General features: G+C 49.5%; 3 protein-coding genes across 3 annotated transcripts; 2 read left to right on the forward strand and 1 right to left on the reverse strand.

Moving 5' to 3' along the window:
• The first annotated feature begins 5,359 nt into the window (after nucleotides 1-5,359).
• LOC121770448 lies at nucleotides 5,360-7,525 on the forward strand. The gene is made up of 3 exons (XM_042167179.1): nucleotides 5,360-5,915; nucleotides 6,180-6,853; nucleotides 7,199-7,525. Exons 1-3 carry the CDS (start codon nucleotides 5,360-5,362, stop codon nucleotides 7,523-7,525), a joined length of 1,557 nt encoding a protein of 518 aa, XP_042023113.1.
• A 14,336-nt stretch (nucleotides 7,526-21,861) lies between these two features.
• Nucleotides 21,862-22,917, forward strand: LOC121770450. Its single transcript, XM_042167180.1, has one exon. The coding sequence runs from the start codon at nucleotides 21,862-21,864 to the stop codon at nucleotides 22,915-22,917; it is 1,056 nt and encodes a 351-aa protein (XP_042023114.1).
• Nucleotides 22,918-36,900: 13,983 nt separating this feature from the next.
• LOC121770451 lies at nucleotides 36,901-37,650 on the reverse strand. Its single transcript, XM_042167181.1, has one exon. The coding sequence runs from the start codon at nucleotides 37,648-37,650 to the stop codon at nucleotides 36,901-36,903; it is 750 nt and encodes a 249-aa protein (XP_042023115.1).
• Nucleotides 37,651-71,438: the final 33,788 nt, after the last annotated feature.

Below are 71,438 nucleotides of genomic sequence, written 5' to 3' on the forward strand. Positions count from 1 at the left end.
CCATTGCATCCATCCTAATCATCGCTGTGAGGTGCCTTGGTGCCGTGAGGGCATTCATACGCCAGTAGTCATTTCTTTCTAATCCCATTTTGGCGAGGAGATCTCCTGCTCTATTCCCTTCCCGGTGGATGAAGGTGATACGGGTGTCTTGTTGGCGCTTGAGTATTGCTAGTCGTGCCATCACCCGACTAATATGGGCCGGTCCCCAGTGCGTGCCATTTAGGAGCTTAACCGCTTGTTGTGCATCCGACTCAACCCATATAGGCCTTCTGAATTCTGCGGCGAGCGTCAACCCGAGTTGGATGGCCAGAAGCTCCGCTTCGAGGGCTGAGTGAGCCTCGAGTGGGGAGGTAAAGGCTGCAAGCATGTTGCCCTCGTGGTCACAAACAAGACCTCCCCCCCCCGGCTTTATCCGTTGCCTCCATGTATGCTCCGTCAGTGTTGAGTTTGATCCACGGTTCATCCGGCGGGTTCCATTTGACCACCATCGCGAGGGGCCTGGTCCTTCGTGGCTCGGCCTGACTCGGGACGTTGATCTTGAGGCGGACTCCTTTCCAATGCTTCGGTTTGTAGGATCCATTGGCCATGCTATTTCTAAGGAACATTTGCACTTGCCATACCACATTGAAAGGCTTAAATTGCACCGATTGATGACGACTCCTGTTTCGCTCAGCCCAAATGAACCAAAGAATAAGGTACGGCATCGCCCGGCTGAGGTGTTTCTTACCGGGTTGTTGGACTCTCCGTGCCCAAACTTCGAGCCTCTCTGGGATGGTGTCATTGATCCGGAGAGGTGGTGAAGATCCCTCGAACCAGGAGTCAAACTCCCTCCACACACCTCGGGCGCCAGCCCCTTGGATGAAGAGATGCTGCAGTGATTCGATGCCCGGTCTATGAGGGCAGCATTGGCACTTAGATGCCATTTCCATTCTTCTCCACTGTAGCTTCGTATCCACCGGTATTCGGTTGGATAGGAGTCTCCAAATGAAGATAGCAATAGAAGACGTGAGGCCTGCTTTCCATAAGTCATCAAGGCCTTGGATGATAGGTCTTTGAGTTCGGATGGTCTCCCAAGTTGATGCTAGTGAGAACTCCCCATTGTGTGAAAGCCCATCTCGGCACATCCGGCCCCTCCGGGATGATTGGCGTGTCAAGGATCTTCCGGACGATGTGTTGTGTAAGGCCGGCTTGCGCTTGTAGAATCCGCAACTTGGCTTCATTCCAAGATCCATTGATAATGTAATCAGCAACATGGACAAGAGGGCCTCCCCTATCATCAAGACAAAGTTCCCTCAAAGGAACCTCTCCTAGCCATAGGTCATCCCAAAATGATATCTTACCTTCTCGCAACACCCAACGAATGTACGGTTGCGCCTGTGCCCGAGCCTTCAAAAGCCTCTTCCAAGTAGGGCTACACCTCCCCGAGGCTCTAGCTGTGAGTGGGGACGCCTTAAGGCAATAATTAGTCATCATGTACGTAGCCCAAAGGGAGTTTTGTTCCCGGAATCTCCACCATAATTTAATATTAAAGGCACGTAAGACCTCCTTGATCTTCCGAATGCCCAGGCCCCCTTCGGCCGTGGGTAGGCAAACCTGATCCCATCCTATCCAGTGCGTCCTTTTCTTCTCATTACTCGACCCCCAAAAGAAGCGAGCCACTTGTTGATCTAATTGCTTGAGGGCTCCGCCGGTTGGCTCGATCGCTTGAAAAATATGTAAGGGAATCGCCTCAAGTGTGCTTTTTATCAAGGTTAGTCTCCCCCCAAAGGAAAGGTGTCGGTGAGCCCATCCAGATATCCTAGCCGAGATTTTCTCTCGAAGAAACATGAACATATCCGTGCGCTTCACCCCCCGGTATATAGGGACACCAAGGTAAAGGAAGGGGAACGTACCTCGTGAGAAACCTCCTTCACTTTGAATTATGTTTGACCAGCCTTCATGCGCCTCGGAGATGTAGAAATTGCTCTTGCCGAGGTTGATTTGTTGTCCGGACACCTCGGCATAATGCTCAAGACATGCACGTAGCCTCCGGAGGGGGTTTACGGCCGCTTGCGTGAAGATGATGATGTCGTCCGCATAGGCGAGGTGGCTGATCTCCATGCTGCCTCGGGTTGCTTTGTATGTCATCTCTTTGTCTCCGAGGATAAGTTTATCGAGTGATCTCGAGAGATAGTCCGCAGCAAGGACGAAGAGGGCGGGGGAAATGGGGTCCCCTTGTCTAAGGCCACGAGTGGATTTGAAAAAGCCCGTCGGAGCCCCGTTGATAAGGATCGAGAACCAGCATGTCCCGATGCACCTTTCTATGAGCGCCACCCAAGGTTCGGGGAAGCCCATTTGCTTGAGGACTTTTAGGAGGAACGGCCATTGAACCCTATCATAGGCCTTAGCCATGTCAATCTTGATAGCAACATTAGGGGCTGGTGTACTTCTATGGAGCTCATGGAACATCTCCTGTGCAAGGAGTACATTGTCATTGAGGAGCCTCCCTTTGACAAACCCGCTTTGATTCGGTGCAACAACACTTGGAAGGAATGGGGCAAGGCGCCTCGTGAGAACTTTAGTAATCACCTTGTTGATCACGTTACACAAGCTAATGGGCCTATAGTCTCCCCAAGTCTCGGGTAAAGGCTTCTTGGGGATGAGTACGATACTCGTGGCCGTGAAGCTGCGGGGGAGGAAAGCCCCACCAAAAAATTGCCTAACCGCTTCCACCACGTCTGGCCCCACAATGCCCCAACAAGCTTGGAAGAACAATGCCGAGAAGCCATCCGGGCCGGGCGCGCTATTGGCCGAGATATCGAAGACAGCTCGTTTCACCTCATCCGCATCCGGGGGTTTGGGGAGGCCCGCCAACTGCTCCGAGGGAGGGAGTGGATGTAAGAGGCTGAGGTCCGGATCCACAAGCTCCGGGTAGCTTGGGGCTAGGAGGTTTTGAAAGAACTCAACCGCCGATTCTTTGATGACCGTGTCATCCGTAAGTTCACGCCCATTAGCGTTAATCTTGTGGATACGTAGCCGAATCCTCTTCTGCTTCACCCAACTTTGGTAAAATCTAGTGTTTTTATCCCCTTCTTCCAACCAACGGAGGGCCGCCTTCTGACGCCAAAAATCTTCCTCCATCTTAAGGAGAAGGATGTACTCAACAATTTGTTTGTTGACCCCTGTTCTATTCCGGGCCGAGGGGTCACCTTCAAACTCCGATTGAGCCAGCGCAATGTTCTCTTCACAAGTTTTGAGGCTGGTGTGTATATTCCCAAAAACCTCCTTGTTCCATCTTTTAAGCGTTTGTTTGATCCTAGCCAGCTTGATCTTCAAATTGAGGAGGCCCACAGCCTCCGTGGGAGCCATCCAATCTTCTTGCACCAACTCACTAAAACCCTCATGCCGGACCCACATGTTTTGGAATCGGAAGGCTCTACCACCCCCGTGGGCATTAGGTAGCCTGCATCTGACGAGGAGAGGCCCGTGGTCCGAAGCAATACGGGGTAGGTTAGTGACTCTTATTGCATCAAACAATTGGGGCGTCATCTCACTAATCAACACCCTATCCAGCCTTTCCATGAGGCCGTTCTTTGCCCAGGTGAATTCAGCCCCATCATAGCCTGGGTCCATTAGTCTGCAATCCTCAATGGCCTCGGTGAAATCCACCATTTCGGCCTGACGATTTGTGTCGCTCCCCGTCCTATCTCGAGTGGAGAGGATTGTGTTGAAGTCCCCTCCAATGAACCACGATATTCCCTCCGAAACTTGGGCAATATCTCTCATCTTTTCCCAAAGGGCATGCCGCTCTCCTCTCGTGCATTTAGCATACACGGCCGAGATCATAATAGGGGTTGAGATCCGAGGACAAGTGAGCCTCCCATGTAGCAGCTGGTCCGTGTCATCCATCACAACAAAATCCATCCCTTCCTCCACAAAAATCCAAATTTTCCCATTGGTGTTCGTCCCCTTGTAGGACAGCCCCAACACTTTCGAGAATTTGTCCGGATTAGGGGAGGTAAGCGGCTCCATTATTGCAAGAAAACAAATATTATGAGATTTAATTAGTCTTTTTAGGACGTTTTGGGTTGACGTATTCGCGATTCCCCTAACGTTCCAAAATAGAAAATTTAACGACATGATTAACAAGAGGAGTTCGTACCCGGCGGGATTGACCCCCCTCCTTGGAATTCAATGATTTGAAGGTCCTTCTCCCCATGAGATGCCGCGGCCTCCAAAAAGGCGGGATTGGCGCCCTCATCGATTTCATTATGGGAGATGGTATCATCCCAATTTTCCTCGTCTTCCATATCATTCTCCACGAAGTTCTCTTGAGCCATGAGGGTGAAATATCGGTTAGTACTCAAGTGACTTGATGGCCCTTGTGCCTCGGTTTTCTCTAGGTCGAAGGGTTTAAAGAAGCCTTTCGGTTGCACAAGGGCCCCCGAAGTCGGGTTCACTTCTCGCCGCGCCATATCCGCTCCTCTTGGCGTACCCCCGCGCCCATTTCCAAAAGAGGGGAGTTTAGCGAGCACCCCTTTAGGTGAAGTGGTGGTATGCTCATCGTGGATGATGATCATGTCCTTACTCCCGGCACCTTGCATATCACCCAAAAAGTCCGGCCCCGACCACTCCGCCCCCGAGTACATATTGGCTCTCGGGTTCATCCGGATGTTGCCTTCCTTTCCCTTGTGTTTCCCTTGTTGTTTCCATTCCATGTTATTATCGGTGTGCCTCGGATCAGTATTGTTCTTCTTAGCTCCTATTCCTCCGTGTTGTGGTTGTTTTGGTGTTGCTAAGTTGTAATTTCGTTTTGGAGGTCGATCCGCCTTCCCGGAAGCGTAACAAACTTCACTCTTGTGACCGACATGTTTGCATTCTCCACAGTAGGACGGGATCTTATCCCACTTTACTTGCTGCACCAAAGGACGCCCACAAATGTCAAGGATGATCTCGTCGGGTGGCGGCTTTGTAATGTCGATCTCAATGCATAGCCGCGCAAAGGAGAGTCTTGATTTGTTGGCCGTCGCTCTATCTACTTGGATCGGGTTACCAAGGAGTTTCCCAATGGCATAGAGGGCCGATTGATCAAATAGGTGGATCGGGAGTCCAATTAGGTTGCACCATATAGCCGCAATTGGAGATTCACAATAGGCGTCAAATTCCGGAGACCATTTGAAAACTCTCATCGGATGCCGATCAATGAACCACACCGGTGTCCCTTTGGGTCCACTTAGGAGCCGAGCATAGTCCGTCATGTCCTCAAATTGAACAAGAATATGTTTGGCGTTAATATATTTCCAAGTGGATTATCTCGCCAAACCAGAGTGGATTTGTGAAGGGACGGCTCCTTAACGATAATGTCCTTTTGGCACAGGAGATGTTCCACGAGCTCTCGAGATGTGGGCCGGCTCCTAATGTCGCGGTTAAAATCGATATGGCCAAGGCCTATGACCGGGTCCAATGGACATTCCTCCTGAAAGTGTTACACCGGATGGGTTTCCCGGCCCCGTGGGTCTCCCTGATTGAGAGATGTGTGGGATCCTGCTGGTTCTCGGTGCTGGTCAATGGTGCCCCCTCCGGTTTCTTTAAGTCCACCCGAGGCCTCAGACAGGGAGATCCAATTTCTCCGACCCTTTTTGTGATTGCAGCTGACTACCTCTCAAGGGAACTAGACATGCTCATTTTGAGAAAGAAAGAGATGATTTTCAGAGCCTCTCGCCACTGCATGGAAATAAGCCACCTTGCCTACGCCGACGACATTGTGATTTTCACACAAGCAGCGGAGGGCCCTCTTAGGCGTTTGCGGACTTGCCTGGAGAATTATGCCAGGGTCTCCGGGCAGCAGATCAACTTGGCAAAAAGCAACTTTTACATTGCCGAACAACATGAAGGATGCGCCATCACTATTCAAAATGAAGGAGGCTTCACACGAGGTACTTTCACGTTCCTTTACCTTGGGGTTCCTATTTACCGTGGTGTCAAACGTACAGATATGTTTATGTTTCTTCGGGAAAAGATTGCTGCCCGAATCTCGGGGTGGGCCCACCGACATCTCTCCTTCGGAGGTAGGCTTACCCTACTCCAAAGCACCCTTGAAGCGGTGCCACTGCACATCTTCCAGGCCATTGAACCAACCTCCGGGGCCCTTAAGCAATTGGATCAGCAGATGGCCCGTTTCTTCTGGGGATCGTCAACAGAGAGAAAAAAGACGCATTGGATTGGGTGGGATCAGATCTGCCTCCCCACCTCTGAAGGGGGTCTCGGCATCCGTAAGACCAAAGAAGTCCTCCGGGCCTTCAGTATCAAACTTTGGTGGAGGTTCCGGGAGCAAAATTCCCTTTGGGCTAGGTACATGAAGGCCAAGTATTGCCACAAAAACTCTCCCCTTGCGGCCTCTCCTTCGGGGAGAAACAGCCCGACATGGAAGCGGCTAATGAAAGTGAGAAATCAAGCGAACCCGAATATTAGATGGGTGATCGGCCAGGGTGATGCCTACTTTTGGGATGACATTTGGCTTGGGGAATACCCCCTTCGCGAGCTCTGCCTTGACGATAGAGGCACCCCTTCGACCAAGGTTTCGGAATACATTGGGGGTGAAACATGGGATGAGATTAAGCTACGGCAACTTCACAACCAGGCTGGAATGCCTCAAGAGATTATCACACAAATCCTTGATACCCCAATAGTTGTGGGAGAACCGGATGTCCCCCGATGGAAACTTTCTCGGCTCGGGGAGTTCTCGCTCGCGACGACTTGGGAGACAATACGCTCGCAAAGACCAAGCATTCAAGGCCTCGATGACATATGGAAGGCTGGACTTACAAAATCTATTGCGATCTTCAATTGGCGACTTTTGTCAAACAGGATACCGGTTGATTCCAAGCTCCAGTGGAGGAAAATTGAGCTTGCGTCGAAATGCCAATGCTGCCCACGGAGGCCTAATACCGAGTCCCTCCAACATCTCTTCATTCGGGGGTGGGGAGCAACATGTGTTTGGAAGGAGTTCAACGGCTGGTTCGAAGGCTCGGCCCCACCCCTTAGGGTGAACGACACCATCCCGGACAGGTTGCAAGTCTGGTCCGCTAGGACCCAACAACAGGATAGAAGACATCTTAGCCGAGTCATTCCTTACCTCATTTTGTGGTTCCTTTGGGCGGAGAGAAATAGGAGTCGACATGAGCAAATTCAGTTCAAACCGTACAATGTTGTTTGGCAGGTTCACATGTTCATCTACAACAACATGGCCAACGGACACATCAAGCCGAAACATTGGAAGGGAGTAAAAGTCGGAATGAGCCTTCCGAACCACCCCGAGACAAGGGGGCCGAGACCGTTAGTTATGACGGTTAAGTGGCATCCCCCGGAACGCACATGGATCAAACTTAACACGGATGGGGCGTTCTCTGAGGCAACAAACATGGGCGGCGGAGGGGGTCTGGTTCGGGACCACAATGGGAAGCTGCTTGTAGCTTTTGCAACCCCACTCGCCGCTCACTCCGCTCTTGGAGGTAGCAGAGGGGTTCAACCTACCCATTTGGGTTGAAGCAGATGCGGAACAAGCCATTAAGTTGCTCAATGGCTCGGCTTGGGGCCCGGCACAAGTTCGCCGCGTAATGGCCCGGCTACATGGCTTTAAGCGTAGACATACCGTCAGGGCCACTTTCATCCCTAGGGAGGGCAACAAGGCGGCCGATTTGCTCGCCAAAATGGGAGCGGAACAAGATTATTTCCAACAAATGTCCTCACAAAATGTTCCAGCAACAATTAGAGCCATCATCCGGATGGACGAAATGGGAGTCCCCAATCTTCGGGTGAGGGATGATGAGCGAGAGTAGCACGAGGCCCGGAAAGTGGCCATCGATCCTGATTCGTACCGGATGTCGTAGAGGTAGAAGTAATGGGCTTTTGTATGTGTTCAATTGTATTTTGGTTTTGAAAGGGAGTAGGATGAGGTCCAGGTCCGGGTATGTGGAACCGGACCGCACACTACTCCTGAGTTTGATCTGGCACATCACTTTTGGGTGTGGCCATGTTCTGTTACCTTACTTTGTTGATATATAGGGATGAGGGACCCACGAACCCTCCACCATAAAGGTGTCTGATTAAAAAAAAAAAAAAAAAAAAACATGTTATGCCTCGGGTAAGAAGGAGAAGCCTCCAAAGCGGAACTACAACATCCCGATGGCGAGGAGGAACTCGGAGACAAATCACAATACGGCTGGAAAATCGCCTCACCATAATGGAAACAAGGTAATCACGGAATGGCATCGTCCGTAAAAGGAGGAGGCAAGTATACAGCCTATTCCCACTGCCCTGGTTTCGGTAGCTCAAGAGGTCCCATCTTACTCGGACACATGCATTCCGGATGTTCTTGAGCCGAGACAATGGGGGGAGAGAGGTCCTCATAATGGGGCCGGTGGATCGAGCAATAAGGGGAACGGGAGTTGGCAACCTCGTCGTGAACGCTCCGCACGCAAGGCCTCAAGCGGACCTTCCTCTCCAATCAAACGAGGCACCCCGGCTAGGGGTCAAGAGGAGGATGGATCGATGGCACCCGAGGGGGACCTAGGAAACTTCTTGAGCATTAATAAATACCATGCACTCATGGAGAAAGAAGCCTATGAAACGGATCATCCCGAGGAAGATGAGGTGATTGGAATGGAAATTGTGGTGCAACCAATCCCGAACACGGGGGAGGATGTAACCTCTTGCCTCGGCGAGAGTTCAAGGCACAAAAATGATCGGAAGATGGATGTAACAGGGCGGTCTTCATCCCGCTCGGGTAAGTCCTCATCCAATTAATTTTGTCTTGTAACCTTTTATTTTGGAACGTGCGGGGAATTGTGAAAACCTCATCCCGCAACGCTATCAAAAGACTAATTGCTGTTCATAATATTTCTTTCATGGCAATAATGGAACCTTTCACCGCGCCAAACCCGGAGTTGTATTCGAAGCTTTTCGGACTCAACTTCAAAGGCGCTAACACGTCGGGGAAAATTTAGATCTTTACTAGAGAGGGAGTTAACTTTGATGTTATGGACGACTCCGAGCAAGCTCTCCACGGTATACTTCGCTTGGAGGCATGCAGCTAACCTGTGGCGGTCACGGCTATCTATGCTAAGTGTACTCGCGCGGAAAGATATCCACTTTGGGACAAATTGCGGGATCTTGCGGACAACTTGGAGAGTCGGCTGTGGATTATTGGATGGGACTTCAACACCATTCTTAACCCACGAGATAGGTCCGGGAGCGAGTCTAATAGGCAAGCGGAGATGTTGGACTTCGTGGAAGCAATCGAAGATTGTATACTGGTCGATGTGGGCTTTGACGGTGCACCTTTCACTTGGGCAAAGAACAACCTATTTGAGAGGCTTGACAGAGTTTTTATAAATGAGCAGTGGACGAGCGTTTTCGAGGCAACAAGAATCACGAACCTGCCTCGCGTCGCCTCGGATCATGGTCCCATCCTGGTTCGATGCAAAACAGAGGTGACAGGGGAGCAAGGTAGGAACTTCCGATTCCAGAACATGTGGTTGAGACACGAGGGGTTTCGAGGAGTCGTGGAATCCAACTGGAGCCAACCCACCGAGGCCGGAGGACTACTTAACTTGCAAATCAAGCTCGCAAGGCTTAAGAAAGTCCTTAAAGAGTGGAATAGAGCAACTTTTGGAAACCTCCAATCCAACCTTAAAGAGGCCGAGGCAACTATAGTAGAGGCCCTGCAAGCCTTCGAAGCTGATGCGTCCCCGACCAATAGATGCCGAGTAAATAAGGCAATTGCGGACTACATCCTTTTACTAAAAATGGAGGAGGACTTATGGAGACAAAGGGCAGCGGTACGGTGGATCAAGGAGGGGGACAGAAATACGAAGTTCTATCAAAGTTGGGTCAAACAAAAGAGAGCCCGTCGTCGAATCCATGGCATACTTGCGGGAGACCGAACCATTACAGACAAGAGAGAGATCAAGGACTCGGCGTCTAACTTCTTTCAAGAGTTACTTGCACCATCGGCTCTCCCTCAGGCCGATCCAGATTTGAACTTGATTCGGCGACACCCACATGCCTCGGACATGGAGAGCCTCGCTACTTCCCCCAATGAAGAGGAGATCAAACGGGCAGTATGGAGCATTTCGGCTGATAGCACACCGGGCCCCGACGGATTCACCGCGTCCTTCTATCATAGTTGTTGGGATATCATTGGTCGGGATGTGGGGGATGCGGTAATACAAATTTTTAACGGGGCTTTTCTCCCACGGAGCATCACCGCGACAATGATTGTTCTATTACCAAAGAAGGATAACCCGGCATCTTGGTCGGACTATCGACCAATTAGTCTTTGCAATGTTTCAAACAAGATCGTGGGAACATGGACGTGGAGTGGGGCTCCCCCAATGCGAGGAGCTTGGTCTCACCAGTTCGGCGAGGGAATCCGAGAGGAGGCGCGCGCCATGCTTTGACAAGGGGGCGTGGGTTCTTCTCGGCAAAGAACCACATGAGCACTAACCAATATTATACTCTCATGGAGAACGGAGAATTTGATGTTGAGAATTGTGGGGATGCGGACGAAGACCTTATGGAATTGCACGTGGGGGCCGAGAAGTTAGGAGGCAACAGTTCGGCCGAGGACGCCGAGGAGGTCGCTCCGAACAAAGAGCAACACCGTACTGACTATCAAGGAGGGCCTTCAACCTCTTTGGGTACGCACCCTTCTTGTTAATAATGTCGTACAATCTCATGTTTTGGAACGTGAGGGGGATCGCGAATGCGCCCACTCAAAACGTTCTGAAAAGACTAATTGGTTGTCATAATGTTTTATTTCTTGCAATAATGGAACCGCTCACACAACCGGACCCGGACCGTTTCTCTAAGGCCTTGGGGCTGTCCTTCATTGGTTCGAACACGAACGAGAAGATTTGGATGTTTGCGGAAGAGGGGTCCACTTTTGATATTGAGGTTGACTCGGAACAAATTCTTCACGGGTACCTCAAATCCCACCGCCTTGCTAGGCCGGTGGCCATCTCAGCCGTGTACGCCAAATGTACAAGGGCTGAAAGACATCACTTATGGGACAAGATGAGAGAGATTGCCGGGCCTCTTGAGGGAACACCTTGGATCATCGGTGGCGATTTCAACACCATGCTATCTCACCAAGACAGAGTCGGAAGTGATACCAACCGGCAAGCCGAGATGGTAGATTTTGCGGAGGCAACGGAAGATTGTAGGCTGCTTGACCCTGGTTTTGATGGAGCGGCATTCACTTGGGCCAAGAATGGCCTTTTTGAAAGGTTGGATAGAGTGCTTGTCAGCGAGGATTGGACTAAGACCTTCGAGGCTACTCGGGTTACGAACCTCCCCCGGATTGCCTCGGACCATGGACCAATTCTTGTCAGGTGCACGAAGATGAACACATCCGCTGGAGCCAAGGCTTTCAGGTTCCAGAACATGTGGATCCGACATGAAGGATTCATGGCCGTAGTGCAAAAAGCATGGGAGGAGCCCACGGGGGCGGGTGGAATCCTAAACATTCAAATCAAGCAGGCCAGAGTTAAAAAGGCCCTTAAGGAGTGGAACAAAGAGGTTTTTGGAAACATCCATGCTAATCTAAAAGAAAAGGAGGAAGAAATTGCTCTGGCCCAATCTTGTTTCGAAGCAAGGCCGACTCCGGATCACAGGACAGCGATCAACAAACACATTGCCGAGTACATCCTTTTGCTGAGAATGGAAGAAGATTTTTGGCGACAGAAGGCAGCTTTGAGGTGGCTTGCCGAGGGAGACAAAAATACCCGGTTCTACCAAAGCTGGGTGAAACAAAAGAGGGTTCGTCTCCGCATCCATTCAATACGTGTCAATGGGCAGGAGCTCACCGAGGAAGCCGAGATTAAAAAGTCCGCAGTGGAGTTCTTCCAACAACTCCTTGCCCCCAACAATCCGACACTTGAAGATCCAGACCTCGACCTAATCCAGCAGGTCCACTCAGCCGAGCAGTTCGCTGACATCGCAGATGCTCCAAGTGCGGACGAGGTCAGGAGTGCCACCTTTTGCATTTCCGGAGATAGTGCACCCGGACCCGACGGCTTCTCGGCCACCTTCTATCAAGCCTGCTGGCCCATTGTGGGGCCGGAGGTAGTGGAAGCAATCAGACAGTTCTTCAGAGGGGCCTTCCTGCCGAGGAGCATCACGGCCACAAGCATAGTCCTTATCCCAAAGAAGGCATCGCCGGAGTCATGGACCGACTACCGACCCATCAGTCTCTGCAATGTTTTAAACAAGATCATTACCAAGGTACTCACCTCTCGACTCTCTCCTTTCCTCCCACAGGTCATCTCCCCAAACCAAAGTGGATTTGTCAAAGGTCGGCTCCTTAACGACAACGCACTTCTGGCTCAAGAGATGTTCCATGAGCTTGCTAGATGCTCCCCAGCGCCTAATGTGGCAGTAAAGATTGACATGGCTAAAGCCTATGATAGGGTCCAATGGCCATTCCTCTTCAAAGTTTTACGCCGTATGGGTTTCCCGGATTCATGGATTTCACTTATGGAGAGGTGTATTGGGTATTGCTGGTTCTCGGTCCTTGTTAACGGGGCACCCTCGGGCTTCTTTAGATCAACTCGAGGACTTCGGCAAGGAGACCCGATCTCCCCCGCTCTGTTCGTAATCGCTGCGGACTACCTGTCCCGAGCATTAGATAAGCTCATCCTCGGCCAAAAGGACATGACGTTCAAAGCCTCCCGGAGATGCATGGAGATCAGCCATCTAGCCTATGCGGACGACATTATCATCTTCACTCAAGCGGCGGCAAATCCTATGCGCCGGCTAAGAGCCTGTCTCGAAAAATATGAAAGAGTCTCCGGCCAACAAGTCAGCCTCGCCAAGAGTAATTTCTATATTGCCGAGGCCCATGAACATTGGGCAAACTCGATCCAGGCGGAAGGAGGCTTCTCTAGAGGGGCCTTTCCTTTTCTCTATCTCGGAGTCCCTATCTATCGTGGTGCCAAACGCACGGACATGTTCCTCTTTCTACGGGAAAAGATTGCAAGAAGGATCTCAGGATGGGCACACCGTCACCTATCCTTTGGAGGAAGGCTTACGTTGATTAAGAGCACTCTTGAAGCGATCCCCTTGCACATCTTTCAAGCCGTCGAGCCCACGGCCGGTACCCTCAAGCAACTTGATCAACAAATGGCCCGATTCTTTTGGGGGTCTACGAATGAAAAGAAGCGGACCCATTGGATTGGATGGGAACAAATGTGCCGGCCCACTGATGAAGGAGGCCTTGGGATCCGAAAAACTATGGAGGTCCTCCGCGCCTTCAATATCAAACTTTGGTGGCGCTTTCGGGAGCAAAACTCCCTTTGGGCAAGATACATGATGGCAAAATATTGCTCCAACTCCACACCGCTCACCTTGAGATTGCCGAGCAGGAGTAGCCCTACGTGGAGAAGGCTCTCAAGAGCATGGCCCCTCGCGCAACCGCACATGAGATGGCTAGTGGGACAAGGGGACATCTACTTCTGGGATGACATTTGGCTTGGCAATAGCCCTTTGAGGGAACTTAGTCTTGATGATAGGGGAAGACCAACCACCCGGGTCTCGGAGTTCATTACAAATGGTGGTTGGGATGTGCCCAAGCTTCAACTCCTTCACAATCAGGCCGGCCTCCCTCAGCATGTTATCGATGGCATCATTAATACACCGATCCTCCATGACGAACAGGATATCCCGAGGTGGAACCTCTCTAAGCATGGGGAATTCACGGTGGCTTCGACATGGGACACACTTCGAGGACGAAACCCGATCATCCATGGTTTGGGGGACGTTTGGAAGGTAGGCCTCACCAACTCAATAGCCATCTTTATCTGGAGGCTTCTTTCCAATCGGGTGCCGGTTGACACGAAACTTCAGTGGCGGGAGATTGAGCTAGCCTCTAAGTGCCAATGCTGCCCCCACAGACCGAACACTGAGTCACTCCAACACCTCTTCATCCAGGGATATGGAGCTCGCAGAGTATGGAGTGAGTTCGACGGCTGGTTCACAGGCCCGTTCCCACGCATCCATATCAATGACACAATCCCTACGAGAATCGAAGTGTGGGCGCGAAGGTGCCAACAGCCGAACAAGAAACATCTTAGCCGAGCCACTCCATACCTCATCCTTTGGTTTATATGGTCGGAGAGAAACAGGAGCCGCCACCAAGGCACACAGTTTAAACCACAAAACGTGGTATGGCAGGTCCACATGTTCATTCGAAATGCTATGTCTAATGGAAGCTTGAAGCCGAAACATTGGAAGGGAGTTAAACTTGGAGTCAATATTCCTCAACAAGCGGCGGCAATCAGGGCGCTACCCCTAGCCATGGCAATCAAATGGAACCCCCCGGATCAGCCGTGGATAAAGCTCAACACGGATGGCTCCTATAATGAAGCGAACGGCAGTACAGGGGCTGGCGGGATTATTCGAGACCACTCGGGTAAGATGCTCGTCGCCGTCAGCACACCCCTTGAAGCCCACTCGGCGTTAGAAGCGGAGCTGTTGGCCATGATTCACGGGCTAAATATAGCCAAGGAATTCGGCCTACCAATCTGGATTGAGTCAGATGCAGAGCAAGCAATCAAATTGGTCAATGGGACGGGATGGGGGCCGGCACTCGCTCGGCAAGCGGTGGCGCAACTAACCATTCTCAAACGCCAACTCAAATTCCGAGCCACCTTCATACACAGGGAGGGGAACAAAGCGGCGGACTTCCTTGCGAAAATGGGGCTAGTCCAAGACAGTGGCCTTCGAATGCACTACAACTCAGCACCGAGAGAACTATTGGACTTGGTTAGATTGGACGAGATGGGAGTGTCGCACATCCGAAACCTAGACGGGGACGGGCATCAAAGTTGATCATGAGACGATGGGAGACAATAGTGACTAGCTTTGTGGTTAATTGTATTTTGGAAAGGAGTATGATGAGGTCCGAACCTTGTGGGATCGGACCGCATACTACTCTTGATTTTGTTACGGCACACCACTTTTGGGTGTGGCCACGCCTTGTAATTATCTCTTTTGGAAATATAGGGATGAGGGACCCACGAACCCTCCACCGTAGAGGTGTTTGATTAAAAAAAAAAAAAAAAAAAAAAAATGTTTCAAACAAGATCATCACAAAAGTCCTTGCCTCAAGGCTGGCCCCCGTCCTCCCTAAGGTAATATCCCCGAACCAAAGTGGTTTTATTAAAGGGAGGCTTCTAAACGACAAAATCCTCTTAGCCCAAGAAATGTTTCACGAGTTATATAGAAGGAGGCCCGCGCCAAACGTTGCAATCAAGATTGATATGGCAAAGGCTTATGATCTGGTACAATGGCCTTTCTTGATCCAAGTCATGCGTCGTATGGGATTCCCGGAGACATTTCTTAGTCTCATTGGAAGATGCATTGGATATTGTTGGTTCTCGGTGTTAATCAATGGAGCACCGGCTGGTTTCTTCAAATCCACTCGTGGCTTGCGGCAAGGGGATCCTATCTCTCCTTTATTATTCATTATTGCAGCGGAATATCTATCAAGGGCGTTGGATGAGCTTATTTTGGGGAAGATGGAAATGACCTCCAAGTCTAAACGCGCATGCTCCGAGGTTAGTCATTTGCCCTACGCAGATGATATTGTTATTTTTACGCAAGCGGGCAAGGAATCCATCCAACGGGTTAGAGCTTGTTTAGACGAATTGATATGGATTGGGATAGGACGAAGGACCCGTTGGATATATTGATTGGAGAACCCCACGTATAAGGTTTGGCAGCGGACTCCCTTGATTGATAATCTGGTTTGATCCACTTCCAGAGCTTGGAAAACCTCGACCCATTGGCTATATGATCAGCCAAGAACCTCGGTATGGTTGAACGCCACAAGAACTTGCTCAAAGTATCTTGATAAGTTCCAAACAAGTGAAAAACTCTACAAAGAGAATTCAACTCACAAGACAAAGTCTATTTTCGTATTTGATCAATGGTGTCCTCAAATGACATGCTTACAAGCCTATTTATAGGCTAGAATGGACTCTTGAAAGTCTCATATCATTAGTACAACTTAAGACCTTTAGAATGACTCATAATAAGTGAAAAGTAACTCCTAAACTATTGGTGTGACTTTAGGACATCTAAAGTCACTTATTTAACTCAAAAAGTAACTTAAAAATGACTCTTCATTTTGGTTGCTCCAACTTGGACGAAAATGCATCATGTATCTTCAATTTGGGCCTCCAAAATGTGATATATAGCGACTCAAAACTTCATGCATTGGGCTGCCCACTAACTTGAATAATATTCACCATTTGGCCCAATGTAGATTGGTCTTGGAATTGGGCTTTTATTTCATCAACTAAAAGCATCATGGACTCCTTTATCTTCTTAGCTCTAGCTCTTGTAATTGGTCCACTTTGAATGAACAATGGATCCATCTTCTTGTCCTTGTAGATCAGCTTGGGTGTAGCTCCATCATTCCCTTCTTCTTCAAGAGGATTCGTCCTCGAATCTAATTCACCAACATAAGGAGATAAATCAGAAACATTGAAAGTAGCACTTACATTAATCTCACCAGGTAAGTCAAGTTTGTAAGCATTATCATTGACTTTTCCAATCACTTGGAATGGTCCATCTCCTCTTAACTAAAGTTCGTAGTAATTGAGATAAAGTCCTATTAACTACTTCAGTTTGTCCATCAGTTTGTGGATGACAAGTAGTAGAAAACAAGAGTTTAGTTCCTAACTTATTCCACAACACTCGCCAAAAATGACTCACAAATTTAGCATCTCGATTACTCACAATTGATCTAGGAACACCATGCAAACGGACAATTTCTTTAAAGAACAAATCAGCGATATGAGATGCATCATCAGTTTTGTGACATGGAATAAAATGTGCCATTTTTGAAAACCTATCAACAACCACAAAAACTGAATCTCTACCTCTTTTTGTTCTTGGCAAACCAACAACAAAGTCCATTGAAATATCCTCCCAAGGTGCACTAGGAATTGGTAACGGTTTGTACAAACCATGTGGGTGTGATTTAGACTTGGCTTGCATGCAAGTTATGCATCTTTTACAAATTCTTTCAACATCCACACGCATTTTAGGCCAAAAGAAATGTTCATGCAAAACATCCATTGTCTTATGGACTCCAAAATGCCCCATTAAACCACCACCATGTGCTTCACGCACAAGCAATTCACGCATAGAACCTTTAGGAATGCACAGTTTGTTTTCTCTAAACAAATAGCCATCATGCCTATAGAACTTGTCAAATGCAGCATGGTCACAAGCTAAATAGATAGAAGAAAAGTCCGGGTCATTATCATACATTTCCTTAATCAACTCAAAACCAAGCAACTTAGAACTCAAATTAGTGATCAAAATGTACCTCCGAGACAATGCATCAGCCACAATGTTTTCTTTTCCCTTTTTGTATTTGATTACATATGGAAATGATTCAATGAATTCCACCCACTTAACATGTCTCTTGCTAAGCTTACCTTGACCTTTCAAGTACTTGAGAGATTCATGATCCGTATGAATTACAAACTCTCTAGGCCACAAGTAATGCTGCCATGTTTCCAAAGCTCTAACCAACGCATATAACTCCTTGTCATAAGTTGGATAGTTCAATTGAGCTCCTTTCAACTTTTCGCTAAAGTAAGCGATTGGCTTTCCATCCTGCAACAAAACAGCTCCGATGCCTACTCCAGATGCATCACATTCAAGCTCAAACATGTTATCAAAGTTAGGCAAAGAAAGAATTGGTGCAGTTGTAAGTTTTTCTTTAAGGAGATTAAAAGCATGCTCTTGTTTTTCTCCCCAATAAAAACAAACATCCTTTTTCACAATTTCATTCAAAGGTGCAGCAATTGTACTAAAATCCTTGACAAACCTCCTATAAAAACTTGCAAGACCATGAAAACTTCTAACTTGTGCTACATTTTGAGGAATTGGCCATTCTAAAATAGCTTTCACCTTCTCCTTTTCCATTTCAATCCCATTAGCACTTATAGCAAAACCAAGAAAAACAACTTTATCCATGCAAAATGAACACTTCTTGAGATTAGCATACAATGATTCTTTTCTTAAGGTGTCCAAAATAGCATGCACATGGTTAAGATGTTCATCCACATTTTTGCTATAGACAAGAATATCATCAAAATAAACAACCACAAATTTTCCAATGAATTTTCTCAAAACATGGTGCATCAATCTCATGAAAGTGCTTGGTGCATTAGTTAAACCAAAAGGCATGACTAACCACTCATATAGACCAAATTTTGTTTTAAAGGCTGTTTTCCATTCATCTCCTTCTCTAATGCGAATTTGATGATAACCACTTTTCAAATCGATCTTACTAAACACAACAGATCCATGCAATTCATCAAGCATATCATCTAGCCTAGGAATAGGATAGCGATACTTTACAGTGATTTTGTTGATTGCTCGACATTCGGTGCACATCCTCCATGATCCATCTTTCTTAGAAACAACAATTACCGGCATAGCACATGGACTCATGCTCTCACGGATTTTTCCTTTCTCCAACAACTCTTGCACTTGCCTTTGAATTTCCTTAGTCTCTTCGGGATAGGCCCTATAGGCTGGTCGGTTTGGTAGAACTGCACCGGGAACAAAGTCAATTTGATGTTCAATACCTCTTAATGGAGGTAATCCACTTGGTTCATCCTCGGGAAAGACATCCTCGAATTCTTGTAAAAGAGACGCAAAAGTACTTGACAAAGAAGTGGTTAATTCGTTAGTGGTAAACAAAGACTCTTTGTACACTAAGATGAGAACACTCTTTTCTTTAACTATTGCACTCTTTATTTCTTTTGCTCTCACATAGAAATTCTTTTTTTTCTTTTCCCTCATTCTTACTTTTCTGTCGACTCTTTTCACTCGACTCGTTTTCAATGCCCTCGCTTTTTTTCTCTCAACCTCACGAGCTCTCCTTGCTTGAGATAATTTCTGTTGATCTTCTTGAACTTGTTGAGGTGTCAAAGAGACAAGCATGATAGACTTGTTGTTGTGCTTGAAGGTGTAGTGGTTGTGAAATCCATCGTAAGTCACTCTACGATCAAACTGCCATGGCCTCCCCAAAAGAATGTGACTAGCATGCATTGGCACAACATCACAAAGAACATCATCTTTATAATTGCCAATTGAAAACGAAATTAGAACTCGCTTAGTCACTCGAATTTCTCCACATTATTAAGCCATTGTAGCTTGTACGGATTAGGATGTTTTTCCGTTGTTAAGCTCAACTTTTCCACCATTTCAGAACTTGCAACATTTGCACAACTACCACCTTCATGGCCATATGAACCATGTCCTCCAACTCCACATAGTGTTGAAGCTCTACAATGTTTGCAATCTCCCTATTCAGCCCACATAAGAATCGAGCCATAGTTGCTTCTCTATCTTCTTCAACATTTGCCCTAATCATGGCAATCTCCATGTCTTTGTAGTACTCATCAACAGATTTAGTACCTTGTTTCATAGATTGTAATTTTTGATACAATTCACGAAAATAATGAGAAGGTACAAATCTCTTACGCATTATGCTTTTCATTTCTTCCCAAGTCGAAACCGGTCTTCCTCCATATCGCCTTGTACTAGTTGTCAATTGATCCCACCAAACTATAGCATAGTCAGCGAATTCAATAGCAGCAAGTCTAACCTTTTTCTCCTCGGAATAGTTGTGACATTCAAAGATGAGATCCACCTTTCTCTCCCACTCCAAATAAGCTTCGGGGTCACTCCTTCCTTGGAATGTTGGGATCTTCAGTTTGATGCTTCTCAAATCACCATCCACTTCATTTGTACACCCTCTTCTACCGTTTCCTCGTCTCTCATTTCGATGCCTATATGAAGCATCATCTTCTCCTCCACTCTCTTCCTCCTCGTTATTATTTTCATTTGTTGCCTGAACTTCTAGCCTCTCCAACCGCCCTGAAACACTTTCCAGAATCCGTGCAAACCTTGCAAATTGTTGTTGCATGGCTTTCAACGTAGGATTAACTGGAATATGATCGTCAGTAGAATCCATCCTCACAGTTCACTCGTGTATCACACAAAAAATAAACCTCACAAAACACTCGTGTATATCACTCGTTGGCTTTTACCTCCCCTCAAATAACCTCACCTCTCAAGCCTTTTACCGCTCTTTCTCTTTTGCAAAGAAAACACAAGTATAAAACAAATCAAGAACAAACAAGAACAAATAGCAATCAACCAACTTTAGCCCTTGAATGAAGGATGAAAGGAAATGGTCGAGAAAATGATGTGAAAAATGTATTTGGGTTTTTTTTTCTGGTTTTTTTGTTTGCTTCTTTTTGTAAAGCAAAAAAAAAAAGATAATGGATAAAAGAAGGTAAAGATGTTTACTATATGTATTTTTTTTTTGGCCCCTTTTTTTTTCTTTTTGCAACAACTAGATAAAATGAAGATAAAGTTGTGCTAGCCTTTCTCACTTTTTTTTCGATTTTTTTTTTGAAACTAAGATATGAATGTAAGGTAGAGCTAAGAATAGATCAATACCAGATGGCTCGTGATACCAAATGATATGGATTGGGATAGGACGAAGGACCCGTTGGATATATTGATCCAAGAACCCCACGTATAAGGTTTGGCAGCGGACTCCCTTGATTGATAATCTGGTTTGATCCACTTCCAGAGCTTGAAAAACCTCGACCCGTTGGCTATATGATCAGCCAAGAACCTCGGTATGGTTGAACGCCATAAGAACTTGCTCAAAGTATCTTGATAAATTCCAAACAAGTGAAAAACTCTACAAAGAGAATTCAACTCACAAGACAAAGTCTATTTTCGTATTTGATCAATGGTGTCCTCAAATGACATGCTTACAAGCCTATTTATAGGCTAGAATGGACTCTTGAAAGTCTCATATCATTAGTACAACTTAAGACCTTTAGAATGACTCATAATAAGTGAAAAGTAACTCCTAAACTATTGGTGTGACTTTAGGACATCTAAAGTCACTATTTAACTCAAAAAGTAACTTAAAAATGACTCTTCATTTTGGTTGCTCCAACTTGGACGAAAATGCATCATGTATCTTCAATTTGGGCCTCCAAAATGTGATATATAGTGACTCAAAACTTCATGCATTCGGCTGCCCACTATCTTGAATAATATTCACCATTTGGCCCAATGTAGATTGGTCTTGGAATTGGGCTTTTATTTCATCAACTAAAAGCATCATGGACTCCTTTATCTTCTTAGCTCTAGCTCTTGTAATTGGTCCACTTTGAATGAACAATGGATCCATCTTCTTGTCCTTGTAGATCAGCTTGGGTGTAGCTCCATCACGAATATTCGGCCGTCTCCGGGCAGAAGATCAATCTATCGAAGAGCAATTTTTACATTACCGAGACTAACGGTGACTGTGCGGGCACGGTGGAAACGGAGGGTGGTTTTACTAGAGGTACATTCCCCTTCCTCTATCTTGGCGTACCTATTTACAAAGGTGTCAAAAGGACCGACATGTTTCTCTTCCTCCGAGAGAAAATTTCAAGATGAATTTCGGGGTGGGCACACAGACACCTATCATTTGGGGGCAGGTTGACCTTGATCAAGAGTACCCTCAAGAACATCCCAATACATGTGTTCCAAGCGATCGAACCAACAAAAGGAGCCCTTAAGCTCTTGGAGCAACAACTGGCAAGATTCTTCTGGGGCACTGTGGAGGGCAAACGACGTACACACTGGATTGCTTGGGAACAGATTTGCCTCCCCACTACGGAAGGAGGCCTATGGATTAGGAAATTTGAGGATGTCCTGAAGGCATTCAACGTCAAATTGTTGTGGCGCTTTAGAGCGCAAAACTCCTAATGGGCCTCACACATGTATAGCAAATACTGTGCCTCAAAATCACCTTTGGCTCGACTGAACTCGGGTAGGAGCAGCCCGACGTGGCGACGACTCGCGGCCGCTTGGCCCCTGGTCCAGCCAAACATCCGTTGGATCATTGGTGATGGACGAGCCCTGTTTTGGGACGACATCTGGCTCGGGGATAGGCCAATCAGAGATCTTTGCTTAGACACAGGGGGTGATCCCACGACAAGGGTTGCAGAGTTTTGGATGAATGGAAAGTGGGATGGGGCTAAGGTTGGCACCACATGCAACCAAACGGGTATGCCGCCTAACGTGGCTGAGGCCATCATGAGCACCCCTATCCTCACTGACAGCCCCGATGTCCCGAGGTGGACTTTGTCTCGAGGAGGAAATTTCTCTCTGTCCTCGGCATGGGATTCTAACAGGGCTAGGCGGCCCCGTATCCCGGCTCTTGGAGACATCTGGCACGGTGGCATCTCAACAACAATCTCGGTTTTCATGTGGAGACTTATTTCGAATAGAATACCGGTTGACGCAAAACTACAATGGAGGAATGTCTCCTTGGCATCTAAATGCCAATGTTGTCCTAGGCAGCCGGGGTTGGAATCCATTCAACACCTTTTTATTAATGGACAAGGGGCGAGCATGGTTTGGAGGCTTTTGATGAATGGTTTGATGGTGCGAGCCATCCCCTTCGGCCATCAGGACTCCATTCCATCTAGACTCGAAGCTTGGGCTAAGAGAATCAACCGGTCAACAAAGGACCACATGGCTCGGACCCTTCCTTGCATCATCCTTTGGTATTTGTGGGCGGAGAGGAACAACAGCCGACATAATGGGGTTTGCTTCAGGGCTTATAACGTGGTATGGCAAGTCAGGCTATATGTCCAGAAACTGGTGGAAAGTGGGCGAGCACGGGCGAAGCACTTCAAGGATGTCCGTTTTGTGGGGTTAACACTCCCCCCCCCCCCCCCTCGGCCCAAGGAACCAACAAGAAGGGCCGTGGCTATCAAATGGCAACCCCCGGATGCTCCATGGCTAAAGTTAAACGTCATGGGCAGATAGGGCCGGTCCAAGTCAAGAGAGAGAAGCTCTCCCTTCTCTCTAGATTTTGTCCAACCTCCCTCCCTCCCCTTTGAGGGAGGTGAAATGTAATCTTCAGCCACGACTATGGTGAAGGCCGGCGGAGAACCGGCGGTTGAGGCTGCTACGGTTTCATCTCACACGATCCAATCACCCCGCTCGCCGGAACGGAGTCTCCCTTTCATCCCACGGCCAAAGACGAAGAGGGTCGGGACTCCTTTCCCTGAGAGAGGCCGACGTGAGCTGAAACGCACAGGCCTTGAGAATATTTCGGGGGTTAGTCGAATCAAGAAAAAAATGATCTTCGAAATGGCCGAGGAGCTACTCGCCGGGAAAAATGATGAGGAGACGGCGTCGCCGGAAGGAGAGCAGCCTTCCGATGGGTATACGATCAGAACATTTGCTCAAATGGCGAGGCCGGGCCCCTTCGAAGCAGCTACGGGTCACTTACTTCTTCTCGACCATGAACGGTATTTTGCTGCCGGAATCTCGGACGATGACCTTGTGGACCCAGCAGTCAAATCCTGTTTCCGGGAGGTAGTTGAGCCGATGAAGGAGTCGACAGCAAAGATGGAAGAAAAGAAGAAGAAGATTGCAATGGAAATGCTCAACTCCGAGGAGGTGGCCGGAATTTCGCCGGCACCGGCGAGCCGGAGTGAGCTGGACCACCACCCAACCGGTGCAAGTACAATACATCACATGGGTCCTAGGCTAGATGATGGGGTGGCATGTGATGTGTTGGAATCATGTGACTTGCAAAAAGAGGTAGAGACAAAGACCACTTTGCATGGGGAAGAAGGTGTTGCTCCAAATGGGGAAAATGACAATTTTTACTCACAAGCAATCCCATGTGCTACTTACCTCCACCTTGAGGCTGATGCATGCATGGAAGACCGTGCCCCCGTGGCACAACCGCCGGAGCCGTCACCGGAAAAGCTGGCACCGCCGGAATCTTCGCCGGAAACGCTGGCACCGCCGGCGAATGTGTGGAAGGCGGCAACGAATCATTCCAACCGCGGGGGGACCGGGGCCGTGGAGAGTTAGTTGGAGCATTCAACTAAATGCCCTAATGGGAGTCCGAATTGGTATGTTGATTGTCATCCGATGAGGGTGTTCAAGTGGGCGCCGGATTTTGACACGTTCTTTGAGTCGCCAATTGTTGCCGTGTGGTGTAACATATTAGGTATACCGGCTCATCTCTATGAGGAATCGGCCCTCTTGGCAATCGGTAAGCTCCTTGGCAAGCCACTACAAGCCGATCATGCCACAATTCATCAAAGCCGACTCTCCTTCGCAAGGATTTGCGTAGAGATTGACATCTCTACTCCCCCGATGGAAGAGATCATCCTTAATATCCGAGGCAAAGACTCGAGGTACAAAGTGGCATGGGACCGTATTCCATTGTTTTGTGATAATTGTAAACATGTTGGGCATGAGAAAGAGGATTGCCATGCAGCGGGAAGGAAGTCTCGGGGTAGAGACAAGGGTCGCCGAGCATCAAACAAGGAGAACCTTTCAAGCCACGCCGCCTAGATCATCCACCGTGAGTGGCGCCCAAAGGCGAATGGCACTCCATCGTCCATTGGACAGTTGGAGAAGTCCAAAGATTGTAACAATCACGCGGAGTATATCGAGGGTACATTGGGTGCGGGATCGTCGAAGTCAAGAGTGGCTAGTAGGAGTCACCCAAATGTGGATGAGGATGGCTTCCAATTGGTGTCGAGGAGGAGGAAAGGAAAAGTGCATGAGGGCGATATGCACACCAAGGCTCCACACGTGGATGATTGGCATTTGAAGGAGAATGTTGCTACGGTGACATTTGGGAGTGTCCCATCGGGTGCGAATGACGCGAGCTTTAGCTCCATGAGTGTCGCATGTGGGCGCCCCAACCGGGAGATAGAGGGCCACATCGAGGACCTTGATCCAGGAGGGCATGTACCTAGCGGAGGTATCCCTATTGCGGGCCTTAGCTAGGTGATGGACAGAAGTGTTGGGGATACAAAGGTTGTATCAAATGGTAATTGGATTTTGAGAGTATATAGATGACCACCTCTAGTTGTTAGGGAGGCCCTCGTTGTACTCTAATTTGTCATGCCTTGGCGAGTCGTCACTTTTGGGCGACTCGGTGTATGTTTGTTTGTAACCAATGGTTTTGGTAATGCACAGGTGTGGGTCCGCCTCAACCCTCCGCCCTTTGGGGTGTGTTTGGTTAAAAAAAAAACGTCATGGGCAGATACGATGCGACAACGGACAGAGCCAGTGGAGGTGGGAATCATCCGAGACCATCTCGGTAATATGGTGGGGGCTTTCTATACGCCGATTGGTGCACACTCCGAGCTAGAGGCCGAGCTCGAAATCATTCACCGAGGTATGGCATTTTCCGAGAGGCGAGGCGCATTCATCTGGGTAGAGTCAAGTTCACATCAAGCTAGGGCAGCTATTGAGTCAAGGGATTGGGGTCCGGCAGCTTGTCGTCACACAATGGTACGAATCCAAGGCATTATGAAGGAGGGTAAGTTCAAACTCAACTATGTTCATCCGGAAGGCAACAAGGTGGCCGGGTACTTAGCTAAATTAGGAAAGGAATCGCCGCATTATCAAGAGGTAAATATAGAGGCCGCTCCTATGCTACTAACCGCCATGGTTCTCCTTGAACGGCTTGGAGTGCCGAACATCCGCTTGGAAGAAGACGACAATGGATAGGCAGGAACAGATGGGGATCCCCAATGCCCGAGCCCAAACCGAAGAAAGAAGTTAGAAGACGTTTGCTTGTGATTGGCTCGACTAATTTATTCTGGAGATTTTTTGATATGATTGGCTTTGTAAGATTTGTAATAGGTTTGATTTGGTTAGACCTTGTGATAGGATTGCTGTCGGGAGTATGATGAGGTCCGAGCACAGGCCCTGGACCGCCTACTACTCCTATTTTTTGTGTTGGCACATCACTTTTGGGTGTGGCCACAACTTTGTAATCTGCTCCTTTTTTATATATAAGGATGAGGGACCCACGAACCCTCCACCGTAAAGGTGTTTGATTAAAAAAAATAATAATAAAAAAATAAAAAAAAAACTATTCCGAGGAGAAAAAGGTTAGGCTTGCTGCTATTGAATTCACTGACTATGCTATAGTTTGGTGGGATCAATTGACAACTAGTACAAGGCGATATGGAGGAAGACCAGTTTCGACTTGGGAAGAAATGAAAGGCATAATGCGTAAGAGATTTGGACCTTCTCATTATTTTCGTGAATTGTATCAAAAATTACAATCTATGAAACAAGGTACTAAATCTGTTGATGAGTACTACAAAGAGATGGAGATTGCTATGATTAGAACAAATGTTGAAGAAGATAGAGAAGCAACCATGGCTCGATTCTTATGTGGGCTGAATAGGGATATTGCAAACATTGTGGAGCTTCAACACTATGTGGAGTTGGAGGACATGGTTCATATGGCCATGAAGGTGGAGGGACAATTAAAGAAGAAGGGATCAATCCAAAAGAATTTTTCAACAAGTTCTCATTCTTCAAGGACAAAAGAGTGGACTTCATCCAAATCCAATTTTGGGGCAGCTTCTAAACCCCAAAATGAAGCATCGATATCCAAGTCCAAAGAATTTGAGAAGGGTAAAGGTATTTCTACTTCTACTTCTACTCGAAATAGAGATATCAAATGTTTTCGTTGTCAAGGTGTTGGACACATTGCATCTCAATGTCCAAACAAAAGGGTGATGATTTCCGGGAACAAAACTCCCTTTGGGCTACGTACATGATGACTAAATATTGCCTTAAGGCGTCCCCACTCACAGCTAGAGCCTCGGGGAGGTGTAGCCCTACTTGGAAGAGGCTTTTGAAGGCTCGGGCACAGGCGCAACCGTACATTCGTTGGGTGGTGCGAGAAGGTAAGATATCTTTTTGGGATGACCTATGGCTAGGAGAGGTTCCTTTGAGGGAACTTTGTCTTGATGATAGGGGAGGCCCTCTTGTCCATGTTGCTGATTACATTATCAATGGAGCTTGGAATGAAGCCAAGTTGCGGATTCTACAAGCGCAAGCCGGCCTTACACAACACATCGTCCGGAAGATCCTTGACACGCCAATCATCCCGGAGGGGCCGGATGTGCCGAGATGGAGGCTTTCACACAATGGGGAGTTCTCACTAGCATCAACTTGGGAGACCATCCGAACTCAAAGACCTATCATCCAAGGCCTTGATGACTTATGGAAAGCAGGCCTCACGTCTTCTATTGCTATCTTCATTTGGAGACTCCTATCCAACCGAATTCCGGTGGATACGAAGCTACAGTGGAGGAGAATGGAGATGGCATCTAAGTGCCAATGCTGCCCTCATAGACCGGGCATCGAATCACTGCAGCATCTCTTCATCCAAGGGGCTGGCGCCCGAGGTGTGTGGAGGGAGTTTGACTCCTGGTTCGAGGGATCTTCACCACCTCTCCGGATCAATGACACCATCCCAGAGAGGCTCGAAGTTTGGGCACGGAGAGTCCAACAACCCGGTAAGAAACACCTCAGCCGGGCGATGCCGTACCTTATTCTTTGGTTCATTTGGGCTGAGCGAAACAGGAGTCGTCATCAATCGGTGCAATTTAAGCCTTTCAATGTGGTATGGCAAGTGCAAATGTTCCTTAGAAATAGCATGGCCAATGGATCCTACAAACCGAAGCATTGGAAAGGAGTCCGCCTCAAGATCAACGTCCCGAGTCAGGCCGAGCCACGAAGGACCAGGCCCCTCGCGATGGTGGTCAAATGGAACCCGCCGGATGAACCGTGGATCAAACTCAACACTGACGGAGCATACATGGAGGCAACGGATAAAGCCGGGGGGGGAGGTCTTGTTCGTGACCACGAGGGCAACATGCTTGCAGCCTTTACCTCCCCACTCGAGGCCCACTCAGCCCTCGAAGCGGAGCTTCTGGCCATCCAATTCGGGTTGACGCTCGCCGCAGAATTCAGAAGGCCTATTTGGGTTGAGTCGGATGCACAACAAGCGGTTAAGCTCCTAAATGGCACGCACTGGGGACCGGCCCAATTAGTCGGGTGATGGCACGACTAGCAATCCTCAAGCGCCAACAAGACACCCGTATCACCTTCATCCACCGGGAAGGGAATAGAGCAGGAGATCTCCTCGCCAAAATGGGATTAGAAAGAAATGACTACTGGCGTATGAATGCCCTCACGGCACCAAGGCACCTCACAGCGATGATTAGGATGGATGCAATGGGTATCCCGAACATTCGGGTCCATAATGAAGAGGAAGAATAGGCTCGAGTTTTGGTGGAAAGGGATATAGTCTTTCTTTTGTTGAATTGTAGTTTACCTTTTGAAAGGGAGTATGATGTGGTCCGGGCTTGTGGAACCGGACCGCATACTACTCCTAATTTTCGTTTAGGCACACCACTGTCGGGTGTGGCCACGTTTTGTATTCAACCACTTTTGAAATATAGGGATGAGGGACCCACGAACCCTCCACCGTGAAGGTGTTTGATTAAAAAAAAAAAAAAAAAAAAGTAAAACCAGTTTGAGGAATTTCTTAATCAATTTGATCTCCCTTCTCTCTAACTTCTCTCTCTAAACTTTGTGGTCGACGGCAACCTAGGAGGTTTCCCCGTCAACGAACCTCCCGAGGGGGCGCGCTGTCTCCCAGCCAAGGCAACAATCTTTCGGCCGGTGGTGACATGTGGTGGCTCCCGATAGCATGGTGAAATCCGGAGGTGAGCGACCGGAGGGGGAGGGCACGACCTTGTCACAAACAAGGCAGCCCATATACTCGCCGGAGTGGACCTTCCCATTGATTGCACGGCCAAAATCAAAGAGGGTGGGCACGCCTTACCCGGAGAAAGCACACCGAGCTCTCAAACGTGCCGGCCATGAACCAGGTTCGGGGGTGAATAGGGCCAAGAAGAAGATGGTATTTGAAATAGCGGATAATCTTCTCGCCGAGCTCCATGGTGAGGAGAAGGGGTCGCCGGAAACCGAGCACTCCCTAGTTGAGGAGATGTTGAGCTCTCTAGCTCAAATGGCGAAACAAGGGAATGCTCCGACGTGCGACATGGCTGGACCCGATTGCGAGGAGGTGGCCGGAACTTCTCCGGCGCCGGCTTGCCAGAATAATGGTGAATCACACATGGGGATGGAGTTGGCCAACCATTTGGTCAAAGATGGTACAAATCCTCACGTGAATCCTAAGGGAGATGTGGTGGCATACTTAGATGTGGCGGCATGTGATTCACAAAAAAAGGAAAGGCCAAAAGCTACTTTGCATGGGGAAGGAAATGTTGGCCCATTCTTGGTAAATGACATTTTGAATTCAAATTCAACCCCATGTGATACACACCCTCTCCCCCTCCCTCTAGTCAATTGTGAATACCAAGGGGGTCGGCCCTCCGATGCTTCCCCGCCGGAAAAGCTGGTGGCGCCGCCGGCGGGAGCTTGGAAGGCGGCGAAAGAATCCCTCTCTCGTGTGGGGGTGGGGTCCGCGGAAGGAGCACCAGCCACGCAAAGTTTCCAAAAAGCCAAGCCAATCTCTTTGGACACCACCAAGATCAAAGCCTTGGGGATAGCCGGCTGTTTTGAAGGTACACCATCCCTCTCCTTTTCCGACTTAGAAACGGATTACCTCTCGGAGAAACTAGGGCTAGCCGTCGTTGGAAAATTCTCCCATTCGCTCCCAACTACTTACCAAATACAAAAGAGCCTAGGAGGTTTGGGGCTAGTTGGCTCTTTTAGTTGGAAACACTTGATGCGAAGCATGTTTTAATCCAATTCCAAGAGATGGCCGATTATGTTAAGGTGTTAAATGGACCTAATGGGAGCTCGATTTGGTATGTTGAGGGTCACCCGATGAGGGTATTCAAGTTGGCGTCGAACTTCGATACGTTCTTCGAATCACCGATTGTAGCCGTTTGGTGCAACATTGTGGGCATACCGGCGCATCTCTTTGAGGAATCGGCTATCATGGCAATCGGTAACCTCTTAGGCAAGCCACTACAAGCCGATCATGCCACAATCCATCGAAGCCGTCTCTCCTTTGCTAGGATATGTGTAGAGATTGACATCTCGATCCCCCCACTGGAAGAAATCATCCTCAATATCCGAGGTAAGGACTCAAGGTACAAAGTGGCATGGGACCGTATCCCCTTGTTTTATGCAAATTGTAAACATGTTGGGCACGTGAGAGAAGATTGCCATGCTTCGGGAAGGAAGGACCGGGGTGGAGGTAGAGATCGCCGAGTACAGACCAAGGCATTTTACTCGAGCCATGTCTCCAGGATCACCCGCCAAGAGTGGCGCCCAAAGGTGGACACATGGGCAAGGACTTCATCATGTAATGGGCATTCGATCAAGGCCAAAGAAGGAACCGGCCAAATGAGGAACATGGAGGGATCAACGGTTGAAGAATCGTCGAAGACAAGAGTGGCTATCAGGTGTCAACCAAGTGTGGATGATGATGAATTCCAATTGGTGTCGAGAAAGAGGAAAGGCAAGGTTCATGAGGGCGACGTCCACCTCAAAGCGCAACACATTGTTACATGGCATTTGAAGGAGAATGTTGCTACGATGACATTTGAGATTGATAAACCAGGGGTGAACGAGCCGGGCACAGGCTCAATGAGTGTATAATGTGGGCCCCCCGAGCGGGAGATGGAAGGATTCATTGAGGGCCTTGACCCAGGAGGATGCGTCCCTTGTGGAGGTATTCCTATCGCGGGACTTAGTTAGGAGATCGACTCAGGATTTTGTTGATGCACAGGCTGCATCATAGTAATTGTAATAGGTGCCCTAAGAGTATATAGATGACCACTCTAGTTGTTAGAGAGGCCCTCGTTGTACTCTAATTGGTTGTGACGAGTCATCTCTTTTGGACGGCTTGGTGTTTATGGGTTTTTTTTTATTTAAACACCTCTATGGTGGAGGGTTCGTGGGTCCCTTATCCCTATATTCCAAGGAAAGATGATTACAAAGATTGGCCGCACCCGAAAGTGATGCGCCATAACAAAACCTAGAGTAGTATGCGGTCCGAACCCACATGGGTCGGACCTCATCATACTCCTTACAAAAGATAATCAAACAAAACAAGGTGCTATGGTTTCCCAACTTTCTCTTTGTCGTCTCTAGTGTCCGTCTCCTTCGAAGTCCCTAATGTGGTGGACTCCCATTGCATCCCGTCGGACAAGGTCCAAGAGATCTCTCGATGCTGAATTGTGTTGCATTCTTAGGTCAGTGTCTTACTCTAGGCCCTTTCGAGCAAGGAGATCCGCTGCTTTGTTTCCCTTCCGGTGTATGAACGTGGCTCGGAATTTGAGTTGACGCTTGAACAGTCTCAATATCGCCATGGCTTACCTAACACATGCCGACCCCCAAACCGTTCCATTGGTCAATTTGATTGCTTGCTCGGCATCTGATTCGAGCCAAATTGGTAATCCGAAGTCCTTTGCAATGTCCAGGCCTTGGATCATGGCCATTAGCTCAGCCTCCAGGGCCGAGTGTGCATCCAGGGGCGTACAAAAGGCTACAAGCATCTTGCCCGAATGATCCCGTATGATTCCTCCTCCCCCTGCTTTGTTGGTTGCTTCCATGAAGGACCCGTCCGTGTTGAGTTTAATGCATGTTTGGTCGGGGGGGTTCCATTTGATCGCCATGGCTTGTGGTTGCGGTCTGGTTGCTTCCGCTTGTTGAGGGAAGCTAACTCCAAGCCTAACTCCCTTCCAATGCTTCGGCTTCAGACTTCCATTGACCATAGAATTCCGGATGAACATATGAACCTACCATACCACATTATGTGGTTTGAACTGTGTGCCTTGGTGGCGGCTCCTGTTTCTCTCCGCCCAAATGAACCACAAGATGAGGTAATGGGTGGTTCGGCTGAGATGTTTCATGTTCGGCTGTTGGCACCTTCGCGCCCACACTTCTATTCTCGTAGGGATTGTGTCATTGATTTGGAGGCGAGGGGAAGAGCTTGGGAACCAAGCGTCAAACTCACTCCATACTCTACGAGCTCCATACCCCTGAATGAAGGGATGCTGGAGAGACTCAATACCCGGTCGGTTGGGGCAGCATTGGCACTTGGATGCTAGCTCAATCTCGCGCCACTGGAGCTTTGTGTCGACGGGCACACGGTTGGAGAGTAGCCTCCAAATGAAGATGGACATAGACGTAGTTAGTCCCGCCTTCCACACATCGGCCAGTCCCTGAATGATCGGATGGTGCCCTCGGATTGTGTCCCACGTCGAAGCTACCGTGAATCCCCCGTGCTTAGAGAGAGTCCACCTTGGGATGTCCTGGTCACCTTGGAGGATCGGTGTGTTGAGGATGCGATCAATAATGTGTTGTGGGAGGCCGGCCTGATCATGGAGGAGTTGGAGCTGAAGCTGATCTACAAGGACGAAGTTATCAAGCTGCCCTATTTGCTAGTGAGAGAAGCTCCCACATCTCTCTAGAAAGTCTTGCCCCAACCATCTCACGTCCAACGCCGACGGTCTCCCTCACCTTTGGGTGAGGTGGATATGCGGCCGGCCTAACGTCGGTCATGGTCCAGCCCGGAAGGGACTCACCGGGGAAGGAGGTCAAGGACACGAGTCCCTCTCCCTCGCCGAAATGGGTTTTCCGACCAACTAATGTGAAACGGAATATGAAAAAGTCAGCCACTCCCCACCCCATTAAAAACGGTGGTAATACAAAACGCAGCGCTTGTGTGCCATTGACGGAGACCGGAAGGGTGAGGAAGAAGATTGTCTTTGAGTTCGATGAGCTTATTGCCGGAACTAATGGTGGAGGTAGCGCCATTGCCGGAAAAGACGGTTGGAGCTCCCTGCCCGGGGAGAGAGAGAAGGGCCGGTGGAAGAGAAGGGCACGACCTGGCCCTTTTGAAGCCTGCACCGGAGCGTTTGAGGTGGTGCCGGGAGTTCTCCCATTAATCGCGGGGGAGCTCCGTTTCTCCATGGGAAAAAAGGACGGCTCGGCCAGGCACCAGCCGGAAGTCGTGACCGGAACTCGGCTGGATGGTGCATTACCGGAGGTGAATGAGGCCGTTGCACAAGGGGTACTCCGGTCAACGCGCGTGGAGGCGGCTGCAAGTGCAGCTGTCTTGGACGAGGACACACCCTCGAAAAGGAATGGTGCCAACATGCTTTTTGACCCACCCACTCTTGCTGCACCATTTCCGGAAAAGGATAGGCATGTACTAGCTAGTGAGACATGTGACTCCCTTATGGGTCAAAGCATCTTGCAATTCAAATCTGGTGATGGTACAAATTTCAAGGCCGAGGATAACAATGGAGGGGGTGAGGCCGGGCTCAACGGGACGCCGTCGGCGCCGGATAACCCGTCGGACCCGCCGGACGAGCTGCTGGACCAGGACAGGGACCAGCCGGAAATCCTACCCAAGCACTCGGCGTCTGAGGTAGGCATCGACGTGGCCTCCCCCGTTGGGAGTCCGCCGACGGTGGGTCACTCGCTGGAATTCATCACGGACAAGGCCGCTCAAGCCGAGACCCAACCTGTTGAGCCAGATCTAGATGAAAAGCCCGCGAACACGGGTGCCGGGCTGGATAGTGGAGGACCACCGAAATCTGACGCGGTGAACCTTGATGCTGATCACGACACGGAGATGGGGACATTCGGATGGTGTGAAGGGATCCCTTCGCTTACGTTCTCAAACGAGGAAACAAAGTGCTTGGTGGACAAGGTAGGGCACGCCATTATCGGAAAGTTCTCCCACACCCTTCCAACACCACAACAAATCCAAAAATCCCTTTCCAACATCAACTTCGTCGATGAATTCAAATGGAAGTTCGTTAACGCCAAGCACATCCTAATCCAATTCCGTGATGTACGAGATTACGGCCGGATGCTCAATGGTCCCAATGGAGCGCCGGTTTGGTTTGTCGAGCATCACCCAATGCGGGTGTTCAAATGGACTCCGGAGTTCGACACATTTTTTGAGACACCTATTGCCGCCGTTTGGTGTAAGGTGGTGGGACTCCCGATCCATCTCTATGACCAAGTAGCCCTCATCGCGATTGGCAAGTTGTTGGGGAAGCCAATCCAAGTGGACCATGCGACCTTCAACCAAACCCGACTCACCTTTGCTCGGATGTGTATTGAGATTGATATCTCGACGCCTCCACCGGTGGAGATCATTCTCAACATCCTAGGCAAAGACACTAGGTACAAGGTGGTATGGGATCGGATTCCCCTATTTTGTGCGGAATGTAAGCATGTTGGGCACGTCAAGGAAACATGCCTTATCCTAGGGAGGAGAAAGGAGCAGGCCATCACGGATCCCACCCGACCTCCACAACCCCGCCGACCCCACTCTGCGTCAAATCCCATCCGCCGGGAATGGAGGCTGAAAACTAACGTGCATGGCACCCACAACCCGGATCCGGGCCAAGGGTCTATGCCAAAGGGGGAGGAGACCAAGCCGGGGACACACAAAGAGAAGAGCGGTGCGGAAGCGGCCCCTAGCTTGAAAGCAACACCGAGGGTGCAAGCCCAGGTAGATGACGATGGTTTCCAAGTGGTGTCTAGGAAGAAGAAAGGAAAGGTCCACGAGGGTGATGGGTACATCAGAGCTCTCCACAATGATAAGTTGCACCTTAAGGAGAACGTAGCAACGGTTACTTTTGTGGCCGACGACTCGGGTGCAAATGAGCCGGGCATTGGCTCAATGAGTGTATCATGTGGGTTCCTAAGCCGGGAAATGGAGGGCTTCATCGAGGACCTCGATCCGGGAGGGGCTGTCCCATGTGGGGGCACCCCTATCGCGGGCCTCAACTAGGTGACGGACTTAAGTTTTTGACGATGCGTTGGCTGCATCATTTTAATTGTAATAGGGATGCTAAGAGCACTTAGGTGACCACCCTAGTTTATTGGGAGGCCCTCGTTGTACTCTAATTGGTCGTGGTGAGCCGTCACTTTTGGGCGGCTCAATGGTTGTTTGTTTTGGCTGCAATTGCTGTTGGTAATGCACAGGTGTGGGTCCGCCTTAACCCTCCACCCTCGGGGTGCTTTAATAAAAAAAAAAAAAAAAAAAAAAAAAATGGAGGAGTTGGAGCTTGGGTTCATCCCAGTTGCTATTTCTAATATAGTCCGAGACCCGGGTGGTAGGTCTGCCCCGTTCATCAAGGCTGAGCTCCCGAAGTGGGACGTTACCAAGCCATATGTAGTCCCAAAAATAGATATTTCCTTGACCCACTAGCCACCGCATGTGTGGTTGTGCAAGCGTACATGCTCTAGAGAGCCTTCTCCACGTAGGGCTGCTCCTGCTCGGCGCCCTAAAGGTAAGAGGTGTGGAGTTGAAACAATATTTAGCCTTCATGTATTTCGCCCAAAGGGAGTTTTGCTCCCGAAAGCGCCACCAAAGTTTTATGTTGAAGGCGCGTAGGACCTCCTTGGTTTTGTGGATCCCGAGACCCCCTTCATCAGTGGGGAGGCTCATTTGGTCCCAGCCAATCCAATGGGTCCGCTTCCTCTCACTTGTCGAGCCCCAAAAGAATCGCGCCATTTGTTGGTTCAGTTGCTTTAGCGTTCCGGCAGTGGGTTCGATGGCTTGGAAGATATGTAAGGGGATCGCCTCAAGAGTGCTCTTAATGCTCAGCCCCACGATAGATGGGAACACCTAAATAAAGGAAAGGGAATTCCCCTTTAGTGAAGCCCCCTTCTACTTGGATCGAGGTTGGCCAATGCTCATGAGCCTCGGCAATATAGAAATTGCTCTTGGCCAGGCTGACTTGTTGACCCGAGGCTTTTTAATAGTGTTTGAGACAGACTCGGAGTCGTCGCAGGGGGTCGCCGCCGCTTGTGTGAATATAATGATATCGCCTGCATACGCTAGGTGGCTGACCTCGATGCATCTCCTGGAGGCTTTGAAAATCATCTCCTTTTGGCCAAGTATGAGCTTGTCCAAGGCACGCGATAGATAGTCCGCAGCAATCACGAACAGTGCTGGGGATATCGGGTCGCCTTGTCGTAGTCCCCGTGCCCCATTGATAAGAATCGAAAACCAGCACGAACCAATGCACCTCTCGATAAGGGATATCCATGCATCCAGAAAGCCCATGCGTCGGAGCACCTTAAAGAGAAAAGGCCACTGCACTCTATCATATGCTTTAGCCATATCAATCTTCACCGCTACGTTTGGCGCTGGGCAGCATCGTGCAAGCTCATGGAACATCTCTTGAGCCAATAGTACGTTATCGTTGAGGAGCCGCCCTTTAACAAATCCACTTTGGTTTGGGGAAATACCTGTGGAAGAAAAGGAGAGAGTCGAGTCGTGAGTACCTTGGTGATGATCTTGTTCAGCACATTGTAAAGGCTGATGGGACGATAATCAGCCCATGACTCTGGCGAAGCCTTCTTTGGGATGAGGACTATGCTTGTGGCCGTAATGCTTCTAGGTAAGAACGCCCCTCTGAAAAACTGCCCAATTGCCTCCACCACGTCCGGCCCCACAATGCTCCAGTAGGCTTGATAGAAACTAGCCGAGAAGCCGTCGGGTCCGGGTGCGCTATCTCCAGAGATGCTGAAAGCGGCACTTTTGACCTCATCCGCATTCAGTAATTGGGAAATATCCGCGACTTGCTCAGCTGAGTGAACCTGGTGAATTAGGTCGAGGTCCGGTTCATCCAGGACCGGGTTGCAAGGCTTAAGAAGTTGTTGGAAGAATTCTACTGCTGAGTTTTTAATGTCAGCTTCCTCGGTTAGCTCTTGTCCGTTGGCATGAATCCAGTGAATGCGAAGGCGAACCCTTTTCTGTTTCACCCAGCTTTGATAGAACCGAGTGTTCTTGTCCCCCTCGGCTAGCCATTTCAAAGCTGCCTTTTGCCTCCAGAAATCCTCTTCCATTCTCAACATAAGGATGTACTCGGCAATATGCTTGTTGATCACTGCCCTATTCACGGGTGTAGGCAAGTCCTCGAAGTTGGATTGGGCCACTGCAATGGCTTCCTACTTGTCCGCAAGATTGACGTGGATGTTCGCGAAAACCTCTTTGTTCCACTCCTTTAGTGCTCTTTTAACTCTGGAATGTTTAATTTGGATGTTTAGAAGGCCGCCCGCCCCAGTGGGCTCTCCCCATGCATTCTTAACTACAGCCAAAAATCCCTCATGTCGGATCCACATGTTCTGGAACCTGAATGCCTTCCCCCCGATGGCAATGTTCGGCATTTTGCATCGTGCTAGGACTGGTCCGTGGTCCGAGGCGATCCGTGGGAGGTTCGTTACTCGGGTTGCCTCGAAGACCCTAGTCCAAGCCTCATTAACAAGCACTCTATCCGCCCCATCGAACCCTGGGTCCACGAGTCGGCAATCCTCAATTGCCTCCGCAAAATCGACCATCTCGGCCTGCCGGTTGGTGTCGCTCCCAATTCTATCCCGGTGGGATAGAATGGTGTTGAAGTCACCACCTATAATCCATGGTATTCCCTCGAGGGTTCCAGCGATCTCTCTCATCTTATCCCACAGAAGGTATCTCTCAGATCTTGTGCATTTGGCGTACACGGCCGAGATAGCTAGAGGGCTAGCAATGCGATGTGACTTGAGCCTCCCGTGAAAGATTTGTTCGGAGTCCCAATCAATATCAAAAGTAGAACCTTCTTCCGCAAACAACCAAATCTTGCCGCTTGTGTTCGAGCCGATGAAGGGCAGCCCCACGGCCCTGGAGAACCGAACCGGATCAGGGGTTGAAAGCGGTTCCATTATTGCAAGAAATAACACATTATGACATTTAATCAATCTTTTCAATACGTGTTGGGTTGACGCATTTGCGATCCCCCTCACGTTCCAAAACATGATATTGTAAGATATCATTAAGAGGTGGGGTACTTACCCGAAGGGGATGAAGGCCCTGCCTGACATTGGATGATTTGTTGCTCTTTGTTCTTTGCGTGATCCTCGGCATCGCTTAGGTGAAGATTGCCTCCCCCCGTCTCGCACCCCACATGCGCGTCCATGACCGAGCCTTCCGCATCCCCACAATTGTCAACATCAAATTCTCCACTCTCCATGAGGGAGTAGTATTGGTAAAAGCTCATATGGTTTTTCATCGCGAAGAATCCATGTCCCCTCTTCATGGAATGCCGCGCGCGCCCTCTCGAGTTCCCGCGTGTAGACGGGTAAGCCACACGTTCCTCATTGGGGCATCCCCTCCCCCCCCTCCGAATGTTCATGCATTGGCGTCGGTGTCTCAAAGTGCGAATATGGTGGTTCCCTTTAGTTCCCATCCCCGAGCTTTACCCCCATATCGTATGTTCCGCTATGCATTTCACTCCCCTCGTGAGGTTCCCCCATTATGTCCGGTCCCTCCCAAATTGTTTCAACGGCACCTTCTCCAAGTGAGTTGTTTTTTTTTTTTTTTTTTTTTTAATCAAACACCTTCATGGTGGAGGGTTCGTGGGTCCCTCATCCCTATATATCAACAAACTCTATTACTTGATTACAAGAGGGCCAATCTTTCTAAAGCTAGAGTGACAAAAACAAATTACATCACACCCTATTACAAAAACACCACAAGAGTAAGTAGGGGTCAATCCGGAGATGGACCGACACCCACATACTCTACGGCATCCGGTACAATTCAAGATCAGTAACCACATTGCTTTCCTCGTGCTACTCTCGTTCATCATCTCTCATCCGAAGATTGGGGACTCCCATTTCGTCCATCCGGATGATGGCTCTAATCCTTCTTGGAACATTTTGTGGGGACGTTTGTTGGAAATTATCTTGTTCCACTCCCATTTTGGCGAGCGAATCAGCCGCTTTGTTGCCCTCCCTATGAATGAAGGTGGCCCGGAAAAGATGTCCACGTTTGAAGCCATGCAAAAGGGCCATGACGCGGCGAACTTGTGCCGGGCCCCAATTCGTGCCATTGAGCAACTTAATAGCTTGTTCCGCATCTGATTCAATCCATATGGGTAGGTTGAACGCCTTCGCTACCTCCAAACCATGAGCTCGGCCTCAAGAGCCGATTGAACGACGAGGGGGGTTGCAAATGCTGCAAGTAATTTCCCATTGTGGTCCCGAACAAGACCCCCTCCGCCACCCTTGTTTTTTTTTTTTTTTTTTTTTTTTTTTATCAAACACCTCTACGGTGGAGGGTTCGTGGGTCCCTCATCCCTATAATTCCAAAGGCGGTAATTACAAGGCTTGGCCACACCCAAAAGTGGTGTGCCGTAACAAATCAAGAGTAGTATGCGGTCCAATCCCACAAGGTTCGGACCTCATCATACTCTTTTCCAAAATACAATTAACCAAAAAGCTAGTCACAATTGTCTCCCATCGTCTCATTATCAACTTTAATGCCCGTTCCCGTCAAGGTATCGGATGTGCGACACTCCCATCTCGTCCAATCTAACCAAGTCCAACAGTTCTCTCGGTGCTGAGTTGTAGTGCATTCGTAGACCACTGTCTTGGACTAGCCCCATTTTCGCAAGGAAATCCGCCGCTTTGTTCCCCTCCCTGTGTATGAAGGTGGCTCGGAATTTGAGTTGGCGTTTATGAAGGGTTAGTTGCGCCACCGCTTGCCGGGCGAGTGCCGGCCCCCATCCTGTCCCATTGACCAATTTGATTGCTTGCTCTGCATCGGACTCAATCCAGATTGGTAGGGCGAGTTCTTTGGCTATATTTAGCCCGTGGAGCATGGCCAACAGCTCCGCCTCTAACGCCGAGTGTGCTTCTAGGGGTGTGCTGAAGGCGACGAGCATCTTACCCAAGTGGTCTCGAATAATCCCTCCAGCCCCTGTTCTACCGTTCGCTTCATTGTAGGAGCCATCTGTGTTGAGCTTTATCCACGGCTGGTCCGGGGGGTTCCATTTGATTGCCATGGCTAGGGGTAGCGCCCTGATTGCCGCCGCTTGAGGAATGTTGATTCCAAGTTTAACTCCCTTCCAATGTTTCGGCTTCAAGCTTCCATTGGACATAGCATTCCGAATGAACATGTGGACCTGCCATACCACGTTTTGTGGTTTAAACTGTGTGCCTTGGTGGCGACTCCTGTTTCTCTCCGACCAGATAAACCACAGAATGAGGTATGGAGTGGCTCGGCTAAGATGTTTCTTGTTCGGCTGTTGGTACCTTCGCGCCCACACTTCGATTCTCGTAGGGATTGTATCATTGATATGGATGCGGGGGAACGGGCCTGTGAACCAACCGTCAAACTCACTCCATACTCTGCGAGCTCCATGTCCCTGGATGAAGAGGTGTTGGAGGGACTCGGTATTCGGTCGGTGGGGGCAGCATTGGCACTTAGAGGCTAGCTCAATCTCCCGCCACTGAAGCTTCGTGTCAACCGGCACCCGATTGGAGAGAAGCCTCCAGATAAAGATGGCTATTGAGTTGGTGAGGCCTGCCTTCCAAACGTCCCCCAAACCTTGGATGATCGGGTTTCGCCCTCGAAGTGTGTCCCATGTCGAAGCCACCGTGAATTCCCCATGTTTAGAGAGGTTCCACCTCAGGATATCCTGTTCATCATGGAGGATCGGTGTATTAATGATGCCATCGATAACATGCTGAGGGAGGCCGGCCTGATTGTGAAGAAGCTGAAGCTTGGGCACATCCCAACCCCCATTAGTAATGAACTCCGAAACCCGGGTGGTTGGTCTTCCCCTATCATCAAGACTAAATTCCCTCAGAGGGCTATTGCCAAGCCAAATGTCATCCCAGAAGTAGATGTCCCCTTGTCCCACTAGCCATCTCATGTGCGGTTGTGCGAGGGGCCAAGCTCTTGAGAGCCTTCTCCACGTAGGGCTACTCCTGCTCGGCAGTCTCAAGGTGAGCGGTGTGGAGTTGGTGCAATATTTTGTCATCATGTATCTTGCCCAAAGGGAGTTTTGCTCCCGAAAGCGCCACCAAAGTTTGATATTGAAGGCGCGGAGGACCTCCATAGTTTTCCGGATCCCAAGGCCTCCTTCATCAGTGGGCCGACACATTTGTTCCCAACCAATCCAATGGGTCCGCTTCTTCTCATTCGTAGACCCCCAAAAGAATCGGGCCATTTGTTGATCAAGTTGCTTAAGGGTACCGGCCGTGGGCTCGACGGCTTGGAAGATGTGTAAGGGGATCGCTTCAAGGGTGCTCTTAATCAACGTAAGCCTTCCTCCAAAGGATAGGTGACGGTGTGCCCATCCTGAGATCCTTCTTGCAATCTTTTCTCGTAGAAAGAGGAACATGTCCGTGCGTTTGACACCACGATAGATAGGTACTCCGAGGTAGAGGAAAGGGAAAACCCCTCTAGTGAAGCCCCCTTCCGCCTGGATCGAGTTTGCCCAATGCTCATGGGCCTCGGCAATATAGAAATTACTCTTAGCAAGGCTGACTTGTTGGCCGGAGACTCTTTCATACTTTTCAAGACAAGCTCTTAGCCGGCGCATAGGATTTGCCGCCGCTTGGGTGAAGATGATAATGTCGTCCGCATAGGCTAGATGGCTGATCTCCATGCATCTCCGGGAGGCTTTGTACGTCATGTCCTTTTGGCCGAGGATGAGCTTATCTAATGCTCGGGACAGGTATTCCGCAGCGATCACGAACAGAGCGGGGGAGATCGGATCTCCGCCACCCTTGTTTGTTGCCTCAAAGAACGCCCCATCCGTGTTAAGCTTGATCCATGTGCGTTCCGGGGGGTGCCACTTAACCGGCATAACTAACGGTCTCGGCCCCCTTGTCTCGGGGTGATTCGGAGGGCTCATTCCGAGTTTCACTCCCTTCCAATGCTTCGGCTTGATGTGACCATTGGTCATGTTGTTGTGGATGAACATGTGAACCTGCCAAACAACGTTGTACGGTTTGAACTGAATTTGCTCATGTCGACTCCTATTCCTCTCCGCCCAAAGGAACCACAGAATGAGGTATGGCATGACTCGACTAAGGTGTCTCCTATCATGCTGTTGGATCCTAGCGGACCACACTTGCAACCTGTCCGGGATGGTGTCGTTCACCCTAATAAGAGATGGGGCCGAGCCTTCGAACCAACCGTCGAACTCCCTCCAGACACATGCTGCTCCCCACCCTCGGATGAAGAGATGTTGAAGGGACTCGGTGTTAGGCCTCCGTGGGCAGCATTGGCACTTCGACGCAAGCTCAATCTTCCTCCATTGGAGCTTGGAGTCAACCGGTATCCTGTTTGACAATAATCGCCAATTGAAGATTGCAATAGATTTTGTTAGGCCAGCCCTCCAAATGTCGTCAAGACCTTGAATTCTTGGCCTTTGCGTACGGATAGTCTCCCAGGTCGTAGTGAGCGAGAACTCCCCGAGCCGAGAAAGCTTCCATCGAGGAACGTCCGGTTCTCCCGCGACGATTGGGGTATGGAGGATTTGTGTGATAACCTCTTGTGGCATTCCAGCCTGGTTGTGAAGTTGACGTAACTTAGCCTCATCCCAATTTCCACCCCCAATGTAGTCCGAGACCTTGGCCGATGAGGCGCCCCTATCGTCAAGGCAGATCTCGCGAAGGGGAGATTCACCAAGCCAAATGTCATCCCAAAAATAGGCATCGCCCTGACCGATCACCCATCTAATGTGCGGATTTGCTTGATTTCTCACTTTCATTAGCCGCTTCCAAGTCGGGCTACTTCTCCCCGAAGGGGAGGTCGCAAGGGGGGAGTTTTTATGACAATACTTGGCCTTCATGAATTTAGCCCAAAGTGAATTTTGCTCCCGGAACCTCCACCAAAGTTTGATACTGAAGGCCCGGAGGACTTCTTTGGTCTTGCGAATGCCGAGACCCCCTTCAGAAGAATCGGGCCATCTGCTGATCCAATTGCTTAAGGGCCCCGGATGTTGGTTCAATGGCCTGGAAAATGTGCAGCGGCACCGCTTCAAGTGTGCTTTGGAGAAGTGTAAGCCTACCTCCAAAGGAGAGGTGTCGATGAGCCCACCCCGAGATTCGTGCAGCAATCTTTTCCCGAAGGAACATAAACATATCTGTACGTTTGACACCACGATAAATAGGAACTCCAAGGTACAAAAAAGGGAAAGTACCTCGTGCGAAGCCTCCTTCATTTTGAATAATGTTGGCGCACCCTTCATGTTGTTCGGCAATATAGAAATTGCTTTTTGCCAAGTTAATCTGCTGCCCGGAAACCCCGGCATATGTCTCCAGGCAAGTCCGTAGCCGCCTAAGAGGTCCCTCCGCTGCTTGTGTGAATATCACAATGTCATCGGCGTAGGCGAGGTGGCTTATTTCCATGCAGTGGCGGGTAGCTCTAAAAGTCATCTCTTTCTTTCCCAAAATGAGCTTGTCTAATTTCCTCGAGAGGTACTCAGCCGCAATTACGAAAAGTGTCGGAGATATTGGATCTCCCTGTCTGAGGCCGCGGGTGGACTTAAAGAACCCGGAGGGGGCGCCATTGACCAGCACCGAGAACCAACACGAGCCCACACATCTCTCAATCAGAGAGACCCACGGGGCCGGGAAACCCATCCGATGTAGCACTTTCAAAAGGAAGGGCCATTGTACTCGGTCGTAGGCCTTAGCCATATCGATCTTAACCGCGACGTTAGGGGCCGGCGCACATCTCGAGAGCTCATGGAACATCTCCTGTGCCAAAAGGACATTATCATTGAGGAGCCGTCCCTTCACAAATCCACTCTGATTTGGTGAGATAACCATAGGGATGAGCGAAGTCATTCTCTTCGACATTATCTTTGTGATAATCTTGTTGACGACGTTGCACAGGCTAATGGGGCGGTAGTCGCTCCACGACTCCGACACAAGCTTTTTTGGGATGAGGACAATGTTTGTGGCCGTGACGCTACGTGGGAGGTAGGCACCCCCGAAGAATTGGCCGATAGCCGCCACCACGTCCGGCCCAACCGTCGCCCAACAAGCCTGGTGGAACAAGGCCGTGAAACCATCCGGCCCTGGGGCACTGTCCCCGTAGACATCAAAAACAGCATTTTTAACTTCCTCTGCGGATGGTGTCTCGGGTAGTGCAGCCACTTCATCCAAGGGTGGGAGTTGATCGATCAAATCAAGATCTGGCTCGGACAAAGCGAGAGGCCCCGGGACCAGTAGGTCTTGGAACAACTCCACCGCCGAACTTCTTATCTCCATTTCGTCCGAGATCCCCCGGCCACCCACATTGATCTTGTGGATGCGCGTGCGGATCCTTTTTTGCTTGACCCAACTTTGGTAGAATTTAGTGTTCTTGTCGCCCTCCCCTAGCCATCTTAGAGTAGCCTTTTGACGCCATAAGTCCTCCTCCATTTTAAGGAGTCGAATGTACTCGGCGATGCATCTATTGATCTCTGTCCTGTTCTCCGGGGTTGGCCTTTCTTCGAAATTGCTTTGGGCCATTGCGATTTTCATCTCCATATCCCTGAGGTTGAGATGGATGTTCCCAAAGGTCTCCTTGTTCCATACCTTTAGGGTCCTCTTAAGCCGTGCAAGTTTGATTTGGAAATTGAGGAGGCCTCCGGATTCCGTCGGTTGCATCCAATCTCCCCGAACGAGATCCTTAAAACCCTCGTGTCTAATCCACATGTTTTGGAACCTGAATGGCCTACCCCTGCTGTTATTGCTTGTCACTTTGCATCTTACCAACACAGGCCCGTGGTCCGAGGCAATCCGGGGCAGGTTCGTCACCCGAGTAGTTTCCAAAGTTTGTGCCCATCGTTCGTTCACAAGGATTCTATCCAATCTTTCAAAAAGGCCATTCTTGGCCCACGTGAACTCCGACCCATCATAGCCCGGGTCTAGTATCCTGCAATCCTCAATGGCCTCCGCAAAGTCCACCATTTCAGCTTGGCGGTTTGTGTCACTTCCTACTCTGTCTCGCGGGTGGAGAATGGTGTTGAAGTCCCCTCCGATCATCCATGGTGTGCCCTCCAAGAGTATAGAGCACTCCCTCAATTCATCCCATAAATGAAGCCGTTCGGTTCTCGTACATTTGCATAGACAGCCGAGACACACAATTGACTAGCTAGGCGGGGAGATCCAAAGCGGCCGGATAGGACCTGATCCGTATCTCTCTCGGCCACGAAGCTGGCCCCTTCCTCAACAAACACCCAAATCTTCCCATTTCTATTCGATCCTTGGAACACCAGCCCCAGAGCCTTTGAGAACTTCTCCGGGTTGGGGCTTGTGAGCGGTTCCATAATTGCAAGAAAATGAACATTATGAGTCTTAATTAATCTTTTAAGAACATTTTGGGTAGGCGCGTTAGCAACTCCCCTAACGTTCCAAAACATAAAGTTGACAGACATGATTAATGGGGGAGAGTCTTACCCGGTGACCGTGCAAGGTCCCCCTTATATTCCACCATTTGTAGTCGTTCCTCTCCAAGGTATCCCTCCTCATGCATGATCATGGGATCTTCCCCACCGGCATAAGGGATGGTTCGAGGGCTCCCCTCTTTATCTCCTTCCCCCTCCACATCCTCATCATCTTCTAGGAAATCTTCCTTCTCCATGAGGGAAAAGTATTGGTTGGAGCTTAGGACATTTCGGGCTGCTTGGGACCCTCGGCCCCTTGTCGTTCCCCGTGTTCCCCCTTTCCAACTAGTAAGCGCTCCTCGTCGTGAGGGCGTGTACCCATTCATGGCCCCATGGAATTCACCTCCGCGGTGGGTAGACCTAGCAACCACTCCGACGGATTTATCGAAGGTATCTCGGCCAAAGGAACTCTCACCACTTTCATGGACGCTTGCCACCGGAGCCAGGTCAAAATTACCATGCACTTCGCCCATGATGTCCGGGCCAGACCACACCCTCCGCTCGGAACCAATAGCCGAGGTTCCGGCCTTTGGCTGCCCCTTCAGCCCTTTGTTTTTCTTTTGATGTTTCCACTCGCTTGTGCTAGCCATTTCCTTTGGTTGTTCCGTTTTGTCCCTTCCCCCTTGACTCTCATGGTGTGGCTGTCTCGGTGTTACATTATTGTAGTTCATCTTCGGGGGACGCTCAACATTACCCGCCGCATAACACACCTCACGTTTATGTCCAACATGCCTACATTCCATGCAATATGCCGGGATCTTGTCCCATTTTACTTTTAGCACCGTCTCACGTCCACAAATATCTAGAATGAACTCCTCGGGGGGTGGCTTCGTGATGTCAATTTCAATGAAAATGCGAGCAAACGAGAGTCTCGACTTGCTGGCCGTAGCGCGATCCACTTGTATCGGGTTTCCAAGCAATTTACCGATTGCAAAGAGGGCGGCGTGATAAAAAAGGTGAATTGGAAGGCCAATGATGTTGCACCAAACTGCCGCGATCGGGGACTCACAATACGCATCAAAATCCGGGGACCACTTGAAAACCCTCATGGGGTGCCGATCAATAAACCACACCGGCATCCCTTTCGGTCCACTGAGCAAACGGGCATAATCCGCCATATCCTCGAATTGAACAAATATATGCTTAGCATTAATATACTTCCATGTAAATCCTCTATTAAATTTGATATTATCTAAGGCCTTTTGTATTTGGTATGAAGTGGGTATAGAGTGGGAGAACTTACCCACAATGGCGTGCCCAATGCTCGAGGCCAGCTTTTGGACTTCCGCTCCGGAGAAGTAGATTGCCGGAATGCCATTGGAGGTGGTCGCAAAGCCAATATTTGGAATGTTATCCGGCTCAAACACTTTCGGCCCTTCGGTGTTCCGCGACATCCGAACCATATCCGCCATGCTCTTGGGTGCGCTTGTGTTCCGCGCGCCATCTTCATTTACTACGGGTCGGGAGTTACTCAATGTGGCCTTGTGCCGCGCCGCCCACGCATTGCCTAGTAGCTCTGATCCAGCCAAGGCTTGCGATCCACGGTGCTCGCACACGTCGGCCATCGTCGTGTCATCATTGGCCGGCCTCCCGTCCGCATCCGCGGCCTTGTACTCGGTCGGCTCGGCAGCCTTGTCGGGGGCCGAGGGCCCAATCGTGGCTCGAAGTGGTGCGGCGTCCGGCTGTGGGGGTTGGCACGGACGTAGCCGACCGCTCTCGAAGGCGTCTCGGATTTTGCGGGTCCGGCCTCGTTCAAGGGGGGGGGGGGGGAATCCTCAAGCGATGGGCCATTTGTCACCGGGAGTGGTTCGGGGGTTGGTCCGGTGGACCATGGGAGGGCGAGGTACGGTCCGGCATTTTTAGCATGGTCCGCCGGCCACTTGTCTCCGAGGAGGGGCTGCGCCACCATGGCGTCTAGCATCTCCGGCATGTCAAGATTTGCTAGTTGCATGATGGAATCTTTCTTTTTTTTTTTTTTTTTTTTTTTTTTTTTTTTTCAAACACCGTCATGGTGGAGGGTTCGTGGGTCCCTCATCCCTATATTTCAACAAGGCAATTAAACAGAACTTGGCCACACCCGAAAGTGGTGTGCCACCAACATTACAAGAGTAGTATGCGGTCCGATCCAACATGGTTCGGACCCCATCATACTCCCTCAAACACCACGAGCAGTTACACAGAGCTACAGAGTAGGGAAACAGAGCAAGAAGCAAGTGAAAACAATTCTAGTCCCCGTCCCTTCCTAGGGTACGAACATGTGAAAGACCCATTTGATCCATGCGGACGAGGTCCGCAAGCTCTCTCGGCACCGAGTCTTGTTGCATTTGTTGGCCTCTATCTCTCCCTAGTCCCATTCTCGCAAGGAAATCCGCCGCCTTGTTTCCCTCCCGGTGAATGAAGGTGGCACGGAATTTAAGTTGACGCTTAAGAAGGATCAGATGCGCCATGGCTTCCCGGGCTAGCGCCGGTCCCCATCCTGCCCCATTAATCAATTTGATAGCTTGTTCGGCGTCTGATTCGATCCAAATAGGGAGGCCAAATTCCTTGGCGATGTTCAGCCCGTGGATCATTGCCAACAATTCCGCCTCCAGAGCCGATTGTGCTTCAAAAGGTATGCAAAAGGCCACAAGCATTTTACCCGAGAAATCGCGAATGACTCCTCCCCCTCCTGCTTTGTTGATCGCTTCATTGAAGGAACCATCCGTATTCACTTTAATCCAAGGGGGGTCCGGTGGCTCCCATTTGATCGCCATGGCGAGAGGCAACGCCCGAATGGCTTCCGCTTGTTGAGGGATGTTAATTCCAAGTTTAACTCCTCGCCAGTGCTTCGGCTTCAGGCACCCGTTTGCCATAGAATTCCGGATGTACATGTGGACCTGCCATATTACATTGTGGGGTTTAAATCTTGTATCTTGGTGTCGGCTCCTATTCCTCTCCGACCAGATGAACCATAGGATGAGGTAGGGCATGGCTCGGCTAAGGTGCTTCCTATTCGGCTGATTGCATCTTTGCATCCAAACTTCAATTCTCGTTGGGATTGTGTCATTGATTGAGAGGCGGGGGGATGTACCTTCAAACCATTCATCAAATTCTCTCCATACTCTACGGGCTCCGAATCCCTGAATGAAGAGGTGCTGGAGGGACTCAATGTTCGGTCGAATTGGGCAGCATTGGCACTTAGAGGCTAGCTCAATCTCCCGCCATTGAAGTTTTGTGTCAACCGGCACCCGATTGGAGAGTAGCCTCCAGATAAAGATGGCTATTGAGTTGGTGAGTCCCGCCTTCCAAACATCCCCCAAACCTTGGATGATCGGGTTTCGCCCTCGGAGTGTGTCCCATGTCGAAGCCACCGTGAATTCCCCATGCTTAGAGAGGTTCCACCTAAGGATATCCTGTTCGTCATGGAGGATCGGTGTATTAATGATGCCATCGATAACATGCTGAGGAAGGCCGGCCTGATTGTGAAGGAGTTGGAGCTTGGGCACATCCCAAACACCATTTGTAATGAACTCCGAAACCCGGGTGGTTGGTCTTCCCCTATCATCAAGGCTAATTTCCCTCAGAGGACTATTACCAAACCAAATGTCATCCCAGAAGTAGATGTCCCCTTGTCCCACTAGCCATCTCATGTGCGGTTGCGCGAGGGGCCAGGCTCTTGAGAGCCTTCTCCACGTAGGGCTACTCCTGCTCGGCAGTCTCAAGGTGAGCGGTGTGGAGTTGGTGCAATATTTTGCCATCATGTATCTTGCCCAAAGGGAGTTTTGCTCCCGAAAGCGCCACCAAAGTTTGATATTGAAGGCGCGGAGGACCTCCTTAGTTTTTCGGATCCCAAGGCCTCCTTCTTCAGTAGGGCGGCACATTTGTTCCCATCCAATCCAATGGGTCCGCTTCTTCTCATTCGTAGACCCCCAAAAGAATCGGGCCATTTGTTGATCAAGTTGCTTTAGGGTACCGGTCGTGGGCTCGACGGCTTGGAAGATGTGCAAGGGGATCGCTTCAAGAGTGCTCTTAATCAACGTGAGCCTTCCTCCAAAAGAGAGGTGACGGTGTGCCCATCCTGAAATCCTTCTTGCAATCTTTTCCCGTAGGAAGAGGAACATGTCCGTGCGCTTGACACCACGGTAGATAGGGACACCGAGGTAGAGAAAAGGGAAGGCCCCTCTAGAGAAGCCTCCTTCCGCCTGGATCAAGTTTGCCCAATGCTCATGGTTTTCGGCGATATAGAAATTACTCTTGGCAAGGCTGACTTGTTGGCCGGAGACTCTTTCATACTTCTCGAGACAAGCTCTTAGCCGGCGCATAGGAATTGCCGCCGCTTGAGTGAAGATAATTATGTCGTCCGCATAGGCTAGATGGCTGATCTCCATGCATCTCCGGGAGGCTTTGAACGTCATGTCCTTTTGGCCAAGGATGAGCTTATCTAAGGCTCGGGACAGGTATTCCGCAGCGATCACGAACAGAGCAGGGGAGATCGGGTCTCCTTGTCGAAGTCCTCGAGTTGATCTAAAGAAGCCCGAGGGTGCCCCGTTAACAAGAACCGAGAACCAGCAATAACCAATACACCTCTCCATAAGTGAAATCCATGAATCCGGGAATCCCATACGGCGTAAAACTTTGAAGAGGAAGGGCCATTGGACCCTATCATAGGCTTTAGCCATGTCAATCTTAACAGCCACATTAGGCGCTGGAGAGCATCTAGCAAGCTCATGGAACATTTCTTGAGCCAGTAGTGCGTTGTCGTTAAGGAGCCGGCCTTTGACAAACCCACTTTGGTTTGGGGAGATGACCTGTGGAAGGAAGGGGGAGAGTCGAGAGGTGAGTACCTTGGTAATGATCTTGTTTAAAACATTGCAAAGACTAATGGGTCGGTAGTCGGTCCATGACTCTGGCGAGGCCTTCTTTGGGATAAGGACAATGCTTGTGGCCGTGATGCTCCTTGGCAGGAAGGCCCCTCTGAAGAACTGTCTGATTGCTTCCACTACCTCCGGCCCCACAATGTGCCAGCAGGCTTGATAGAAAGTGGCCGAGAAGCCGTCGGGTCCGGGTGCACTATCTCCGAAAATGCAAAAGGTGGCACTCTTGACCTCATCCGCACTTGGGGCGTCTGCGATGCCAACGAACTGCTCGGCTGAGTGGACCTGCTGGATTAGGTCGAGGTCTGGATCTTCAAGTGTCGGATTGTTGGGGGCAAGGAGTTGTTGGTAAAACTCCACTGCGGACTTTTTAATCTCGGCTTCCTCGGTGAGCTCCTGCCCATTGGCACTAATTGAGTGGATGCGGAGACGGACCCTCTTTTGTTTCACCCAGCTTTGATAGAACCGGGTATTTTTATCTCCCTCGGCAAGCCACCTCAAGGCTGCCTTCTGTCGCCAAAAATCTTCTTCCATTCTCAACAAAAGGATGTACTCGGCAATGTGTTTGTTGATTGCTGTCCTGTGATTCGGTGTCGGCCTTGCCTCGAAACTAGCTTGAGCCACAGCAATTTCTTCCTCCTTTTCCTTTAGGTTAGCATGGATGTTCCCAAAAACCTCTTTGTTCCACTCCTTAAGAGCCTTTTTAACTCTGGCCTGCTTGATTTGAATGTTTAGGAGTCCACCCGCCCCCGTGGGCTCCTCCCATGTTTTTTGCACTACGGCCATGAATCCTTCATGCCGGATCCACATGTTCTGGAACCTGAATGCCTTGGCTCCAGCGGATGTGTTCAGCTTCGTGCACCTTGCAAGAACTGGTCCATGGTCCGAGGCAACCCGGGGGAGATTCGTTACCCGGGTAGCCTCGAAGGTCTTAGTCCATTCCTCACTGACAAGCACTCTATCCAACCTTTCAAAAAGGCCATTCTTGGCCCATGTGAATGCCGCTCCATCAAATCCAGGATCAAGCAGCCTACAGTCTTCCGTTGCCTCCGCAAAATCAACCATCTCGGCTTGCCGGTTGGTATCACTTCCGACTCTGTCTTGGTGTGATAGGATGGTGTTGAAATCACCACCGATGATCCAAGGTGTTCCCTCGAGAGGCCCGGCGATCTCCCTCATCTTGTCCCATAAGTGATGTCTTTCGACCCTTGTGCATTTGGCGTACACGGCTGAAATGGCCACCGGTCTAGCAAGGCGGTGGGACTTGAGGCGCCCGTGAAGAATTTGTTCCGAGTCATCCTCAATATCAAAGGTGGACCCCTCTTCCGCAAACAACCAAATCTTCCCGTTCGTGTTCGAACCAATGTAGGGTAGCCCCAAGGCTTTGGAGAATCGGTCCGGGTCCGGGGGAGTGAGCGGTTCCATTATTGCAAGAAATAAAACATTATGACAACTAATAAGTCTTTTTAAAACGTTTTGAGTGGGCGCGTTCGCGATCCCCCTCACGTTCCAAAACATGAAATTGTAAGACATCATTGACAAGAAGGGTGCGTACCCAAAGAGGATGAGGGCCCTCCTTGATAGTCAATGCGGTGTTGCTCTTTGTTCGGGGCGGCCTCCTCGGCGTCGTCGGCCGGAATGTTGCCTCCAAACCTCTCGTCCCCCCCGTACAACTCCATGGGGTCTTCGTCCACATCCCCACAATTCTCAACATCAAATTCTCCATTCGCCATGAGAGAGTAATATTGGTTAGTACTCATGTGGTTCTTTGCCGAAAAGAACCCACGCCCCCTTGTCATAGCATGGCGCGCGCCTCCTCTCGGATTCCTTCGATAATCTGGTGAAACCGAGCGCCTCGCATTGGGGGAGCCCCACTCCACTTCCATGTTCCCACGTGGTGTTGGTGGTTCGGTGGTGGGGTGCGAAAGGTTCCCCCCGTTCGGCGGGGACTTCCCAACCTCGGGCTTGAGCCCCGCATTTTGAGTTCCGGAGCTCGATCTGCTCCCCAAAGTAGAGTCACCCATAATGTCCGGTCCCTCCCAAGAAATACCACCGGTATCCTCCCCAATTGTTTTGTTATTGTTTGGTCGATCACCGGCCTTGCCTTGTTTCTTCCCATGACGTTTCCATTCATTGGAGTTGGGGACATTCTTCCCCGTATCTTGTTTCCCCTTCTCGGTTTGTCTCTCGGGTTGTGGCTGTTTTGGCGGGCCGTTGTGGTAATTTCTCTTCGGCGGCCGTTCCTTCTTGCCCGTCGCATAGCACACCTCACTTGTATGGCCAACGTGTTTGCATTCTTGGCAATATGATGGTATTTTGTCCCATCGGACTCGCTGCACCGTTTCTCGCCCACCAAGGTCAAGGATTATCTCTTCGGGAGGCGGTTTTGTGATGTCTATCTCGACGCAAATTCGGGCAAATGAAAGCCGAGTCTTGTTTGCCGTGGCTCGATCAATTTGTATTGGAGTGCCGAGAAGCTTGCCGATGGCGAATAAGGCAGATTGGTCGAAAAGATGAATGGGGAGGCCAATTAGGTTGCACCAAATTGCCGCAATGGGGGACTCGCAATATGCATCAAAGTCCGGGGACCATTTGAAGACCCTCATCGGGTGTCGGTCAATGAGCCATACGGGCGTACCCTTTGGGCCTCCAAGGATTCGGGCATAGTCCGCCAAGTCCTCGCATTGAATGAGAATGTGTTTAGCATTAATGTACTTCCAACTAAATCCACACCGAAGTTTAATATTATTAAGGGTCTTTTGGATTTGAAGTCCCGTGGGGATAGAGTGAGAGAACTTACCCACAATGGCGTGGCCCATGCGCTCAGCTAGCTTTTGAGTTTCCGCTCCGGAGAAGTAAATGGCCGGGATGCCGTCGGACACAGAGGCAAATCCAATATTTTGGAGCTTATCCGGCTCAAAGGCTTGAGGGCCGTTAGGGTCAGTCGAGCTTTTAAGCATGTCCGCCAACGTTTTCGGCCGGTCGGGGTGGCTTGAGGCGCCTTCACCCCCGCCTTGTAGAGTGTTACTCGCCGAGCCCAAAGGTGTACCCTTAAACAAGTCCGCCATCGATTTCGGCCACGACGAGGGCCCCGGGGTATCATCTACCCCCCCATGTTGATTAACTGCATTCAGCCCTTGTGTTGCGGCATCCGCCGTGGACATAGGTGTATTTCCACTTCTCTTCGGGTTGTTGTGCTCGGCTTTTCCATTCTCGGTTAGGGTCTTCTCGGCACCTACGTTGCCGTTGTGTGCCCTTCTCGGCTTTTCCATTCTCGGCTTTTCGGCTTTTCCCTTCTCGGTGTGGATCTTCTCGGCCTTTTCATTCTCGGTGTGGATCTTCTCGGCATCATCCATAGGCGTATCGTTGGGTGTTGGTGTTTCCCTTGTCACTACAACCATCTCGGCACTAGGCGTGGCCTTGTTCGTCGTCTCGGTAACAAGCTTTTCTCGGTTGGCGTTAGGGTTCGACTTAGGCCGCGGCTGGCCGAGCTCCGCACTATAATGTTTCGAGCTGGCCTCAAACGAAGCTCGGATCTTGCTAGTTCATCCTCGTTCGAGAGGAGGGAAGTCCTCAAGAGAAGGTCCACTCCCATCCCAATGTGTGTGTGTGATACTTTGCATGCATCCCGAAGAGTTTTGGGGGAACTCCGGAGGTTTGTAACTGGCCGCCGGTAGGTTTCCGGTACGAAGAGGCTGCGCCGCCGCTGCATCCAGCATTTCCACCGAGTCCAACGCTGCAAGGTGTAGGATCTCATCTAGTTTTGGGTTCCTTGGTGGAGATCCAAACGATACAGCTCGTGCCATACAAGAGGGGAAAGGGGAGAAGGCACTTTCTAGGGGAGCTATTGTACTTGCTAACATTTTAGGCAAGTTTGCTTTTGTACCTGATGGCTTAGGTAGGAAAGGTGGATTGGTGCTTTCCAAGTCAACTTTTGTACCTGCCTCAGGGTTAGGTAGGTTTGCTTTTCCACTTTCCAATGGGGCAGGGACAACACATGGGGCAGCTTGTACTTCACGTGACCTAGCAAGCTTTGGTTGGGGATTGTGGAGGGGGGGAACTTCGCCGGAAACGGCCATAAGCTCAACGGCGGGAGCAGCAGATTCCGGCGGGCCGCCTCCTTCCGGTACGGTTCTACCGTTGGGGCCATCGAACTCTTCTTCACATTCATTCCAATGCTCCACTTCCTCTTCCTTCTTATGAGGCAATTCGGGGTCCTCCATCCTGAAAGAGACCCCCAAGTCGAGGGACGGAGTCGCCGGGAACAGGGATCCTTTGCATTTGGGACTACCGGCCGCAGGTCCTTCCTCCTCACCGAAGTCTATCTTCTTCCTTAGTTGCTTGTCCTCGGGCATCGGAGACGGGACAAATCTCTTACGACCATTGCCTTTAGTAGGAGGCGCCGGCGTACTTTTCCGGGCTTTGAGCTTTGCTTTAGCAATTTTTAGTTCCATGGATTTGGTCGGACGTTGAAGGGAAGCGGCGTCGCCAGCTCGGAAGACCATTTGCTGATCGGAGAGGGCCCGAGCTCCCTCATCCCCGGAACCAATGTCAGGCAAATGAACCGGATTAATGGCCGGAGTGTCTCTCTTTTCGTCGGGGTCCGGCGGCTGCCCCATTGTTTCGGCCAGCCGAGAGGGCTTCGGCAAGGTGTGGCCGAGACGTGGAGTAGAGATTGACGGGAGCCGCGAGCCAAGTCCGACGATGAAGTCGCTTTCGTCGGGGATGGGCCGGGGGTGACAAGCGGAGTGGGATTGGGAGGAGGACGGCAGGGTGGTAACCACCAAGGAGGATGATGAAAGGTGATGAACCGATGGACGAGGGAGTGGTGGCTGGGGTCGGCGAATGTCGTCGGGTGGCGAGGTGGTGGTGGGAGATTGGCGGCGGAGGTCAAAGGTGGTACAATAGGGTGGAGTATTTTAGAGAGAAGGAGGAGCTTCTCTCACTTATGATGGAATCTTTCTTTGGCCGCACATGGGCTTCAACGGCTAGTAGTTCACGTGATGACTCGGCTCGGCAAGCCACCAAACAACTTTCGGAAAGTAAGTTTGTTGTTGGCTCCATTTCGGGTAATTTGACTTTCCCATCACCCAAGGACAATTGTACCTCCTTTGGACTATCTCTCATGCCTCTTGGACCTAGTGTAAGTGTGGCCCTATCTTCACCGATGAGCACCCCGTCGCCGGCCGTGTGCTGGTCAGAGTCCGGCGCCACCGCGGCCGCCGTGGTTGTACCGTGTTCGATGGAAAAGCCATCCTCCAATATGACTTCCTCATTAGTGTTGGAATTCGTGGTGCCCTTAGGTGAGGAGTTCCCCACTTCATCCATGTGTTGGCTCGCCGGAATGATGGAACTCTTGCATTTTGGAGACCCGATGGTGGAACTATCTTCTTTATCGAACACAAGCTTCTTACGGAGTTGCTTGTCCTCCGGAAAGGGTGAGGGGATAAAACGCTTCCGTCCGTCGCCCTTGGTAGAAGGGGCCGGAGTGCACTTTCGGACCTTGAACCGGGAGTTGGTGGCCTTCATTTTCAGGCCCTTGGCCGTCGGTTTAGGAGAAGTTTTGTCATTGGATCGAAAAACCATGAGCTGGTCCAGGATGGTCTTCACTTCCTCGGGGCTTGTTGCAATGTCCGCCGGGGGGTCCGCCATGGCAGAGCCGGGAGCTCCTACTCCAAGCGAGGGCAAGGTTCGGGGAAGGTAGACAAAGGGTAGCGGCGAGTGAGGAGCACGGTTGTTGGGGCGTGATTCGTGACTAAGCGGACAAAGCCGGAGTTGTGGTTGAGGCCGCAAACGAGCGAGGGTGGTGGTCGGAGGTGAAAGGGATGTCGGCGTGGGGTGGTCGGGAGGTGGACTACCGTTCAAAAGCTAGAATTGCTAGAGAGAAGGGAGAGCATCTCTCTCTAGAGTTTTCTTTCTCCAAGTGAGTTGTTGCTTGATCTATCACCCGCCTTTCCTTTTTTCCTTCCTTGGCGTTTCCATTCATTTGAGTTAGGGGCGCTTGTCGCCATGTCTTGCTTTCCTTTCCCTCCTTAGTCCGCGGGTTGTGGCTGATTTGGTGGGGCGGTGTGGTAGTTGCTCCTCGGTGGCCTTTCCCTCTTCCCCATTGCATAGCACGCATCACTCGCATGACCAACATGCTTGCATTCTTGGCAATAAGATTGGTGTTAGGCGGGCCCCCTTCCGCTCCCTTCCCTACCTTGCTTTGGCTCCCCTCCATGACCTTTGTCGGGTTCGTCCGAAACAAGTTGACCTTGGCTATCGGCATGGGGTTGGGTGTCAGAGTCTCCATAGTCCCCTCGGCCCCGGGGATGCTAGGTGCCACTATATTCGCCTCGCTTCCGGCTGCAAAAGCATTTGCGTTATTCTTCCCCGCGAGTTGCTCCGGTCCTCTAGGCGACGACTTCGACCATGCCACGAACGACCTTGGCTGCGGGGGTAAAAGCCTTCTAAAGGGGGGAAATTCCTCAAAGGAGGGGGTGAAAGCCGCCGACGGGGTTAGGGCTACTGGCTCGAGCACCGTGGTGCGGAAGTTGCGCTTGCTCGAACATATGCTCGTCCTCCGGCTGGTCGGCGGTGAGTAGGGGTTGTGCGGTCATGGTGTCTAGCATATCCGCCGAATCCAAGGCTGCAAGGTGTAGGAGATGGGTTGTTTTTGTCTCCATTAGCCCTCCAACGGCCAGGGCATCACCTGCCATTCCAAGTGGGCAAGTCGCCAAGCCACTTTCAAAAAGAGCTTTTGTTCCCATTTTTCCAAATCCGGCAAGTTGACTTCCACCACTTCCAATGCTCCTTTTGCTTTAGCTGCCGCATGAACTTGTGATTTGTCATGATCCGGAGGGGTCACGTCCTCCTCCTCGACGGCAAGTACGTCGCCGATAACAGCACCGGCATCTTGGCCGGACTTGTTGTCCGAAACATTCTCTATTTCATCCGGGCGTCCGTTGTCCCCCTTTTCACTCGTCGGGCTCGCCGGGAAGATGCTTCCTTTGCATTTAGGGCTCCCGGTTGGGGCTATCTCTTCCGACCCGAACTCGAGTCTCTTCCAAGGTTGTTTGCCCTCCGAAAGGGGGGAAGGAACAAACCTTTTCCGGCCGTTCCCTTTGGTTGGAGGAGCCGGCGTGCTTTTCCTCATTTTGAGTTTCAGTTTAGTGGGCTTCATGGTCGGTTTCTAGGGGGGTGGCTTTGGGGACGAAGCCTATTGCAAACTGAAAGTCATGGGCTGGTCCGAGCTAGCCGCCTCATTGTCGGGGTCCGGTGGGTCAGCCATTGTCGTGGCCAGTTGGACGGATTGTTCGAGAGGTATAAGGATACGTGTTTCACGGGACAAGAGGTGGCGCAAGCGAGGGGTGGACGAGGCCTAGGAGGTTGGTGAGGGGGAGGTGGTTGTCGGAGTGAGGCGGGGGAAGGTATGGCGAGAAGGCGTGAAGGCAGTGTTGGACAACGACGGGTTGTTCACCGGCAGCGGAGTACAAAACGTGAGTCAATGGGGAAGAATTCTTAGAGAGAAGGGAGAGCTTCTCTCTCTAAGTTATACTGCGAGTTCTGGACGATTCTGCTTTGTAAGTTCAAACTCATTACATTCCCAACAAATTAGAAATATATATCCCACATTAAATATATTTTTTCATTGAAATGCTTTTTTCATTGGGCGTGGGCGAGGCCTCAACGTATGCGGCCAACATCATCGGGGTCGGGGGGAACGTGGAGAACCCGACCCCATCGTCCAAGCCGGGAACAACGGTCGATCCTCTCGGAACAACTTCAGCAGCAACAATGAGCGAGACCCAACCTAGACGAGGGGAGGGAACCGGGGCAGGTACGTATGGCAACGCACATGCCGATGGAGTCGAGACGGCCCCAGAACCTAACAACGCTTGGCGATCAATGGCCGATAATGATCAAGGGGGCTTCCGACCTGAACGGCCCACAAGTGTTTGTTCCCGACAAGATTCAAAACATAGGCCTCGCATCAGTTTCAAATGGAATACCGGCTATCTACTTCTCGGGGATGGAAATTCGGAAGCTTGCCGAGACCGTAGGGCACGCCATTGTAGGTAAATTCTCCCACTCCATCGCGACAGCCGGCCGAATACAAAAGGCGCTTAACAACATTAAGTTTCTATGTAGTTTTACTTGGAAATATATTAACACCTAACACATTCTCATTCAATGCGAGGATTTGGCGGATTATGCTAGGCTTCTTAGCGGTCCGAAGGGAACCCCGGTATGGTTTATCGCTCGTCACCCAATGAGGGTCTTCAAATGGTCCCCGGACTTCGATGCCTACTGTGAGTCACCGATTGCAGCGATTTGGTGCAACTTAATAGGCCTCCCGATCCACTTGTTTGATCAATCAGCCCTCTTCGCTATCGGCAAGCTCCTTGGGACCCCAATTCAAGTTAATCGAGCCACTGCGAATAAGACAAGGGTATCCTTTGCGCGCATCTGTGTTGAGATCGACATCACAAAGCCACCTCCCGAAGAAACCATCCTTGATATTTGTGGAAGAGAAATGGTCCAACAAGTCCGGTGGGATAAGATCTCAGCCTATTGCCGGGAGTGCAAACACGTCGGGCACTCAAGCAATGTGTGTTATGCGGTGCAAGACTGAAAGACCGGCAAAAAGAAACTACAATAGCGCAAATCGGCAAAGGGTAAGTCAAGAAGGTAATGGTCCGGCCGAAAAGCAAGCTAGTGCGAAGACTACACCAAATGACAACAATGAATGGAGACGCCAAGGGAGAAACAAAGGCAAAGGAACACATCCGAAAGCAAGGCCGAATGGGGAGAAAAAACTTGGCCCGGAATGGGAAGGTCCGGACATCGTGGGCGACCTTCATGAAGAAGGCGAGATGGAAAATGGCCAACAAAACACTAGAAAGGTCCGAATGGAGGGAGCGGCTACTAAATATATGATGGTTCGGGGTTGATGGAGACACACCCAAGCTGATCTACAAGGACAAGAAGATGGATCCATTGATCATTCCAAGTGGGCCAATTACAAGAGCTAGAGCTAAGAAGATAAAGGAGTCCATGTTGCTTTTAGTTGTTGAAATAAAAGCCCAATTACAGGACCATTCTACATTGGGCCAAGTGGTGAATATTATTCAAGTTTGTGGGCAGCCCAAGGCTTGATGTTTGGAGTCACTACATATCACATTTTGGAGGCCCAAATTGATGATACATGATGCATTTTCGTACAAGTTGGAGAAGCCAAAACGAAGGGTCTATTTTAGTTAATCAAAAGCACCACGAGGGTGGAGGGTACAGGCGGACCCACACCTGTGCATTATTAAGGACAATTGCAACGAACAACCAGGAACACCGAGCAGCCCAAAAGTGACGGCTCGCCAAAACCAATTAGAGTACAACGAGGGCCTCCCTACCAACTAGAGTGGTCATCAATGTACTCTTCACTATTCTATTACAATTAACATGGTGCAACATTCACATCACAAAATCCAAGGTCTGTCACTTAATTGAGGCCCGCAATAGGGATACCTCCGCGATGAACGATCCCTTCCGGATCAAGTTCCTCGATGTAGCCTTCCTTCTCCCGGTTGGGGAGCCCACATGAGACATTCATTGAGCAAGTGCTCGGCTCGTTCGCACTAGAGTCATCCCGATCGAATGACATCGTGGCGACATTGTCTTTCAAACGCAAATTGTCGATGTGTTGAGCTTTGGAGTGCATGTATCCCTTATGTGCCTTGCCTTTCCTATTCCTCGACACCAATTGGAATCCATCCTCGTCCATGCTTGGTTGACTCCCAAGGGGCGCTCGAGGAGCCAACGGATCGACGTTCATTGTACCCTCCTTGTTCTTCTCTTGGTTGCCACTATCTTTTTCCTTGTTCGTGTGATCAAAGTTCGGTGAGGTGCCAACCCTAATCGCCGCCTTTGGACGCCATTCTTGACGGATGATCTTGTGATCTTGGCTATGTTAGAACGCCTTGGTTGGTGTTCGGTAATCCTTGCCTCCAACATGCCCCTTCCTTCCCAACGCATGACACTCATCAATGTCATGCCCAACATGCTTACAATTCTCGCAAAACAATGGGATACGGTCCCATGCTACTTTGTGTCTTGAATTTTTGCCTAGGATGTTTAGCATGATCTCCTCCGTCGGGGGGTTGGAGATATCAATCTCAACACATATCCTAGCAAAAGAGAGCCGGGTTTGATTGATTGTGGCATGGTCCGCTTGTAACGGCTTGCCTAGTAGCTTGCCGATCGCCATGAGGGCCGATTCCTCAAAAAGATGGGCCGGTAGTCCCATGATATTGCACCACACGGCAACGATGGGCGACTCAAAGAACGTATCAAAGTCCGGCGCCCATTTGAACACCCTCATTGGGTGAATCTCAACAAACCAAACCGGACCCCCATTAGGGCCACTTAAGACCTTAGCATAATCAGCCATATCTTGGAATTGAAGTAGGATGTGCTTGGCATTCAAGTATTTCCAAGTGAAAGAACCAGTCCCATACCCCCTAAGCTTTTTTGAATTTGGAAAGAAGAAGGGAGTGAGTGGGAAAACTTCCCAACAATGGCTAGTCCTAGTTTCTCCGAGAGATATTCCGTTTCAACATAGGTAAAGGAGAGATAAGGTGTACCTTCAAAGTCTCCGGCTGTCCCCAAAGGTGTGACCTTGCCGGCGTCGAGTGGGATTGGCTCGTCCTTATGGGTTTTATGTGGTGTTGAGGCTCCCACCATGCACCCCGTCCCCCCATGTGCGAACATGTTTTTAGCCTCCTTCCATGCATTCGCCGGCGGGACCAGGTTTTCCGGCCGTTGGTGCCATGGTCCCTCTTGTCTCCATCAATGCCAAATTGGGTGTGGATAGCACATGGTGCTGAATTTGAATTCAAAATGGCATTTACCTCAAATGGACCATCATTCTCTTGCCCAAGCAAAGTAACCTTTGTCTTTTCCTTCTTTTGTGAGTCACATGCCAACCCATCCTCTAGCCTAGGCGTCACATGGAGGGGTGTAATTGCATTGGTCTCCTTGTTGACCATCTCATACTCCAAGCATGAGACATCAAGGTCCCGACCAGCCGGCGCCGGCGCAATTCCGGCCATCCCCTCACCATCAAGACCTTCCAAATCTTTTGTCGAAGCTTTTTCATCCTTTGCCATTTGAGCTAAGGAGCTCAACATCTCCCCAATAAGAGCTTGCTTAACATCCGGCGACCCCCTCCCTTAACCATGGAGTTTGCCGACGAGTCCATCAGCCATTTAGAACACACCATTTAGAACACATCAGCCATCTTTTTAAGTGTCTTAAGTTGTACTAATGATGTGAGACTTTCAAGAGTCCATTCTAGCCTATAAAGAGGCTTGTAAGCATGTCATTTGAACACACCTTTGATCAAATACGAAAATAGACTTTGTCTTAGTGAGCTGAATTCTCTTTGTAGAGTATTTCACTTGTTTGGAACTTATCAAGATACTTTGAGCAAGATCTAGTGGCGTTCAACCATACCGAGGTTCTTGGCTGATCATATAGCCAATGGGTCGAGGTTTTCCAAGCTCTGGAAGTGGATCAAACCAGATTATCAATCAAGGGAGTCCGCTGCCAAACCTTATACGTGGGGTTCTTGGATCAATATATCCAACGGGTCCTTCGTCGTATCCCAATCTATATCATTTGGTATCAAGAGCCAACTGGTATTGATCTATCCTTAGCTTTATCTTACATTGTTTATCTTTCATATCCTTGAAAGAAAAAAGAAAAAAAAAACCAAAAAAAAACCGAACAAAAACCCCAAATACATATTTCACCTCATATTTTTTTCTTGACCATTTCCTTTCATCCTTCATTCAAGGGCTGAAGTTTGGTTGGTCGTTATTAGTCCTTGTTTGTTCTTGAATTGTTTTTTACTTGTGTTATCTTTGCAAAAGAGAAAGAGTGGTAAAAGGCTTGAGTGGTGAGATTATTTGAGGGGAGGTAAAAGCCAACGAGTGATATACACGAGTATTTTGTGAGGTTTATTTTTGTGTGATACACGAGTGAACTGTGAGGATGGATTCTACTGATGAAAATCAAATTGATCCTACGTTGTAAGCCATGCAACAACATTTCAGAAGGCGGCTAAACTCTATTGACGAAATAGATTGAGCAATGAGTTTTCTTCTCGCCAAACTGCGGAACACCAATACTACCAACAAATTCTCCAAGTGTTACTCTCAATCTGCCGCCAGATTCCTCCCCAAGAAAACGAAAAACCCCACACCACCGCCTGTCGAGAGTAGCGTTCAAACCCCTGGTGGTCCTCAAGTATGCTGGCCTCATCGCAACTGCTAAGAAACACAAGTCAAACTTCTTGAAGTTGGCTATTATGACCGGAGTCCTACTGACAAGCTTTCGATCTATGGGTCAGAAGTACCGCATTTACGTGCTCACAGAGGATGTTGTTGCCCTCAGAGAAGAGCAGGAGAGCATCACTGCTCGCATGAATCACATTAAGGAGAGCCTGCGTGCTGAGGCTGCTGCTGCTGCTGAGCCCACAGGAGCTCTTGAAGCTAGGCTGCGCATCCTCCTCGGAGATGAATGATACTCTCATTCCTTATTATCCTTGTGGGAAATGTAGTTTCAATGAGGATTTTGAACTGAGATTACATATCTTTATTGCTTTCTTTTTTTTTGTTGGATTTGATGGTAAGTTTGTGTAATGGAGGTTTGAGTAACTTGAAATTGAGGTGGATATGCCTATAAATTGAGGTGGATATGTTCTAGAAAGTGTTTCAGAGCGCTTGGAGAGGCTGGAACTTCAAGCAAATGCAAACAATAACGAGGAAGAAGAGAGTGGAGGAGAGGATAATGCTTCACATACGCATCGAAATGAGAGGCATAGAAAAGGTAGAAGAGGGCGTACAAATGAAGTTGATGGTGATTTGAGAAGCATCAAACTGAAGACCCCAACATTCCAAGGAAGGAGTGACCCCAAAGATTATTTGGAGTGGGAGAGAGAGGTGGATCTCATCTTTGAATGTCACAACTATTCCGAGGAGAAAAAGGTTAGGCTTGCTGCTATTGAATTCACTGACTATGCTATAGTTTGGTGTGATCAATTGACAACTAGTACAAGGCGATATGGAGGAAGACCAGTTTCGACTTGGGAAGAAATGAAAGGCATAATGCGTAAGAGATTTGTACCTTCTTATTATTTTCGTGAATTGTATAAAAAATTACAATATATGAAACAAGGTACTAAATCTGTTGATGAGTACTACAAAGAGATGGAGATTGCTATGATTAGGGCAAATGTTGAAGAAGATAGAGAAGCAACCATGGCTCGATTCTTATGTGGGCTGAATAGGGATATTGCAAACATTGTGGAGCTTCAACACTATGTGGAGTTGGAGGACATGGTTCATATGGCCAAGAAGGTGGAGGGACAATTGAAGAAGAAGGGAACAATCCAAAAGAATTTTTCAACAAGTTCTCATTCTTCAAGGACAAAAGAGTGGACTTCATCTAAATCCAATTTTGGGGCAGCTTCTAAACCCCAAAATGAAGCACCGACATCCAAGTCCAAAGAATTTGAGAAGGGTGAAGGTATTTCTACTTCTACTTCTACTCGAAATAGAGATATCAAATGTTTTCGTTGTCAAGGTGTTGGACACATTGCATCTCAATGTCCAAACAAAAGGGTGATGATTTTGAAGCCAAATGGAGAGATAGAATCTGAAAGTAAAACCAGTTTGAGGAATTTCTTAATCAATTTACTCTCCCTTCTCTCTAACTTCTCTCTCTAAACTTTGTGGTCGACGGCAACCTAGGCGGTTTCCCCGTCAACGAACCTCCCGAGGGGGCGCGCGGTCTCCCAGCCAAGGCAATAATCTTTCGGCCGGTGGTGACATGTGGTGGCTCCCGATAGCATGGTGAAATCCAGAGGTGAGCGACCGGAGGGGGAGGGGCTCCCGATAGCATGGTGAAATCCGGAGGTGAGCGATCGGAGGGGGAGGGCACGACCTTATCACAAACGAGGCAGCCCATATACTCGCCGGAGTGGAATTTCCCATTGATTGCACGGCCAAAATCAAAGAGGGTGGGCACAGCTTACCCGGAGAAAGTACACCGAGCTCTCAAACGTGCCAGCCTTGAACCAGGTTCGGGGGTGAGTAGGGGGCCAAGAAGAAGATGGTATTTGAAATAGCGGATAATCTTCTCGCCGAACTCCATGGTGAGGAGAAGGGGTCGCCGGAAATCGAGCACTCCCTCGTTGAGGAGATGTTGAGCTCTCTAGCTCAAATGGCGAAACAAGGGAATGCTCTGACGTGCGACATGGCTGGACCCGATTGCGAGGAGGTGGCCGGAACTTCTCCTCCGGCGCCGGCTTGCCGGAATAATGGTGATTCACACATGGGGATGGAGTTGGCCAACCAATTGGTCAAAGATGGTACAAATCCTCACGTGAATCCTAAGGGAGATGGGGTGGCATGCTTGGATGTGGCTGCATGTGATTCACAAAAAAAGGAAAGCCCAAAAGCTACTTTGCATGGGGAAGGAAATGTTGGCCCATTCTTGGTAAATGACATTTTGAATTCAAATTCAACCCCATGTGATACACACCCTCTCCCCCTCCCTCAAGTCAATTGTGAATGTCAAGGGGGTAGGCCGCCTGATGCTTCCCCGCCGGAATCCTCGCCGGAAAAGCTGGTGGCGCCGCCGGCGGGAGCTTGGAAGGCGGCGAAAGAATCCCTCTCTCGTGTGGGGGTGGGGTCCGTGGAAGGAGCACCAGCCACGCAAAGTTTCCACAAAGCCGAGCCAATCTCTTTGGATGCCACCAAGATCAAAGCCTTGGGGATAGCCGGCTGTATTGAAGGTACATCATCCCCCTCCTTTTCCGACTTAGAAACGGATTACCTCTCGGAGAAACTAGGGCTAGCCGTCGTTGGAAAATTCTCCCATTTGCTCCCAACTACTTACCAAATACAAAAGAGCCTAGGAGGTTTGGGCTAGTTGGCTCTTTTAGTTGGAAACACTTGAATGCGAAGCATGTTTTAATCCAATTCCAAGAGATGGCCGATTATGTTAAGGTGTTAAATGGACCTAATGGGAGCCCGATTTGGTATGTTGAGGGTCACCCGATGAGGGTATTCAAGTGGGCGTCGGACTTCGATACGTTCTTCGAGTCACCGATTGTAGCTGTTTGGTGCAACATTGTGGGCATACCGGCGCATCTCTTTGAGGAATCGGCTATCATGGCAATTGGTAACCTCTTAGGCAAGCCACTACAAGCCGATCATACCACAATCCATCGAAGCCGTCTCTCCTTTGCTAGGATATGTGTAGAGAATGACATCTCGATCCCCCCACCGGAAGAAATCCTCCTCAATATCCGAGGTAAGGACTCAAGGTACAAAGTGGCATGGGACATTATCCCCTTGTTTTGTGCAAATTGTAAACATGTTGGGCACGTGAGAGAAGATTGCCATGCTTCGGGAAGGAAGGACTGGGGTGGAGGTAGAGATCGCCGAGTACCGACCAAGGCATTTTACTCGAGCCATGTCTCCAGGATCACCCGCCAAGAGTGGCGCCCAAAGGTGGACACATGGGCAAGGACTTCATCATGTAATGGGCATTCGATCAAGGCCAAAGAAGGAACCGGCCAAATGAGGAACATGGAGGGATCAACGGTTGAAGAATCGTCGAAGACAAGAGTGGCTATCAGGTGTCAACCAAGTGTGGATGATGATGGATTCCAATTGGTGTCGAGAAAGAGGAAAGGCAAGGTTCATGAGGGCGACGTGCACCTCAAAGCGCAACACATTGATACATGGCATTTGAAGAAGAATGTTGCTATGGTGACATTTGAGATTGATAAACCAGGCGTGAACGAGCCGGACACTGGCTCAATGATTGTAGAATGTGGGCCCCCCGAGCGGGAGATGGAAGGATTCATTGAGGACCTTGACCCAGGAGGATGCGTCCCTTGTGGAGGTATTCCTATCGCGGGACTTAGTTAGGAGATCGACTCAGGATTTTGTTGATGCACAGGCTCCATCATAGTAATTGTAATAGGTGCCCTAAGAGTATATAGATGACCACTCTAGTTGTTAGAGTGGCCCTCGTTGTACTCTAATTGGTTGTGACGAGTCATCTCTTTTGGACGGCTTGGTGTTTATGGTTTTTTATTTATTCATTTAAACACCTCTGTGGTGGAGGGTTCGTGGGTCCCTTATCCCTATATTCCAAGGAAAGATGATTACAAAGATTGGCCGCACCCGAAAGTGATGAGCCATAACAAAAACCTAGAGTAGTATGCGGTCCGAACCCACATGGGTCAGACCTCATCATACTCCTTACAAAAGATAATCAAACAAAACAAGGTGCTATGGTTTCCCAACTTTCTCTTTGTCGTCGCTAGTGTCCGTCTCCTTCGAGGTCCCTAATGTGGTGGACTCCCATTGCATCCCGTCGGACGAGGTCCAAGAGATCTCTCGATGCTGAATTGTGTTGCATTCTTAGGTCAGTGTCTTGCTCTAGGCCCTTTCGAGCAAGGAGATCCGCCGCTTTGTTTCCCTCCCGGTGTATGAACGTGGCTCGGAATTTAAGTTGACGCTTGAGCAGGCTCAATTTCGCCACGGCTTGCCTAACACATGCCGGCCCCCAACCCGTTCCATTGATCAATTTGATTGCTTGCTCGGCATCTGATTCGAGCCAAATTGGTAATCCGAAGTCCTTGGCAATGTCCAGGCCTTGGATCATGGCCATTAGCTCAGCCTCCAGGGCCGAGTGTGCATCCAGGGGCGTACAAAAGGCTACAAGCATCTTGCCTGAATGATTCCTCCTCCCCCCGCTTTGTTGGTTACTTCCATGAAGGACCCGTCCGTGTTGAGTTTAATGCACGTTTGGTCGGGGGGGTTCCATTTCATCGCCATGGCTAGTGGTTGCGGTCTGGTTGTTTCCGCTTGTTGAGGGAAGCTAACTCCAAGCCTAACTCCCTTCGGCTTCTGACTTCCATTGACGATAGAATTCCGGATGAACATATGAACATGCCATGCCACATTATTGAAGGGGCTGGCAGCGGAAGCGTGCGTTCAAAACGGATCACATGAATTTGATCTATTTAGCAGATTATTTAGACAAAATCTATTCGCGTAATTATCACATGTATCATGCTCATAACTTGAATTAAAACATGCTTTAGCACATAAAATCTCTAAAACATGCTTACTACGGAATTAGCCAATTTACCTTGTTGATTCAATCAAGAATCGATGATGGCTTGCTCCGTCTCCACGTGAAGATCTTCAATACAAGACCTCGAATCTTCTGATTGGTGTCCCGGACTATACGCTGATATTTGTGTTGGCAAATCTCACCAACGTACTAGGACTCGAATAATGGAAGACAGAACTCAGCTCACGGAGGAGGCACAAATTTCGAGCTCTCTCTTTAGAGGGGGACGAAAATATTGATAATAAATTGTTATGTTTTCTGTCTCAATTATTCTCCTATTTATATAAGTCACATATTGGGCCCAGTCAGGGATCTAAGGAAGAATTTGGAACAGGCCTCACCCAATTAGCTTTTTACTAATTAAATTGAACCCACAATTTAATATAAGCTTATATAGGAATATTACGAGCAGCCACTACAGAAGTAATATTGCACTGCCTTCCAAATCCGAAATTACAAGTATTCCGGGTTTCCTTTAATTGCATTTGATTCATTTCCCGCGCTTAAGATGGAAACATCCATTAATTAATTAATGTCTGCTGTAGACTTAATTAATTAACATATTTCGAATTCCAAGAGTGGACTTAGCAAGAAACTCTTATTTATTATTCATAGAGTAATCAAACTCCAACTAGCTAGGTTCCGAATAATAAAACCTCGTTTCGAGCTCCTCTTGTGGATGTTATCAAACGAGACTCTCCTCGCACACGTTTCAATATAATAGCAATCCTAGCACCTCTAGATAATGATCACCACTACCCAATATACCTGGATCGTTGGGTTACGAAAAACCCGCACCTTTAGTAAGACAAAGTAGTGGATCCTCAATATCGTATGCTCAATGCTAACGTACATTGATTAAGAAATTAATTTTCAAGACCTCGTCTTTCAGTAGATAGCATAAAGACGCGTCTTGCTGTTAGATCCATTCAGTGCTATACCACACCAACGTCATCTTATTTCAATAAGGTTTAGAAATAATCGGACTGACATTGCAACCTTTCGCGATAGGTAGTCTAGGCCTATCTAGGTTGTTAAATTCTTATTTTTCTTTGTTTAGAACTGACCGTGTTACCTTAAATTGGACGACGCCCACAACCGGTCTACTAAAACAAAGACTTAGACTTTGTTACGTTTGCTCATACATTTAAATATGTAATAAACAACCTTTAAATGTAAAACATAACAACATTATGACAAAAATAATATGTTGCATTTATTGGAAAATAACCATTAGAGTTTTACAGTATCCAATCACTCGAAAGGTGATATCTAGTATACAAAAACCCTAACAATTATGTGGTTTGAACTGTGTGCCTTGGTGGCGGCTCCTATTTCTCTCCGCCCAAATGAACCACAAGATGAGGTAAGGGGTGGTTCGGCTGAGATGTTTCATGTTCGGCTGTTGGCACCTTCGCGCCCACACTTCTCTTCTCGTAGGGATTGTGTCATTGATTTGGAGGCAAGGGGAAGAGCTTGGGAACCAAGCGTCAAACTCACTCCATACTCTACGAGCTCCATACCCCTGAATGAAGAGGTGCTGGAGAGACTCAATACCCGGTCAGTTGGGGCAGCATTGGCACTTGGATGCTAGCTCAATCTCGCGCCACTAGAGCTTTGTGTCGACGGGCACACGGTTGGAGAGTAGCCTCCAAATGAAGATGGATATAGACGTAGTTAGTCCCGCCTTCCACACATCGGCCAGTCCCTGAATGATCGGATGGTGCCCTCGGATTGTGTTCCACGTCGAAGCTACCGTGAATTCCCCGTGCTTAGAGAGAGTCCACCTTGGGATGTCCTGGTCACCTTGGAGGATCGATGTGTTGAGGATGCGATCAATAATGTGCTGTGGGAGGCCGGCCTGATCATGGAGGAGTTGGAGCTTGGGTTCATCTCAGTTGCTATTTCTAATATAGACCGAGACCCGGGTGGTAGGTCTGACCCGTTCATCAAGGCTGAGCTCCCGAAGTGGGACATTACCAAGCCATATGTAGTCCCAAAAATAGATATTTCCTTGACCCACTAGCCACCGCATGTGTAGTTGTGCAAGCGTCCATGCTCTAGAGAGCCTTCTCCACTTAGGGCTGCTCCTGCTCGGCGCCCTAAAGGTAAGAGGTGTGGAGTTGAAACAATATTTAGCCATCATGTATTTCGCCCAAAGGGAGTTTTGCTCCCGAAAGCGCCACCAAAGTTTTATGTTGAAGGCGCGTAGGACCTCCTTGGTTTTGCGGATCCCGAGACCCCCTTCATCAGTGGGGAGGCTCATTTAGTCCCAGCCAATCCAATGGGTCCGCTTCCTCTCATTTGTCGAGCCCCAAAAGAATCGCGCCATTTGTTGGTCCTGTTGCTTTAGCGTTCCGGCAGTGGGTTCGATGGCTTGGAAGATATGTAAGGGGATCGCCTCAAGAGTGCTTTTAATAAGCGTGAGCCTCCCTCCAAAGGAAAGGTGCCGGTGCGCCCTACCTGAAACCCGTCTTGCAATCTTTTCCCGAAGGAAGAGGAACATGTCCTTGCGCTTAGCCCCACGATAGATGGGAACACCTAAATAAAGGAAAGGGAATTCCCCTTTAGTGAAGCCCCCTTCTACTTGGATCGAGGTTGGCCAATGCTCATGAGCCTCGGCAATATAGAAATTGCTCATGGCCAGGCTGACTTGTTGACCCGAGGCTTTTTCATAGTGTTCGAGACAGGGTCGGAGTCGTCGCACGGGGGTCGTTGACCCAATGCACCTCTCGATAAGGGATATCCATGCATCCAGAAAGCCCATGCGTCGGAGCACCTTAAAGAGAAAAGGCCACTGCACTCTATCATATGCTTTAGCCATATCAATCTTCACCGCTACGTTTGGTGCTGGGGAGCATCGTGCAAGCTCATGGAACATCTCTTGAGCCAATAGCACGTTATCGTTGAGCAGCCGCCCTTTAACAAATCCACTTTGGTTTTGGGAAATACCTGTGGTAGAAAAGGAGAGAGTCGAGTCGTGAGTACCTTGGTGATGATCTTGTTCAGCACATTGCAAAGGCTGATGGGACGATAATCAGCCCATGACTCTGGCGAAGCTTTCTTTGGGATGAGGACTATGCATGTGGCCGTAATGCTTCTAGGTAAGAACGCCCCTCTGAAAAACTGCCAAATTGCCTCCACCACGTCCGGCCCCACAATGCTCCAGCAGGCTTGATAGAAACTAGCCGAGAAACCGTCGGGTCCGGGTGCGCTATCTCCAGAGATACTGAAAGCGGCACTTTTAACCTCATCCGCATCCGGTAATTGGGCAATATCCGCGACTTGCTCAGCTGAGTGAACCTGGTGAATTAGGTCGAGGTCCGGTTCATCCAGGACCGGGTTGCAAGGCGCAAGAAGTTGTTGGAAGAATTCTACTGCTGAGTTTTTAATGTCAGCTTCCTCGGTTAGCTCTTGTCCGTTGGCATGAATCGAGTGAATGCGAAGGCGAACCCTTTTCTGTTTTACCCAGCTTTGATAGAACCGGGTGTTCTTGTCCCCCTCAGCTAGCCATTTCAAAACTGCTTTTGGCCTCCAGAAATCCTCTTCCATTCTCAACAAAAGGATGTGCTCGGCAATATGCTTGTTGATCACTGCCCTATTCACGGGTGTAGGCAAGTCCTCGAAGTTGGATTGGGCCACGGCAATGGCTTCCTCCTTGTCCGCAAGATTGACGTGGATGTTCGCGAAAACCTCTTTGTTCCACTCCTTTAGTGCTCTTTTAACTCTGGAATGTTTAATTTGGATGTTTAGAAGGCCGCCCGCCCCAGTGGGCTCTTCCCATGCATTCTTAACTACAGCCAAAAATCCCTCATGTCGGATCCGCATGTTCTGGAACCTGAATGCCTTCCCCCCGATGGCAATGTTCGGCATTTTGCATCGTGCTAGGACTGGTCCGTGGTCCGAGGCGATCCGTGGGAGGTTTGTTACTCGGGTGGCCTCGAAGACCCTAGTCCAAGCCTCATTAACAAGCACTCTATTCAGCCGTTCAAATAGACCGTTTTGGCCCAAGTAAATTCCGCCCCATCGAACCCTGGGTCCACGAGTCGGCAATCCTCTATTGCCTCTGCAAAATCGACCATCTCGGCCTGCCGGTTGGTGTCGCTCCTAGTTCTGTCCCGGTGGGATAGAATGGTGTTGAAGTCACCACCTATAATCCATGGTATTCCCTCGAGGGTTCTAGCGATCTCTCTCATCTTATCCCACAGAAGGTATCTCTCAGATCTTG

This window comes from Salvia splendens, chromosome 16 (assembly GCF_004379255.2).
Source record: "Salvia splendens isolate huo1 chromosome 16, SspV2, whole genome shotgun sequence".
NCBI classification, from domain to species: Eukaryota; Viridiplantae; Streptophyta; class Magnoliopsida; order Lamiales; family Lamiaceae; genus Salvia; species Salvia splendens.

What these genes read in the sequence shown, in the direction of transcription:
- LOC121770448 (XM_042167179.1), top strand. Translation starts at nt 5,360, where the DNA reads ATGTTCCACGAGCTCTCGAGATGTGGGCCGGCTCCTAATGTCGCGGTT. An exon ending in TGAAGGAGGCTTCACACGAG is followed by an intron (nt 5,916 to 6,179) that starts GTACTTTCACGT and finishes GATCGTCAACAG; the next exon opens with AGAGAAAAAAGACGCATTGG. An exon ending in TTTTGTCAAACAGGATACCG is followed by an intron (nt 6,854 to 7,198) that starts GTTGATTCCAAG and finishes GTTGTTTGGCAG; the next exon opens with GTTCACATGTTCATCTACAA.
- LOC121770450 (XM_042167180.1), top strand. Translation starts at nt 21,862, where the DNA reads ATGTATAGCAAATACTGTGCCTCAAAATCACCTTTGGCTCGACTGAAC.
- LOC121770451 (XM_042167181.1), bottom strand. Translation starts at nt 37,650, where the DNA reads ATGGAACCGCTTTCAACCCCTGATCCGGTTCGGTTCTCCAGGGCCGTG.